Source organism: Rhipicephalus microplus, chromosome X (assembly GCF_043290135.1).
Source record: "Rhipicephalus microplus isolate Deutch F79 chromosome X, USDA_Rmic, whole genome shotgun sequence".
In the NCBI taxonomy this organism is placed as follows: Eukaryota; Metazoa; Arthropoda; class Arachnida; order Ixodida; family Ixodidae; genus Rhipicephalus; species Rhipicephalus microplus.
Genome location: NC_134710.1, coordinates 49,752,398 through 49,815,905, shown reverse-complemented (window position 1 = coordinate 49,815,905; position 63,508 = coordinate 49,752,398). Strand labels below are relative to the sequence as shown.

General features: G+C 45.4%; 1 protein-coding gene across 1 annotated transcript; it reads right to left on the bottom strand.

The window, feature by feature from the left end:
• Positions 1–16,561: 16,561 nt before the first annotated feature.
• On the bottom strand, positions 16,562–34,223 carry LOC142775178 (cell division cycle protein 23 homolog). Its single transcript, XM_075876522.1, has 5 exons — positions 33,536–34,223; positions 28,946–29,278; positions 22,840–23,303; positions 19,787–19,963; positions 16,562–18,834 (listed from the first exon to the last, which is right to left on the bottom strand). The coding sequence occupies exons 1-5, from the start codon at positions 33,923–33,925 to the stop codon at positions 18,450–18,452; spliced, it is 1,749 nt and encodes a 582-aa protein (XP_075732637.1). The 5' UTR covers positions 33,926–34,223; the 3' UTR covers positions 16,562–18,449.
• Positions 34,224–63,508: the final 29,285 nt, after the last annotated feature.

Sequence of the window (63,508 nt, the reverse complement as noted above, 5' to 3'; positions counted from 1 at the left end):
TCCCGCAGCGCATGACAAAAGATCAGTGAGACGCTTCTTAGGCCTCTGCGTTTATTACCGACGATTCATCACCAACTTTTCGTCTATTGCGGCGCCTTTGACGCGGCTCACACGAGAGGATGTCCCCTTTCTTTGGAGCGAAAAAAAACAAACAGCATTTAATGAATTACGCCAACGCCTCCAAACACCTCCGGTTCTTGCGCACTTTGACCAGGAAGCGCCAACAGCATTTCACACCGATGCAAGCAATGTAGGGCTGGGCGCCGTACTGATACAATGGCAAAATAACTCCGAGAAAGTGATAGCCTCATCCAGCAGAGCTCTCTCTCGCACGGAAGAGAACTACTCGACTACCAAGAAAGAGTGCCTCGCCGTGGTTTGGGCGGTTCTCAAATTTCGACCGTATCTGTTCGGCCGCTCATTCAAGGTCGTCAGTGATCACCACTCGCTTTGTTGGCTCACTAACTTGAAAGACCCATCCGGCCGTTCAGCTCGCTTGAGCCTTCGGCTTCAGGAGTTTGATATGACCATTATTTATAAATCAGGCAAGAAGCACACCGACGCAGACTGTCTCTCGCGGTCACCCGTCGAGCCTGCCCCTATTAATGACGAGTCTATGGACGCCGCATTCTTGGGAGTCATCAACATGGCCACCATTTCACAAGAGCAGCGCAGTGACCCTGACCTGCTTCCGCTTATCGACTTCTTAGAAGGACAACGTGAAGACGTGCCGCGAGTTTTTGCGAGAGGAGTGCCATCTTTTTGTTTAAGGAAGGACGTCCTATGCAAGAAAAACTTTATTCCCACCGGCAGCGCATACTTGCTCGTCGTCCCTGCATCACTGCGAAAAGAAATTCTGGAAGCCTGCCATGACGAAGTCACCTTCGGTCATCTCAATTACACTCGAACATTGTCCCGTGTGCAAAACAGTTACAACTGGTTGAACCTATTTGCTGCTGTGAAACATCACGTCCAAACATGTGCCGTCTGTCAAAGACGCAAAGCACCACCCGGCAGGCCGGCAGGCTTATTGCATTCCGTCCAAGTACCAGCAAAGCCATTCGCCCAAATCGGAATGGATTTCCTGGGCCCATTTCCACAGGGAACAGACGGATCATTGTCGCCACCGATTACTTGTCTCGCTACGCAGAAACTATAGCCATGCTGAGGGCCACAGCAGCATAAACGGCTAATTTCTTCATAGAAAATGTCGTCCTTCGGCACGGTGCTCCAGCAGTTCTCATCACAGATAGAGGAACTGCGTTCGTGGCAAAATTTTTGGAGTCGGTTCTCAGGCTCAGCGGTACAGCTCATCGGAGAACAGCGGCGTACCATCCACAAACGAACGGACTAACAGAGCGGCTTAATATGACCCTCGCAGACATGCTCTGCATGTATGTCAACACAGAACACAAGAACTGGGCTGAAATCTTGCCTTATGTGACCTTCGCCTATAATACTGCCCGGCAGGAAACTACCAGAATGACGCCGTTTAGTTTAATACACGGGCGTGAAGTGACTACAATGTTGGATGCTATGCTGCCGCACGAGTGTGACGACTCACGCCGACGCCGAAGAATTTGGTCAGCGTGCCGAAAAAGACCGACAGCTAGCCCATGTGCGTATTTGTCACCAGCAACAAAAAGATGCGAAACGATACGACCTACGACATAATTGGTAACCCACAAACCAGGTGACAAGGTATGGGTCTGGATCCTAATACGTCGACGCGGACTTTCAGAGAAGCTATTACGACGATACTTCGGCCGATATCGAGTCACCCGAAGATTGAACGACATCAATTACGAAGTTATTCCCGACGGCGATAGCAGTTCCAGTCGCCGAAAGCGCTCACCCGAGATCATGCATGTCATCCGGATGAAACCCTACTAGTCCAGCTAACTCTCGTTTGTCCTGTGGGTGCCGGTGCATATGTGCGTTTTTATAAGTAGAGCGCCTTGTCTGCGTATCGGGACGATGCCTTTTTTGGAGGGAGGCAAGTGTCACGTGTGTCCCGCGAAAAAGACGAAGGCGACAGGGCTTAGTTGCATCCGCACGCTTTTATGCAGAACGCAACAACGAGAAAGACGAGGAACTCTCTGGCGCACGGTTAATAAAAAGTCCGACCCGGTGCTGCTTTCTCAGCGTCTTAAAATATGACCTCTGTCTTCACGTCGCGACAATACGCAATTTTGTGGAGCCAATTGTGTGACGTAGTAAAGTACATTGGTCATCAAGTACTTGAAGCCATCACAACACTCCTGGCGCCCCAGTACGGTCACACCTTTGTACCTTCATTAATGCGGCATGTTGATCAGCTGAGTAATTTATGTACAAATATCATACGAGATTTGAAGTGAGAGTTATCACAATATACTATGTCATCTATGTTATCTCAAAGCAATGCACATTACGAGCTTGGCTTTGTGCCTATGATTAATTTTTTTCTTTGAACTGCTGTCAGTACAGCTTTCTATGCTGTTGATAATGCAACTAAAGAATAGTAAATCCTGTACCTTCTAGCATCGATTGTAGTAAACAAGATTATGAAAATATGGCTCGAATCGCACATAAATATGACCACCAGCATACATCACTTGGGTCTTGAATTCAATGGTGCTGTACTGCGATTACCAGTATGCTGCTTATTGAAAAAATCATCATCACCACCATTAGCCTGACTACGTCCACTGCAGGACAAAGGCCTCTCCCATGTTCCGCCAGTCAACTTGATCGTGTGCTTGCTGCTGCCAATTTATACCCGCAAACTTCTTAATCTCATCTGCCCACTTAACCTTCTGTCTCCCCCTAACCCACTTGCTTTCTCTAGAAAATTGAAAAAAGTAATAATTGACAAATGCTAACAAACTTTTTTTGGTGCTGCGAAGGAATTGATAAATGACATAAATATTACATTTATTACAACTCTTGTGGTAAGACATAAAGGATTACGAAACATGAAAGCTTTGCTTACCCTTTTTTTTTCAGACATCCATAGTATTTTGACAGTTCATAAACTATAAGCTACATCTGCCAATAGTTGTCGCCATTTATTTAATTTCTTGATGCACAACTGCTAAGATGTATAAATGCCAAGGAAACAACCCGTATACAATTCGGCAATTCAATACTTCAGAAGTTTACTGTTCGATATAGTAAACAGTCGTACTGCCTGCCAATGAGACGAGGTGTCTTGAAGTTGATGCAGCTATGATGGCAGGTAAGTGATTTAAACACCAACCAAAAGTACGTGAAGAAACCGGACACTTTGGAAGCAACTTGGTGCTTTCCTCAGAGATGACTAAGACTACGTAGCAGCGGCATCTTCAAAGCACTCATGGGACGGTTAATGACCCCCCCCTCTCTCTCTCTCCCGTTTTGCCGTGGAGCGCAGTCCGTGTGTATACACTGGGGGAAGGGCTCCGAGAGAGCGGGTGATATTTTGGGCCGTTCGCTGTATATGCCACGAGTCGGGTAGCAACCTTCTCCTCCAGTTAGTCTTGCTTTCAAGGATGGGCGTTGCGTCGAAATTTATCCTGTGGTCCAATGTCTCAGCATGCTCGGCGACTGCGCTGCACTTTTTGTAGAGCTTCCACATCTCATTGACGTGTTGTTTGAGTCGTTCCAGTAGGTTTTTTGTCTCGCCAATATACAGAGAAGGGCACTAGGCGCACGGAATTTCGTAAACGACACCGAGGGTCCTGTTCGTTGTTGCCAGGTCCTTCAGGTGGAGGAGGAGGCGGCCCAGCATACACGAAGGCACGTGCACAATGCAAACCCCTTCTTTTTTGAAGACCTGCGCCAACATCTCACTGGTTCCCTGGAAGTATGGGACCGGTACGCGTTTCGGAGGGCTGCCAATTAAAGCTTGTTGGGGTTTTCTCTGTATCCTCTGTTGCTCTGCGTGGCGGGTGACGGCTCAAATGAAGTTTTTTTGGTATGCGTTTTTTCTGAGGTCTGCAATTACGCGGGTCTCTTATTTCTTTGGGTCCGTCTCATTGGAGCATATGGTCTTGCCTTTCTGGAGTAACGTGGTCACAACCCAGGCCTTGTGGCAGGCGGGATGAGATGAATCATATTGAAGGTAGCGGCCAGTCAAAATATCAGTTAATGATATTTTCCGGTTTTCTTTGTTTATGTGAAGAGAAACATCTTGTACAACATTCATTATTTGGGTCAGTTATCTACAAAATGTATATTCTAGATTTTTGTTTCAAATCATTATCATCATCATCATCAGCCTGACTACGTCCACTGCAGGACAAAGGCCTCTCCCATGTTCCGCCAGTTAACCCGGTCCTGTGCTTGCTGCTTCCAATTTATACCCGCAAACTTCTTAATCTCATCTGCCCACCTAACCTTCTGTCTCCCCCCCACCCGCTTCCCTTCTCTGGGAATCCAGTCAGTTACCCTTAATGACCAGCGGTTATCCTGTCTACGCGCTACATGCCCTGCCCATGTCCATTTCTTCCTCTTGATTTCAGCTATGATATCCTTAACCCCCGTTTGTTCCCTAATTCACTCTGCTCTCTTCTTGTCTCTTAAGGTTACACCTACCATTTTTCTTTCCATTGCTCGCTGCGTCGTCCTCACTTTAAGCTGAACCCTCTTTGTAAGTCTCCAGGTTTCTGCTCCGTAGCTAAGTACCGGCAAGATACAGCTGTTATATACCTTCCTCTTGAGGGATAGTGGCAATCTACCTGTCATAATTTGAGAGTGCTTGCCGAATGTGCTCCACCCCATTCTTATTCTTCTAGTTACTTCAATCTCGTGGTTCGGCTCTGCGGTTATTACCTGCCCTAAGTAGACATAGTCTTTTACAACTTCAAGTGCACTATTACCTATCTCGAAGCGCTGCTCTTTGCCGAGGTTGTTGTACATTACTTTCGTTTTCTGCAGATTAATTTTAAGACCCACTTTTCTGCTCTCCTTGTCTAACTCCGTAATCATGAGTTGCAATTCGTCCCCCGAGTTACTCAGCAATGCAATGTCATCGGCGAAGCGCAGGTTACTAAGGTATTCTCCATTGACTCTTATCCCTAACTGTTCCCATTCTAGGCTTCTGAAAACCTCCTGTAAGCACGCGGTAAACAGCATTGGGGAAATTGTGTCCCCCTGCCTTACACCCTTCTTGATTGGTATTCTGTTGCTTTCTCTATGAAGCACTATGGTAGCAGTTGATCCCCTGTACATTTCTTCCAGAATGTTTATATATACTTCACCTACGCCATGATTCCGCAGTGTTTGCATAACGGCTGATATTTCTACTGAATCAAACGCCTTCTCGTAATCTATGAAGGCTATGTATAGTGGTTGGTTATACTCTGAGCATTTCTCTATTACCTGATTGATAGTATGAATGTGGTCAATTGTTGAGTAGCCTGTTCGAAATCCTGCTTGTTCCTTTGGTTAATTGAATTCCAATGTTTTCTTTACTCTGTTAGCAATTAGCTTTGTAAATAGCTTGTATACTACAGAGAGCAAGCTGATCGGCCTGTAATTCTTCAAGTCCTTGTCATCTCCTTTCTTATGTATTAAGATGATGTTAGCGTTCTTCCAAGACTCTGGTACTCTTCCCGCCAGGAGACACCTCGTAAACAGGGTGGCTAGTTTTTCTAACACAATCTGTCCTCCATCTTTCAGCAGATCTGATGTTACCTGATCCTCACCAGCAGCTTTGCCCCTATGCATGCTCTCCAAAGCTTTTCTGACTTCTTCTATCATTACTGGTGGGGTGTAATCTGGGTTACTGCTAGTTCTTATAGTATTAAGGTCGTGGTTGTCTCGGCTACTGTACAGATCCCTGTAAAACTCCTCCGCTATCTTAACTATCCTATCCATATTGGTAGTTATTTTGCCTTCTTTGTCCCTTAGTGCATACATCCGACTTTTGCCTATCCCAAGTTTCCTCTTCAATGCTTTGACACTTCCTCCGTTTTTCAGAGCGTGTTCAATTCTCTCCATGTTGTACCTTCTTACATCGCATACTTTACGTCTATTAATCAACTTCGAAAGCTCTGCCAGTTCTATTTTGTCTGTTGTACTTGACACTTTCATGATTTGACGCTTCTTAATTAGGTTCTTCGTTTCCTGTGAAAGCTTGCCAGTGTCCTGTCTAACTACCCTGCCTCCAACTTCCACTGCACACTCCATAATGATACTCGTCAGATTATCATTCATTGTATCTACGCTAAGGTTGGTTTCCTCACTGAGAGCCGAGTACCTGTTCTGCAGTGACACTCTGAATTCCTGTACTTGTTTCAAATACGTTTGCACATATAGATTTTTTTGCACTAGTGCTTACCAGCTGGCAACCGAAAATTCCATACTTTTCACATCTTCATTCATTCTAAAATAGTATTGTTGATCTACAACATATATTTTTTGGAAAGAGCATTCAATTGAGCAAAGTTTGGTATGCTGCCATGCTTGCTGGAGTGCTTTTCAAACTGGCAAAAATGATCCTTCAGAGACATACGAAAAGCAACAATTTTCGCACGGTAACGAAAGAGTTAACAATGCTTTGATTTGAAACTCGGATGGTGAACACACACTTTTCAAAATAAAGTTTGAAGATCATTTGGAACGTAGTAAAATATTGTGCATGTGACAACTTTTTCATTTTTTAAGAGTGGAGCTGTTTGAACAGAGCATTTGTTTGCGATAGGAGAACAGAAATTATCATAATGAACGGGCACATGCTCTCTTTGCCTCTTGTTCATCTTTGTCTCGCTGTGCTTCACTGCCAGTACACATGTGTTGACATGTCGAGCAAGGGATGCATTAAGCTTGATGGACTGGAGCATGAGTGCATAGGAGAACGAAATCTTGGCAAAAAAAAAAAAAAAGGCAGCTTATCCACGGAGTGAATGATGGAGAGTGGGGCAAAGCATTCGTTCAACCATTCGTTCTTGCTTCCGTCCTTCCATGCGTCCGTCTGTGTGACCGTCTATCTGCACGTCCATGCGTGCATCTGTTCGTGCGTTCATCCATGCATCCGCCCCTGTGTCTGTTCATGCATCCATCCATGCATCTGTCTGTGTGTTCGTTGTCCATCTATTCAACACTCCAAGTACCACCATCTCGCATCTTTTCATCATATATTCTCCATATAGAAGCACCGCCATCCAGCAGACATTCCAAGGACTAAACGAGAGGTGCTACATGCACACTTTCTTACGGCTTGCGCTTCGGGTCTACTTTCAACCTTTACCCACCTCGAGTTTATGGTATAAACTAGTTAACTGTATTCATGACACTGTGGCCCAACGCTCGCTAAACCTTTCTAAAAACAAGGAGGTTAGGCCTAGCGAGTATAACATAACGTAGCAACCTTTTCCTGTCACATAGTGCTCAATGTACATGCCAATGGCTGCTAATGGGAAATGAGAGACAGGAGAATTCGGCTTTTACATTCTTACGGCTTCGCTTCGTATATACTTCCCATCTTTAACCACCTTGAGTTCATGGTATATAATAGTTAATTGTATTCATGGCACTGAATACGCTCGCTAAACCTTTCTAAAGCTAAGGAAATTACACCCAGACAGTATAACGTAGCAACCCTTTCTTGTCAGATAGTGCTCAATGTACATGCCAATGGCTGCTAATGGGGAATGAGAGACAGGTGCATTTGGCTTTTAGTTAACACGCATGCCGCGAACTTTTTATTGTTCAACAAAGCACAGGAGAAATCTCCCACCGGCACCACCTTGCAGGTCAAAATGTAACACTTGTTACACACTACGACTACGAGGCACGAACGGGTGCCGCTTTGAGGAGTTTCGCCCCTAAAAAGGATTGTCAACGAGATGGCATTCGAATTCACATAGTGACAATTCGAAGACAACAGCTTGGCTATCTAAGCACGCTAGCAGAGCATGTCATAGTTTTTTGTAGTATAGTGTGCGAGGGGATTGGAAAGATGAATGATAGTGAGAAACAGGAAAAAATGTTAAGAGAGCGCAAAGTGTCGCACACAAAGAATGAGGAAGAAACAGAATAAAAAAGTGAGGGAGAAAGGTGAAGAAAGAGATTAGAAAATAAAGAAAGAAATAAATTGTAAGAAAGAAGACAGATAGAAATAGATAAGAAGAGGAAGGAAAAAAAAACAATAAAGAGGGTTGTTCAGTATCGCACTTCTTTCAGGCTTAAATCTTTTTGAGTTATAAGATGCGGAAAAAGGTCTTCTAAATACACTACTTTCTTTAATAAGTAATTTGTTATTAGTCCAACACTTCTCCTGCCTGGTTCCTTCGCTGTTTTCGTGCTTTTGGTTGGTTTCTTATAAAGTATAGTCCACTAAAGATCATCAAATTTATCATCATGCGAGTGAAGTAACAACCATCCTCACACCCTTCCTCTTCTCCGATAGCTTCCCATCGTGCGCATATACAAAATGAATTTATCAGCGTATGACGTGATCTTTTTCACCATTCATCGCGATCTACCTCCTTTCAGCATGCTGTATGAGATACTCAGAAGATAATCTGAATTGTGCATAGTGTTTTATCATAGATTATCGTCATGCGAGTACTCGAATAATTGATAAAACTGCCAAATAAAAAAAAGAACCCTCTATACGACAGATAACAAAACCACATTAAACTCTGTAGAGATGTATATCAGCAGTTCTAGAGATTATTGAAGTGTTGTGTCCGATCGTTCTGGTACAGGAGATTCGCAAAGACGGAGTTGAGGCAGCTCGAAGATACTAAGTTTCCTTCAGTGGAAAGAAACTGGGCGTTTACTTAGAATATTTACGGGACAAGCATTTTGCTACGTTACGAACAAATCGTGGAACCAGACGAAGATTTCACTGAGCCCACGCCCACCTGCATGCAGGTCGACGTTTTTGACTAGGCATTTCCACCACATTTTACGTACGGCGCTACGTGTCCCTTTCTTGATGTGAAAAGGCGGTTGGGGCATAGGTCTCACGCTGGTGCAACGGGGCAAGAAAAGGACCACTGCTCGCCATGGCACGCTCAAGTATCGGGGCTGGTTGTCATCCTCCTTGACACCGCTCTCCTCAAGCCATTGTGGCCGGGAAGCATTGTAGTAGTTTTCATCGAACACTGTGCCTCGTCGGGCTGCATAGCACCCCACTTCCCATGTCGGGAGCACATATTTGTTGTTGTTAGTTGTTCATGAGGAAAAGGAAGAAGGCATCTAATTTCTGTCTGCCTACAGGCGACACGGCGCAGTGCCACATATTTGGACGGCCATCAGCAGGCCCACAGCCCTCCGGCGACTCTTCTTTGTATTAGAAGTTGGAGGAAGAAGAAAGGGGTCACAGCTTTCTCCGTGACTCGGCGTCGGTCCCAACAACGCGTTCCGTCGACAAGTTCATGTGTGTGATTCCATACCTACTCCACTTTAAGAAAAAAAAGAAGGAAAGCTAAAAAATCTCGTCTGACACTGGTAATGTAAAGTGCTGTTTTGTAACCCTATTCCCCTCCCCCACATCCCCCCTCTTTTTTTTTTTGCTCTGAAGGACTCTTAGTCAAAAGAAGGTGCATTTTTAGGGGGTCACGCATAGCTACAAGCGCGGAGGGAATTGGGCGCCACTTGGAGGGTCTTCGTTGAAAAGCTGCAGCGGAGTCACCAGTTGTAAGGCCGCAGGATCGAGTTGAAACGAAAAGGAAGTTTAAAAAAAAAAAAGCAGATGGAGCTTAAGGTACGCGTTTAAGTGGGTACAGTAGAGCGGTAGTACACGATTTCTCATAGCGTGAAAAAAGTTGCCGAATCATAGGCGCCATGTTGCTTTGGCGATTTTGTAAGATCATCAAAAATCGGAAATCAAGGAGCAGGCACTACTGGCCATGTAGTAAAATAACTGAATTACTCGACAATGCCAGAAAAGAAGTGTACATTGAAAGGCTCATTATTTTGTTAGATGTCATACGTATCGCATACCGTTTCCTTGTTGTAGGAGGAAGAAAGGAAGGGCAGGAATGTCATAGCCATTCCTTGTATTGCGGTAGTGTGTGCATAGGCCAGGCGGTACGCTCAAAGAACTGGAAATGTCCGTCACATCGGCGAGAGGAGACTCGCCTGCAGAATGTGCGGTTGCTCAGTTTTTAATATTACCCAGCAACAGCCAGGCACAGTGGTCGACGTCCGCGCACCGCTAGGAACTAAAGCGACTAGGGATATTCACACATTCCGGTGCCTATGCAGAGTGCAGTCATCAGAAAAGCAGCTAGCGTTCGGGCGCTCTTATTAGTTCGCTCAATGACTCGTGGTGCTGCAGTCACTGGCTGGAGTTGAGAGTTGTGTAAAGGCGCATCCCAGCCGTGGTGGCCACACTTCGATGGGAGCAAAGTCCCGGAGGCCCGTGTACTGTGCACGTTGAAAAACACTGAATGTTCAAAGTTTCCTGAACCCACAACTCTGCTGTCTCTCACAATCATATCATGGTTTTAGAACTTCCTTAACATGGTTTTAGAACTTCCTTCATGGTTTTAGAAGTCCTCAACATTATGACTAATAAAGCTCCAAAATCAAATAGTGAGACGAAATGCTTCTACTGCGCCAACAGGCGCTTGCTTCTACGGTGTTGCGCAAGCCCCTATTCCTTATCTACACATTCAAGTGGTGTTGAATGCGTAGATGCACTCATGTTCTCACAGGACACGCATCTGATGATTATCATGTTTGAACCAGTCACATACCTTCGTCATCCATTGGCGTCGCGTAATGCGGCTACCGCATCATGAGCATAGCGTGTAGTCATGTTGTTAGATGACACGCATCTCATGTTTATCATGTTTGCACCAGTATCATACCTTGGTCATTGTCACACACTTCGGGTGAGGCCCCGCCGATCCAACATCGACGTGCGGCATACTCGCAGGCTTCCACTTTACGCTTCGGCCTGCGACGCCTGAAAGGCCTCGAAGTGACACATCTCAAATTTATTTGCAGGTTGGTCGACCCGTGCGGGGTTGCACGTGTGGTGATGTGTAGGCCTCACCGACGCACTCATAGAGCAGACACGGAGATTTGATTATACAAAAACAAACATTTAATTCAAACAGGGGCAAAGGCAGGAGATTACAAAAGTAGCAGAGGAGGAAAACTGATACGTGCGATGGAAAGAACAGCGATATAACAAAATATGCTTAACAAACACTACAAAAGATACAGGCTAAAGACAAACACGTGAAACATTAATAAAAGAACAACAGGATGGAAGTCGAAGGAGATACAAGAAAAATTATCGAAAAAAGATCATTGTCGCGCTTTTGAATTTCTACGTGCGACGCAGCGCACAAAACTGCAAATATTTAAAAAAGGCTGGTTAAAGTAAATTAAACGTTTTAAAAAAAGGTCACAATAAAAAGCTTCATACGGATCAGGCCAGCTCTTGGTACACGTGGGGGAGTTGACGGGTGCCGCTGAAGATCTCGCCGGCTTGGTAGACGACGAGGGTGCCCGGAATTGCAGCCGTCTCAATACGTTGCACGGGTCACTCCATGCTCGCAGCCTACGTGAGACTCGCGACACCGACGGCCGCACTTCTTGCTGGCTGTACGCCAACTGCCTATTCCGATGCAGTTCAAACTTTTTCAGGGGCGTATGCGTGCTCTCGTCCCATCGGGAGGTAATTTCCTTTTTTTAGACCGCCCATGCCCCTTTCGGTACAGGTGCAGGGAAGACGAGCCAGCGCCACGCTGGGTCTTTAGTCGCCGGATGTCGTCCTCCCAACACAAAAGCGCCCTACTTTCGAAGATGGGGCCCGCGGACGATCCGAAAATCGGAGTCGTTTGTGACGGTCATCCATTCACGTCCTGTAATACCAAATTTGGTATAAGTGAAGCTAGCGAAACGGCCGGGAGCGCATAAGCGTGGCATGTAGTCATGTTATTACCTGACATACGTCTCAAGATTATCATGTTTGCAGCAGTCACATACCTTCGTAATCCATTCACGTACCATAATACCAAATTTGGTATATGTGACGCTAGCAAAACAGCCGCCAGCACGTCATGAGCGAGGAACGTAGTAAAGTTGTTACACGACACGTATATGATGATTTTCATGTTAGGGTCTGTCTCTTGTGTTCTCCATGCAATCATATCATACCATACCAGTTTTGCAACATGCCTTGTGAACGAAACCACTGCAAAAGCTGATGGACTATGAAATGTAAATCATGGCATTCATGTCATGACAATAATTACCTCAGGGGTACCGCAAGGTTCAGTTTTAAGATTGATATTATTCTTAACTTACATAAATGACATTTCTTGCGCCATAGATAGAAGTACTACAGTGCGACTTTTTGCAGACGACTGCCTAATTTATAAAGAAATACACAGTGAAGCTGACCAAAAAATGCGTAATGATAATCTTGATGCTGTCAGTAATTGGTGCACTGAATCTGAAATGAAAATAAATCAAACTAAAACAGTTGCTTTGTGCGTCACAAACAAAAGTAAGCGCGTCTTCCATTCTAATTACAATCTATTCTACCCGCCTGTCTACCGTTAATGAAATAAAATATTTAGGTGTAACAATATTCTAAATTGGAGGACCCATTTGGAAAACATTTGTGCAGTGGCGGAGAGAAAACTATGGTACTTACGAATAAAATTAAGACTTGCTATGACTCCCGTTAATCTACCAGCACATCTTACGTGTATTCGGCCAACATTGGAATATGCCAGCATTGTGTGGGATCCCTCGGAAATCGGCCTCATTAATATGCTAGAAAGAATACAAAGGCGAGCTGCCAGGTTTATTCTTTCAAAGTACTCCTCGACTGAGTCAGTATCAGAAATGCTACGCTCTCTTCAACTGCCCACTTTAGCCGAACGACGGCAATTGGCAAGGATGAAGTTCTTGTTTTTATTGTCAAAAAATAAATTAAACATAAACACAACAAAATACATATTGCCACGCCGCAGAAGAAACCTAGGAAGTGTAAACGACTACACATACGAAGTGCCACAACATCGTGTCAATGTATATGCATATTCATTTTAGGGGCGAAGCTTCTTATAGCAGCACCCGTTCGTCCCTCGTAGTCTGTAACAAGTATAACATTTTGACCTCCAAGGTGGTGTCGGTGAGAGACTTCTTCTGTGCCTTGTTGAACAATAAAAAATAGTGCTCAATGTACATGTCAATGGCTGCTAATGGGGAATGAGAGACAGGAGCATTCAGCTTTTAGTTAACGCGCAGGCTGCTATCACCATTAGCAGCCATTGGCATGTACATTGAGCACTATCTGACAAGAAAGGGTTGCTCTGTCATACTCGCTGGGTGTAACCTCCTTAGCTTTAAAATGTTTAGCGAGCGTTGAGCCGCAGTGCCACGAATACAATGAACTTGTATATACCGTGAATGAACTCGATGTGGTTAAAAATGGGAAGTAGATACGAAGCGCAAGCCGTAAGAAAGTAAAAGCCGAATTCTCCGCCTCTCATTTCCCATTAGCAGCCATTGACATGTACATTGAGCACTATCTGACTGAAAAAGTTTGCTACGTCATACTCGCTGGGCGCAATCTCCTTGGTTTTCGAAAGGTTTAGCGAGCGTTCGGCCGCAGTGCCATGAATACAGTGAACTAGTATATACCATGAACTCAAGGTGGCTAAAGGTGGGAAGTGGACCCAAAGCACAAGCCGTAAGAAAGTGTGCGTATGCCACCTCTCGCTTAGTCCTTGGAATGTCCGCTGGATGGTAGTGCTTCTATATGGGGAATATATGATGAAAAGATGCGAGATGGTGGTACTTGAAGTGTTGAATAGATGGACGAACGGACACATAGACAGATGCATAGATGGATGCATGAACGGAAGCAGGGGCGGCTGCATGGACGAACGCAGAGACGGACGCACGAACAGACGCACGCACGGACGGGCTGACGGACGCATGGACGGACGGAAGCAAGAACGAATGGACAGACGAATTCTTCGCCCGACTCTCCATGATTCACTCCGTGGATATGCTGCCATTTTTTTTTCCAAAAACAATTCCTCTGTGGAATGCTTTGCCATTGCCACTGGTTCATTGTGATTCACTGGAAAAATTTGAGGGAGGGCTCAAAGATATTTTTCTGTAAGCATGGTCTACTATGTTAATTTATTGCAATTTATTTGTATGCTTACTACGACTGCACTGTTTTTCCTTTAGCCTCAATGCCGGTGTTTCCAATGTATGTCATGTAATATTTCCAAGTTCAAGTGTTACTATTTAAATTGCTGTAGGATTTGAATGTATTGATGTTTGTCATTCTTAGTATGTCCCACCTTTGTAACAGCCAAAAGGCTAACAGTATACGGAAAATAAATAAGTAAAACATTAGCCTGTTCGCTCTTTGCATTACCTCTATTTTATTTCTAATCTATCGTTTACCAATTGGATCTTTGTTTAAACATCGTTATCTAAATAATCCGGCTGGTAAAACAACTCCACCTTGCAAATTAGGCGCCGTCCATTTCATGGCCGATCCCTGTAGTGGGTTGCGCCAGAACTCTGAGGAACAACCAACCAACCAACATTTCGACAGGAACAAGTGCCAAACTGCTCGAACAAGTGTCATAGACAATGTCGAGCACACTGTCATCGAAACGAATCCCAGTTCATATCAAGCTCAGGCCCAACTGGCCATTCACTAATGATCTTGACCACAAGGACAAAAGACAACGACAAGATAAGGCAAGAAGTTACAATGTTGACCGCGCTTCTAAGGATCTCTTTGTCCTAAAAGAAGGGGAAGGAGTATGTGTACAGAACGTGAAAGTGTGGGCTAGAGTTCTGAGTCCTGATCAAAGGCCACGCTCTTTGAGGTTCGGATGCCCAGTGGTGTTCTTGCCCAGTTTACCAGTGGTGGTACTTACCAGATTTCTGTGCCATAATCCTGACAGAAAACACAATATTGGCTGCGCAAATATTGGCTGCCTTGAACAACGTGTCGCTATTAAAAGTGGGTAAAATCAAAACTTGCAAGCTACCATGTTTCAGACACAGGCATGTTTTGCTGCGATGAGCCTTTGTTAGGAATAGGGTTGCATGGCCCGTGCGAACACGCGATTTTGTCATCCCAAGGCAGCCTCGAGGACAAGTTGACGTAGAACCAAAAAGCTTTAGACAAGTATTGTCATTCAGACGTGACTGATCAGAAATTCAGCATCTCGGCGATAGTCGCTATGTGCTTATCTGCACTGGTGCTTCTCGTCAAGTTCCAGAGTGGAAATTCTTGACCTACACCAGGTATGCACAATTTAGTGCTGTCTATTTCACATCAACTTGCGTATGATTCCCCTATTGATGTGGTGGTGCCGCACTCGCGAAGTGACGTGAACTCTTCGTTGAAATCACTCATGCAAGAGCGTAAAGCAACTTATTGGTCTGTCAGATGATGTACGTGGGAAACAAACCCTGAAATGACTTTTTGCCCAGGATGAATCATCAAAGCCGCACCATTTTACTACACCCTTTTCACTCGCTGCTTCGCACACCATTCCCCGTGCAGACAGTCGCTGCTGTAAATGATGCCAAGTTTGCGAAATGTTACACCTATTTTGTGACTGCCCACTTTACACATTAAACCAAGAACGCTGGCTCCATCGCAGACAGGAAAAGCGCTCCCAAGGCTAAGTTAAAATAGCATATTGTTGTCAATGTGCGACGAGACAAAGTGAACGACTGCTACTAAGGTAGTCAGTCATTGGCTTTTTAGGGCATAGAACCGGACACCAGACTTTTACAAAACCAGTACTATGTGTTTCATACATACATACCACTTACCTTCGCATTGTCAGTCAGTCAGTCAGTCAAGAACTTTAATATATGGTCCTGAGGAGTTTAAGCCACCAGGGTGCCCACGTGGGACATCCTAGCAGCCGCTACCGTAGGCGACGCCCGAGTCGGGGCGGGAACGTGGTGGCGTTCCGCCAGTTCTTGGGCCCTCTGGACTGCCTTAAGTTGGTTTCGGAGATTGGGGCTCCTGAGTGCCTCCTCCCAGTCGGACTCACTGGTCACTAATTTTTTTTCCCTTTTGTGCCGCTGCCGAGTACCAGGCTAGTAGAGTGCAATAGCTCAGACCAGCCTCTCTGCCTCCTAATAAATTATCTTTCTCAGAACTTATAACAAACAGGGATAAAACTAATCTTCAGTTATAACAAAGCGACTGAGAAATTGGTGTGGCCATTCGTACTGTCCCAGGAATACATACGTTCATAAAGAATTCTCGCAAATGAAGCAATTTTCATGTCAGATGAAACTCCATTATCATGAGGTCTAACCAACTATGGCAGAATTCAGCATTTTTCTGTGTCTTTCTCATAACCACTGAACAGCAACAGACCAGAGGTGTAAAACAAGCCCTATCTGTGGATTCCAAATTGGACACATTATTGGCAGTCCACCTTCGTCAGCGATCGAAAATGGTTGAAAAGGGGATGTTGCTGAAGGCAACATTTTGACAAGAAGTGCCTTCATCAGCGTAAGTCCCCGCAGACCGTCAAGTTGTGGCTCAACAAAGGAACACTAGTTGGACGCCAAGATTGGAACGGTGTCTCAGAATGTGTGGACAGATGAACACAAGTTTTTCTAACAGATGAATTGGCTTTAGTGACAGTAAGCACAAAACCACGTTATTTAACCCATAATGGCACAAAAAAAACAATGTCTTTGCAACATGAGGTAAACAACATCATGATCAATGATAATATATATCCTGATATAACGTCTCGGATGTTTCCAACATAAAAAAGTTGCCTGGATCGTTACCCATTTCATCATCTCGCTGTTCAATTATATATTGCACATACGACAAACTTCATGCAAGAATGTAAGGACACCCACAATTCCATCTTCCCACACGACACAGCAACAGCTGGTGGTTGTGAATATATAGCATCTCAGTAAAATGAGTACTTTACCATTTTTTTTTTTTTCATTTTTTGCTGCAGTGAGCTCAAAGATTCAATGCCTGCCACGCTTCCCTTAGTTCCTTCAAATTTGATGTGTATATAATATTGATTATTACGTGGCAATCGCAGGCATCGATCCCCAACTAACCGTTTGCGAGTTTGGCTCTCTGAACAGCACGTCACGGCCAAATCACTTTCTCTTTCTGCAGCAACTCTAAGAACACGGACACACATTTGACCTGGAACAAATTTCCGCACATAGGAATATAACAGACTATGACCACCAAGAAGTTTTTCTGATCCAACCCTGAATGTTGGAAGTCTCAATAACAAGTGAATTCGCAAGAAAGCATGCACTTCCCTCCAGAGCATGATTCGTCTCCAACGAGAAATCGCATGCACAATGTCTCATCAGTCCATAATCCCGCACAATTGTCATCACAGTGCAAAACCAAATGAATCAAACAGACAATTAGGTCATGTAAATCAATGAGGACATTGCTGCATTTGTGTACAGTATTCTAATTGTTGTATAAATGTAAATAAATGTGGGCATAAAATCACCCTTTCAGTCGGTGCTATTCCATCGATGGAAAAGGCAATTGTTCTCCATTTCATTGTGTCATACATATTAACAAGCCCCATCGAAGGAAAAAAAACTGCCTTTCAATCTAAGTCACACTAAGTCAATTTACAGGTTTCAGCAATGCATCGACCGCTGCCGCCATCGTTCTTGTACCAGACAATTGAATAGGCGTCAGTGATTTACGACAGTAACGACTCCTCGAAGCATTAAGAGTAGGGGTGTGCAAATATTCGAAAGTTTCGAATATTCCTCGAATAATAAATTCACACTATTCGTATTCGATTCGAAAAAAGTGTATTCGAAAAGTTTGAATATTCGAATCACTTCGAATATTTGACAATATCGAATGTTTGATTGGATTATCATGCGGAAAATAACTCTTCTTTAATATTTCCGCTGGGTTCAGAGATATCCAAACGTTGCCCAGAGGGGCGACTAGCGTCAGAAGTGCACGGAGGCACTATGTCGGCCAGCGACGTTCAACAATCAGCAGCAAAGTTGACGTTCTTGTAAACGTATTGCACGCTTTTCTTATGCCGCCGTAACGTGCTGCACTACCACACGTTCACTATGCGGGACCTCGTGTGCAGGAACGAAGCTTAATCGTTGCCGCGTTGTCTCATCAAAACATCGCTTGATAACGCACGACCGTGCACCCGCGTGCTTCTTGTACCAGACAATTGAATAGGCGTCAGTGATTTACGACAGTAACGACTCCTCGAAGCATTAAGAGCCTCCCTCGCATTCGCGATGTCGCAGGTGACGAAGTCTTGTCCAAGTGGCACATCGAGTAATTCTCGTCGCCCCCATAATCACACATCCCATTTCCCGTGTCCCATCTGCGAGCTTTACACAGCGTGTGAAAGAATTAACAAAACGCAAGAATAAGAAAAATGATGAAACACAAGCGCTGTGTAAAGACGCACATGTCACCGGACTAGCCGCTGCCTCAGTTTTCATCTACACAACAGCGATCATTTGTTCGGAGTCCTGAAGTCGCCAATGTCCGTGACCTCGCAGACAAGCAAGTCTCGACCGGTGAGGAGCGACTCGTCGTCCTCTTCGTCCTCCTCGATTTGCATGTCCCCGCCTGCCAAGCCCTGTTCAAGGAGCACCCGGGCGTCCGTCACCTGCTTGAGCAGGCCCCGCGCTTCCTCCTTGGTCTCAGGAAACTCGGTGCACTTGTGCGCGTACTCATACGCCGCATCCAGGTCCTTCTGGGCCAGGTGGTGCCTGGCCAGGAAGCGGCAGGCGTGAGCCAGGTCCTCGCGGTCTGCCCGGTAGCACTGGCTCTCGCACTGCCGTACGTAGTCGGTGAATGCTGCGCAGGCCTGAGAAGAGTCGCAAAAGAGAGGTTCTCTATCTTTTCTTTAGTCACACAAGATTCGCAGCATCAACGGCATTATTGTGCTCGCACTAAAGCAAATCAGTCTTTTGGTTTGCAACCTCGCACAACAGTTCCCAGTCCCATAAAACCAACAAAAAGAAAGATTTAGGAAGGTCTGTCCCTGGTAGATACTCTTCATCTTGACACTCATGATCACTTCAGGATGACACATAATCCGGGACATGCAAATATAGAGATGCCATAATCCCAGTTTCATTCTCGCATATAAAGTCAAATAGCTTGAGACAAAATGTTTTTGCAGTGTTCATCTGAGGCCATTCCAAGGTTATTTTCATACATGTTGCGTTACCACTGCCCCCTGATACACCTTGGAACGCTTGAATGAATGCATTTCAAAGCTTTTACAGAATGGGATGAATCCCACAAGGAGCAGGCATACATCAGTAAAGACTTTATGTAAGGTTTAGGTTCGGCTTCTTTAACATTTCAAGATTTTTTCAACGAGTACTCCCTAATAACGATTTGCGACCTAAAATACAACTGACAGTTGAATAACGATCACTTTTACTGATTTATATCACTGGTATCTAGATTTATTCAAATCGGCCACCAAGCCTGCCATGTTTAGCACCGGGTTCGAATCCCGGCTGCGGCGGCTGCATTTCCGATGGAGGCGGAAATGTTGTAGGCCCGTGTGCTCAGATTTGGGTGCACGTTAAAGAACCCCAGGTGGTCTAAATTTCCGGAGCCCTCCACTACGGCGTCTCTCATAATCATATAGTGGTTTTGGGACGTTAAACCCCACATATCAATCAATGGGAGCAATTCACCTACAGATCGCGCCACAGTTGACCACCACTTTTTGGCCTTTGAAAATTCTTGGCACTGCCCCTTTAACTGTCGAGCAACAGTAACATGCAACCGTACGATGACAACGCAAAAGTGAACCACGCCTGTTCACACTCGCCGAGGCACTCATAGACACGCGCCAGCCTGAACAGGGCGAGCCCCTCAAAGTCACCGAGAGAGTGGGCCCGCCAGAAGCACTTTTTGGCCTCGTGGTGCTTGTCCAGCTTTTCGTACGCCTCGCCCAGTGCCACCATCATGCGCGAGTCAATGGGCCGCAACTCCTGTGCTTGCCTGCATGTTGCCCGTACACAGTCAAACCTCCTCCTTATAGCAAAGTTGCACCTTATAACCCTGTCACACGGGTAGTCTAGCCACAGTTAAGTACAACGGCTATTAAATCCAATGGCTGTTGTACCTAGTCACACAACAAACATAACTGCAGTTATTCTGCTACGTTTCTGTAAATGGAGGTAGGCAAGCTCTGTTAGCGTCGTAAACTGACAACATGGCGACCCCCTCGTCGAACAGGAGCCACTAGGCTCCAAGTGAATTATCCAGCCAGAAGCAAGTCAACTGGACTGTTGAGATGATGCAGATGTTGATACGCATTTTGGAAGATAAAGTGTGTGTACAAGTTATGTGTATAAGCACTGCCACGGAAGACTTGCTACTTTAATGAGTCTTGACAACGAGACACGTACCACGACGTGCGGCTACGCAGCTTGGTTGCTACCGGGTCGTTTCAAACGCAAAGCTACGGGTTAGAAACAAATCGTTTTTGCGCAGAATGGTGCTGTTCTTGAACTTGTGCAATCATTTGCTACTAATGGCACTATGCATTTTCAACGTCATCATTGACTAAAGTTAAAGCTATGTTTGTTATATGCATACAAGTTGGTCCGTGCTACAAGCGTGTGACAGCGCCTTTGTGTGGTTTACGGTAACTGCAGTTACGTCCGCTAAATGCAGTTGAGTATGACAGTGGTAAAGCTTACCTGTGTGACAAGGGTATTACATGAAAGTAAGTCCATTAAAACCAAAAATTTGTTATAAAGGTATATTCCTGACACTGTCTATACTGAAATAATATTCATTTACTTTGTTATAACGGATATTTTGTTATATCCGGGTTTCTTATATTGAAGTTTGAGTGTACAGTATACAGTCGACATCCACTAACTTGACATCTATCAACATCAGTCTGGCTATGCCAAACAGAAGGCGAAGGGCTCTTCCATGTTTCACCAATCAATGCGGTCCTGTGCTTGCTGACGCCTTGTTTTCTTTCGCAGGCTTCATAACCTTATCTTCCCACTCAACTTTCTGCTTGCTGCTCGCGTGCTTGCTTTCACTTGAAATGCATGTTACTTTCAATAACCAGTGGTTCTCATGATTTCATGCTACATGCTCTGCCCATGCCCAACTCTTCTTTCTGATTTTGAGTTAGATGTTCGTAACACCCGTTTGTTCCCTGACCTAATAATAATATCTGGAGTTTTACATGCTAAGGTTACCATATGATTATGAGAGATGCCGTTAGTGGAGCGCTGTGAAAATTTTGACCATCTGGTGTTTGTTAATGTGCACTGATGTCGCACATTACGTGAGCCTCTACCATTCGCCCTTCATTCAAAATGCGACCGCCGTGGCGAGGATCGACCCCGTGACCATCAGGCCAGCAGCCGAGCACCCTAACTACTACTCCCCCGCGCTAGATTGTTCCCTGATCCAGTTTATTTTCTTCCTGTCCCTGAAGGTTCCACCAATCATTTTTGTTTATATGGCTCACTGCACAGTCCTAAATTTTACTGCTACAAGACTAACAAAACTGGTTAGATTATCCGACAGATCGAATAATGCAAGAGACAGACAAGATATCGAAAGTCATTTCACAGTTGCCCCATTTGAACACATCTCCAAATAAAACATGCACCCATGTTTGATAGGTTAAAAAGTAGGAAATTAACATCATATTCGCATAGCAGGCTGTAGATTTCCAGCTTGTAGGCTATAGACTCTTGTCATTTCCGCTTGTGCAATCGAAAACTCTCAAAATGCAGCGAAATCACAAATTCATCGGGTACTCCAGTTTATTTATTTACATTTCACCTACATCGCCGTAAGGCATTTCATAGGGGAGGTACACATGAGTAATTTCACTACATAGTTTGCAATCTATACAATGGATACAACAAATACAACAACACTCAAAATATTAAAAAAAAAAAACACTCCAATAATGGTGAGCGTCACAAATTGCAAACAACGTCACAGTCATGCATTTGTAAACACCCACACGCTTCGAGACAACAAAACATTCTTAGTGGCAGTGATATTGTAGGCGTTGTTACAAGGAAGAAAAAAAGGATTCATAATAAGTTTCATTGAATATATCATACGGTAGACAGTTCCACACCTGTAATGTTTTTACAAAAAAAGAACTACCAAAAAAGTGGGTTTTGTAGGGGTATTTCAGTATTTTTCGTGAATGGTCTCATCGATTTGAGACGTTAGTTGGTGCAAACAGATAATCAAGAGGGTGAATGGCATTTCCATTGTAATAAATACAATGAAAAAACTTAAGACACAGTTTCTGCCTCCTTACCACCAGTGGCTCTCATTTCAATGTTATGTGAAATGGGGACGTATGGGGGGCGAAGGCATGGCAAAACAGAGTTCGAGACAATTCAAAACCTTTACTTTTTGTTTATGGACCTTTCGAGAGCATGTGCCCTAATGATGCCACATGAATTGCCATTTTGACATCACTAAGAGTGCAAAAAAAAGGGGGAGGAAACGCCAAGAAAGAAGAACCTGCTCAATTGTGTGTCATCAAAAGGCCCTAATGTTGCCACGGCATGCAAACACAGACACAAGGGAGTAGGCAAGACACCGTAAACGCTGCTTTCAAAGTATCAAACCTGCGGAAAAAAAGGTGAGGTGATGTATTTTATGGCCATGTTTCTCGCTCGAATAAAATAAGAATAATAGTAGCGCAGCGGTGGCGTGGTCCTTCGCAGGATTTCGGCGGCAACGTGAACGGCGTGACCAAGAATGGGCTGTGGCGGGTGCACAACTCTACCCTTGACTAAGGGACAATGTTACATGATGACGCCGTTGTAAGACACCATGACATCACGGGGCATGAAAGAGAACATTGAACTGACCTGTAATAGTAGAGGCAGTAGTTCGGCATCTTGAGTATCTCGTAGGTCTGGCCCAGACCGTACCAGGCCCGATAGTCTCGGCGGTTCACCTCGATGGCCTGCCGGTAGGACTGGATGGCGGCATTGGTGTTCTTCATCTCCATGTACTCGTGGCTCATGAGAGTCCACGCCGCGAAGTAGTTCGGGTTGAGCCGCAGCGCGCGGCGGAAGTAGAGGACGGCCTTCTCGTGCTGCGAGCGGAGCGAGTAGAAGTTGCCGATGAAGCAGCATGTCTCGGGCCTGTACTTGTCAATGGCGCACACGCTATGGGCCAGGTGGCTCAGCTCAACACGCAGCTCCTTGACGTAGAGCAGGTTGGAATAGATGTCCATGTTGTCCAGCCGGTACGGGTCAACCTTGCGCAGCTTCTGGAAGCACTCGATGGCCTTGTCGACTACCCGCATGTTGTGGTAGGCGATGGCGACCTGCGCCATCAAAAGTGCACAAATGCCACAATGTTACTCTTGCAGTGAAATCTAAATAAGGTAGAAGTTCAGGGGAAATATGGTAGCTTGAAGGGATTGAAAACACTTTGAATGCGGTGCTGTCACTGGAGTCAATGTTCCAACAAGCAGACTTGTCTCTTTCAAGGCTGCAATGGCCTATCTTAGAGCATGCATTTTCATGCTTCTACCTTCTCCTCCAGTTTAAATAGAGGAGGAAAGAAGTGCACAAAGGGGGTCGGTGAAGGGGGTGGTGTGGCGAAATCGGTGAGTCAAAAGGAAAGAAAAGCAGTAAGCAAAAATAAAAAAGAGAGTGGTTTGGGTGGTGTTGGGGGATTCGGAATGTAAGTGCGGAAGGGGAAGTAGCATGTTTGTCGAATTACAGGTTTCGAGTGTGAGCACCACCAGACAATGACTACTTCGTGGTGGTGATAACAGTTGAAAATTCCTAGATGTAAGGCATAATTCTCACTGCTTTTCAATGTCTATCTACCGTAATGGACAGCAGCCATTACGCCGGGGGGCAAGGCATCAGGTTTGACCTCATCAGGTTACGCAGCAGGCAAAGCATCGTTATTTGATGAAACAGGAAACAGCGCAAGACATGCGACAATGACACACAAACCAAGAGCTGACTTACAACCCGGGTCTGTCTGTGTTACTGCCCCTTCTTTCGCGCTGTTTTCTGTTTCCTTGAATATGCACCAACCGGCCCAAATAAGGACCCTAGTTCATCGCTATCACTAAGATCATTCGTTTGTTTGGAGGCTGCTAGGACTGCCAAGATGATGCTGAGCTGCAAAGTGGTTTGATGTCAAAATAAGAACATGGCGGAACAACATCAGTGCCACTGATGTCTCGAGGAAGCAAAATGCCCCGAATGCCTACGATGTCCACCACATCAATAATTTTCTGTTCAATTCGAGCATAGCTCGTGGTGACCACTGAAAGTGCGTAAACTGAACCTCCCGAGTGCTGTAGGTCACAGACGTAGTATTTTCTTAAAGCAGGGGTTGTCAAGCATGTTGGCCTCAGGGAACCCTGCTAGGCTCTGTTAAGTGCCACGGAACGCCATCTCTCCTCGCTTTTATGCAAGCATTTTTCATTCGATTCTCTCTACATTCACATTCACGTGCAATAAACTTTAAAATAAGCGTACATGAAAAACTGATCCACTGAAATGCAGCTACACTTGCTTTCCTTGCATTAGCGAATCGGCGCAAGGCTCAGGAACACTCGGGGCCAGCCATATGTCCACTGCTGGGTTTAGCCGATTCCTGTGCCTATTTTTACAGTAGGCTAGTGATGGGGATGCCTACTCACAAGTTACATTGTTGCAAAAAGACTAGACTACAGCATGTCCACTGCCTTATTTTCCTATCTTCAAACATAAGAAATGCGCATAGGAGTAATATAAGGCTTCAGAGATTCAAGTGCAACCTTAAACACGTGGCCCGTTTTCGGAGTACGGCTAGATAGCTGCTGGCAGGATTCATTGCACAGCACGCGCTCATTCTGTGCACTCTGTGTTCCGTGAAAGAAACACGGAACGCACAAGACCAGCGCTGCATGTTCCTTTTGTAATCGTCTCTACCATGCATCAACCATGCAAGCATTTCAACTAGTCCAGCTTTCTATTCTATTGCCTTCATCATCCAAAGCACCGGCATGTCAGCATGAACTTGGTCAACCATTTTACATACTTTGGCTGCATTAGCTCAAGAGAATTCTCTCATTTTTGATGTTGAAGTTGCTAGCTCTCTCTGAAGACATTGTAATCCATTTTTATTGTTTACTAGGGGTGTGCAAATAATAAATTTTTTAATATTAAATGCAAAACATTTCTTTACGTACTGCAAGCACTTTTGGCATCCGCCCGTCCATCTGTCTGTCTAGCTGCTTACGACTGGGTGCTCTCGTGATAACCCCCTTAACTTGGCATCAATCCAAATTAATATGGGAGGGCAAGATGGTTTGACCAATATAAAGCGCTAGTCAAAACTTGAATAATGTGACAATCCCATCACGTCCATCGTCAAACACTTCCTGTTAAACAGTGGCTCATACCTGTGGGCGCGCGTGTGCCACTGGTATGCACGTGTGTGCCACAGGTGACTGAAACTTAGTAACTCCCTGGGAAGGCGAAAACACACCTTGGTAATTTCAACAGATGAGCGTTAAGAAAAAGCTGACATCAGCAGGGTTGACCCAATGAACACATACAATAAATAACAGGGTCTCAGCAGGAATCGAACCCCAGCATTCTGCGTGTAAATAAAGTATTCTACCAAAGAGCCAAGCCAGGTCGAGGAACTACTTTTCAAATAGATCGCAATGTTTGTGAAATGTAAAAAAAAATGGGGGGGGGGGGGGGGGGGCAATTCAATTTTATAAACATTACATATCTACTATCATACAGCCGTCGTGTTGGGCTAACGTCAATTCTAGTTAGGTATCATTTGCTGAAGTTGATTTATGTAGCAGTGTCCAGGGCTATCATCTTCTAGAGCACCAGCACTTCATATCAGCTTGTTGCTTCTGGTGTTGCTCATACTCGTGTTCCTGTTGGCATCGTTGTGCAAGTGCAAACAACTTGTTATGTAAGCATCTGCAACTGTTCAACATATGTCTGTGTGTGCAACATTTATACATATATTTAGCATCATTTCATGAAGTGTCCCTCAATAAAAAAATTACAATGCAGTCACCTTCCCTACAAATGCTTCACATAACGTATATTTCCAAGGTATGCAGGATCTGCCAAATTTTTTTTAATAGTGTTTGCTATTCGATTTGCACCAGAATTTCACTATTCAAACTTCCTGAGGACAAATACACTTAACGTTCAAAGTGACCCCATCTGATTTTCAATATGTGTCGCCCCGTCTCCCTCTCGAAACTACAGCAAGGTTATCTTTCAAGCTCTACCACGGCCGCAAATCTATTCACTCAAAAAAAACACTCGTTCCAACGTGGAGATGATATAAGAGGCAGAGAGGTAGGGGGGCTCAATTAATGCCGTTTTGAACTGGAAATTTGCACAGGATTTTTTTATCGTCCAAAATTTCAGACAGTCGTATACACGGATGTCCAAATGGCAGATTTGGAAAGGGAGCGCACTCTTGTCCACCACGTGAGTTGGGCTTCCACAGAAGTTCAAAAGAGTTAGGAAATGGCTGAAGGCATAGCGTCTTAGCCTTTTGCCTGTTGAGTGTTTTCGGCAACAAATAGTTGTACCAAGTCACGTAAATAAATACAAATCTACCTCTTTATTGCCTCACTCTAGCTAATTAAGACAACTATGAAACACCACAATTCAATGTTGCTATTTCATAAAAATATGCTGAGGCATCCTCTCCAGTTTCTCTTTCTTCCATTTTGCTACACAGTTTCAAATATTCTAGGAATATTCGAAAAATGTTCAATCACACTTTCCTATTCAAGTTCACTTCACAGCTAAAATTTTCCTATGTGCACACCTCTAATTTTCATTTGTCAAGGATTATGCAGGCCCTACCTCATGTGGTTGAAACTTGTGACACCAGTGTGCAAACTTCAAATCAATGTCACCATATGCCTTTTCTTGGGATAAAAGTGGTACTTTTGGTACTTTGGAAAGGCAACTTAAGGGGAGACATGGCACTTGAAAAAACTTTTAGTTTCTTGATCAATTATGAAACATGGCAAGTGTATGTATATATGTGTGATGATTTCAAATGTGGAATTATTTTTTTCTTGTGTTTAGTGCAGTTTTTAAAATAATTAATATTTACTGTGCCTCTTGGAGAGTAAGCTTTTGTCTAAACTAAGGATATTATGAAGTAAATAAGCATATCAAACTAATCTGGAATCAAAAAAGATTGCAGTGCAACAAAAAATGAATGTTCTAAACCAACTAGAAGAGAAGTTATGGAATGTTGAACAGCTGCCAGTGAAATTCTAGCTTGAAATTGACTTGCACACAAATGTTCAACATAGCATAACTTTTGTTCAAATTGATTTAGAACATCCATTTTTGTTGCACTGCACACAGTCCTGATTCGAGATTAGTGTGATATGTACACTTACTTGGTAGCTCTCTCAGTTTAAAAAAAATCTTGCTCCCCAAAAGGCACACGAAATATCCTGTATTTTAGAAACTACACCTTGTACAAGAAAAATATTTGGTTATTTAATGACAGCACACATATATGCATAAGCTCACCAAGTTTAATAAAATTCAATCAAGAAATAAAAACTTTTTTTTAAGAGCAGTGCCTCTCCTAATAATATCATGGAAATCGTTTTTCTATTCACTATCCCCTTAAAGGGGCCCTGCAACACTTTTTGAGCATGGTCAGAAAATGCTGCCCATCGGTAGTAGAGGCTTCCAAGAACACGCGAGCCAAATGTAATAGCGCAGCACGCGACCTGGAATTCGCAACAAATTGTCAAAGTCAGCTAAATATTACTTTCTCTTCCCTCGACAAATCACGGAATATGCCTAAAAGTCAAACATATATGACCCATCTATCAGCCATTGGCTGATTTCAACATGGCGCACTCAGTTCTCACTTGTCCACACATGCACGCGCGATCGCAGTGAAAAAGCCACGTATTCGATGAAAAAGAAAAAAGTGCTCAAGGTCACAAGGCGAGCGTGACGTTTTTTGTTTGCCCCTCCCATCCCTCTCTGCTTAGCTTCCAGCGCTTTCGTCGAGATTAGAGAAAAGAGAATGCGATTGCAGAATGTGACAAATATTTGTAACTCTGCTCGTACTGGACGGATTCTTAAAATTTTTGCGGCATTGAATCTGAAAGGCAATAGGCTTTTCCAGTGTATTAATTCCACGGTTACTCAAAAAAGTGTTTCAGGGCCCCTTCAAAGCATTTCAAACCTGAGCCTGAGAGAGTACTGAAACGAATTTTAAATATTTTCTGATTGTTATGCTAAATAAAAGCACTAACATAGAAAACCCTGAAAAGAGCACTGTAGTGACTGGGAATACGTCCACTATATTTTATACCACTACCTTGAAAAAATACTTTCACCATTGTGGGGGCGGCTCTTACGTGATGTGTCATTGCAGTGTGATGCAGTGGGGAGACAGCCATTTGCCACGTACTACCGGCAGATCTGTCATGTGCTCGTGCTGTATGTAAACAACGATGAGTGATTTGTCATCCAGTGACCCCCGACAGTCACTTCTGCGGTTAGGCTGCATTCAAGGCGAAGAGTTCGCAAGCTCAGTGGTACTGTGTTGGCTCAGTGAACTAATGTCTATAGCAATGGGGCTGGCTTGCTGAGGCTCAGCGACAAGAACTTTAATATGAAAGCAAAATGTTTTATACACATTTTCTTAATACGGTGCGTGGAAAGCAGTGACACTGCACACTGAGGAAAATGAAAAGCGTTCCTTTCGAGACATCTCAAAATTGTGTCAGTATGCCTTTGAAGCTAACTGCCGCTCCTTGTGCTGACCTATGCCATGAAGTCGAGACGTCTCAAAGTTGTGTCAGTATGCCTTTGAAGCTAACTGCCGCTCCTTGTGCTGACCTATGCCATGAAGTGCTGACCTGAGGTACTGACCTAAGTACCATGAGGTGCTGACCTGCTCCAGGAGATGCTGACCTGAGGTACTAACCTGTGCCATAAGGTACGTGCGCTCAAGGAAGGGTCCCTTCTGCAGCTGCTCGTATGTCTCAAGCACCTCCTCACTGAGCTGCAACTCGAGGTAGGTGTGGCCGAGGAAGAACTGCTTCATCCAATGGTCGGGCAGAACGAGGCTTCGCAGGTGGTCGCAGTCAGCCACCATTGAGGACAGCTCCAGCCAGGCACCGCAGTGCAGGGGCTCGGCTTGCACAGCCTCGACGAAGACGTCGATAGCTTGCTGCCGCAGCTGGAGCCGCTTGAGGACCACGCCATAGATGTAGAGGCAGAAGCCGTCCAGCTTGGGCCGCAGGGCCCTCAACTCAGCCTGTGGGCAAGAAGCAAAGAGAAGAAGCCCAAAACACCCTCGATGATGTCAAACCCTTTAAGACACCACGAATGAAGAACTGTCTGTAAATGTGTCCAACTAAAACATTACTTCAATTATGATAATTATTAGGGTTGTATATGCTAAAACACAATGTTATTATGAGGCATGCCTTAGTGGAAGGCTCTAGAAATTGTGACCATCTGGTGTTCTTTAACGTGCACTGATGTCGCACAATACAAGGGTCTCTAGCGTTTTATCCCCATATAAACGCAACTTCTGCAGCCAGAATCAAACACGCGACTTAAGGTTACTTCAAGACACTCAATATTTTATTGATAAAATATAAACTAATGCTATAATACATTGGTTTGCATGACGTATAGTAATTCATCTGAAGAAAATTGTAATTTAATATCTATTTCTTCCGAGATCTAAGACAACGATGGCAAGGAATGTATAGCGGATGTCATTACAAGTAACTGTAATGTAAATGTGAAGAAAGAAAAGTACGAAAGGATAAGTAGCCATGCGCGGGAACCAATATTCGAATAATGCATCCGATGCTCCACCAACTAAGCTACTATGACGGCTATCCCCACGTCCATTTTATGAGATATACATGTGCATTGAGCTAGCACTGAGAGGGAAAGTACAGGAATTCAGAGTGTCGCTGCAGAACAGGTACTCGGCTCTTAGTGAGAAAACCAACCTTAGCGTAGATACAATGAATGATAATCTGACGAGTATTATTACGGAGTGTGCAGTGGAAGTTGGAGGCAGGGTAGTTAGACAGGACACTGGCAAGCTTTCCCAGGAAACAAAGAACCTAGATAAGAAGCGTCAAATCATGAAAGTGTCAAGTACAACAGACAAAATAGAACTGGCAGAGCTTTCGAAGTTGATTAATAGACGTAAGGTATGCGATGTAAGAAGGTATAACAAGGAGAGAATTGAACACGCTCTGAAAAACGGAGGAAGCGTCAGAGCAGTGAAGAGAAAACTTGGGATAGGCAAAGTCGGATGTATGCACTAAGGGACAAAGAAGGCAAAATAACTACCAATATGGATAGGATAGTTAAAATAGCGGAGGAGTTTTATAGAGATCTTTGCAGTAGCCGAGACAACCACGACCTTAATACTATAAGAACTAGCAGTAACCCAGATGACACCCCACCATTAATAATAGAAGAAGTCAGAAAAGCTTTGGAGAGCATGCAAAGAGGCAAAGCTGCTGGTGAGGATGAGGTAACATCAGATCTGCTGAAAGAGGGAGGACAGATTGTGTTAGAAAAACTAGCCACCCTGTTTACGAGGTGTCTCCCGACGGGAAGAGTACCAGAGTCTTGAAAGAACGCTAACATCATCTTAATACATAAGAAAGGAGATGACAAAGACTTGAAGAATTACAGGCCGATCAGCTTGCTCTTTGTAGTATACAAGCTATTTACAAAGGTAATTGCTAACAGAGTAAAGAAAACATTAGAATTCAGTCAACCAAAGGAACAAGCAGGGTTTCGAACAGGCTACTATCATACTATCAGTCAGGTAATAGAAAAATGCTCAGAGTATAACCAACCACTATACATAGCCTTCATAGATTACGAGAAGGCGTTTGATTCAGTAGAAATATCAGCCGTCATGCAGACACTGCGGAATCAGGGCGTAGATGAAGTATATATAAACATTCTGGAAGAAATCTACAGGGGATCAACTGCTACCATAGTGCTTCATAAAGAAAGCAACAGAATACCAATCAAGAAGGGTGTAAGGCAGGGGGACACAACCTCCCCAATGCTATTTACCGCGTGCTTACAGGAGGCTTTCAGAAGCCTAGAATGGGAACAGTTAGAAATAAGAGTTAATGGAGAATACCTTAGTAACCTGCGCTTCGCCGATGACATTGCATTGCTGAGTAACTCAGGGGACGAATTGCAACTCATGATTACGGAGTTAGACAGGGAGAGCAGAATGGTGGGTCTTAAAATGAATCTGCAGAAAACGAAAGTAATGTACAACGACCTCGGAAAGGAGCAGCGCTTCGAGATAGGTAATAGTGCACTTGAAGTTGTAAAAGACTATGTCTACTTAGGGCAGGTAATAACCGCAGAGCCAAATCACGAGATTGAAGTAACTAGAAGAATAAGAATGGGGTGGAGCACATTCGGCAAGCACTCTCAAATTATGACAGGTAGATTACCACTATCCCTCAAGAGGAAGGTATATAACAGCTGTATCTTGCCGGTACTTAGCTATGGAGCAAAAACCTGGAGACTTACAAAGATGGTTCAGCTTAAATTGAGGACGACACAGCGAGCAATGGAAAGAAAAATGGTAGGCGTAACCTTAAGAGACAAGAAGAGAGCAGAGTGGATTAGGGGACAAAAGGGGGTTAAGGATATCATAGTTGAAATAAAGAAGAGGAAATGAACATGGGCCGGGCATGTAGCCCGTAGACAGGATAACCGCTGATCATTAAGGATAACAAACTGGATTCCCAGAGAAGGGAAGCGGGTTAGGGGGAGACAGAAGGTTAGGTGGGCAGATGAGATTAAGAAGTTTGCGGGTATAAATTGGCAGCAGCAAGCACAGGACCGGGTTAACTGGCGGAACATGGAAGAGGCCTTTGTCCTGCAGTGCACGTAGTCAGGCTGATGATGATGACATGTGCATTGAACGCAGGAGCATTAATTAGTGCCTCCGGTAACCATGGTGGTGAGTGCGGACGAGTCTTTTTCTGCCTATAGGCATCGCGTAGCATGTGATCTTATTACGAGCTAATAGCTGACGAGCCCGTAGTAAGATCACTTGCTACGTGAAGAACAGAACAGCAAAGCTAGACAAGGACAGGTATGAAAAAAGAGCCTTTCTTGCTTCCCTTCCAACTTTAGGTCACCAATCTGCACCGTGTCATGCTTTTAAGGACAACGCGGGTAATATGAAGAGCACATCAATCTACATTCATGAAAGTTGTAGCATCTTGAGTCCGTAATATTGCAGCAGCACCGTCCGGGAGTAGAACGAACGACTATTATTATTGGCAGCAGCATCAAGAAGTAGTTGAACGCGATGGGAGAGACAGAGTTAAGGAAGCGCCACCAGCGCATTCATTTCACAGCCGGCACTATGTGGCCAGTTAGAAAAGGAGCTTTGTTAATGGACAGTTAACTTTACATTAGGATCAGCCACTTTTTGGTAGTTTATTTTCTTCTCTCATATTCTTCGTGTAACCAAGACAAATGCACATATAACTCAACGACCGTCCAAAAGTCATTTTTACGATTCGACAGCAGTGCCATTGAACTTTCCATGCTTATGTAGAAAATGTATGATACACACTACAGTGAAATCATTTTCTAACCTACAGCACATGTTCATATATTTCTTTATGCTACATTTCTGACGTGAATGAAAGTTCAGAATTTGCTGGTTCAAATGGACTTGATCCCTGCCGCAGCAGTCAGATTTCAATTCACGCTTAACAACCCCACATAAACAAAGTTTCTGAAGACCTCTACTATGACGTCTCCTATAGCCCGGGCTACTTTGGGACGCTGAACCCCATAAACCAGTAGTCATGAACCAAGAAGAACACAGCCACGGACTTAAATGGTTTCATTCAGTCTACAGAATACCTTTTCCAAGATGCTGTGTTTTGGAACACATCGGAGAACAGCGTCTCTTGAACACTTCCAGATTGCATCCAGCAACGAAGAATAAGCTCAGGTGTACATTTTCAAATAACCTTTTAATTAAGACAGCGAGAGGCCACAAAGAGATAAACTCATGTTGGCAGTCCAAAAACTCGCTTTAGGTCATACTGTCAGCTGCTTTACCATTATCTACGATGGAGGCGAAAATGCTGTAGACCGGTGTGCTCAGATTTAGGTGAACGTCAAAGAATCCCAGGTGGTCGAAATATCCGGAGCCCTCCACTACGGCATCTCTTATAATCATGGTGGTTTTAGGACGTTAAACCCCACATATCTATCTTTGCCATGATCTATCACTCCCAGCAGGCAGCAGTCTATCACAGCTGCTAGCACAGCATCAGAACACAATTTGTCATACGCCGAATGAGTCTTACACTGACACAAGACGAACAACCCACGAGTAATAAGGCTAAATAAACCATAATACACCAACAACGATCATCGGTGCACAGTCTGACACCGGTAAACGCACTAACAGACGCAAGCGCCGTTGACACGAATGCGGCAAGTTAGCACGTCGCAACGACGAAAAACGAGTACACACCTGCAGGTCTTTGAGCTCCTGGCTCGCCCCGCGGTCCGTAGCCGTGATCGGCTCGACGGTGTCGTCCAGTCGCTTTTTCTCGTCCGAGAGGTACCTGGCGTAGTAGTGGAGAAACCGCGTCGTCCCACTGGCGTTCTTAGTGAAGTACGCGACGCGGTCGTACTCCTGGAGGTCCAGGTAGCTCTTGGCGAGGAAGTACGAGTCGTCCAAGTCGTCGTCGTGGTCGGACGCCGCCTGGTCCGGCGGACTCGCCTCGACATCACGCAGGGCGTACGCGAGCTCGGACGCCCACTTTGCGCTCTGTCGCAGTCCTCGCAGAGCGCAATCGCGCCGAGAGCGTAGCAAATCACGCTTAATCACGGGGAAGTCTAAATTCAAACATTGCGACATGCTAGAGAGCGCAGAACGGCTGTGCGAAATGAATTTTCTTCTTTCACTATAGTCAAAATCAGCGGCTTAGCTTCTTAGTAACACTACCCGCCGCCACAAAACACTGTCGCTGTCGTCGCTAACGAGGTTAGTTTTAAAAATTGTCTCCTGGGGTTAATTAAGCGTGTTTTGAAAGCACTGTGTCACGGTTATTAGTGACAGCAGACAATAAATATAAAAACTTTTATGTGGTTTATGCAATAAATATGATATAAGTAAGAAGAAACTAAAGTTGACGAAGAGGTAACTTGCTGCCAGCGGGAACATTTAAAAAGCTGCCCAAATGTTTCGTGCAGGGCTAACAGTTTTTGAGGGTGAAGCTTGATCATGATGAAGTATCAGCGTAAATCATAGAAGGGCTCTTGGGCTCAAGCTGGGGCGACACCCCTTCCAAGTTTCATATATTTGAATTACTATATATATATATATGTATAGATATATATATATATATATATATAAATAAGGGAAAGAAGTGTATACCTAAGGGCTCGTTTTCCGTGTTTTTAACACAATAATAATGAGATATAACAGACAGTAATGCCAAGGAATGTACAGGGGAAGTTATTAACATTAATGGAATGTAAATAAGAAGAAAGAAAAGTGGATGAAAAAATTACCAACTGTAAGCAGGAATCGAACCTACGACCTTCGAATTACGCGTTCGATGCTCTAACCACTGAGCTATTACAGCGGCACTCCCTCCATCCACTTTTTTGGGTTTTATCTGTGAATTTTTAGAAGTAGGAGCGACAGTCAGCGCCATCTATAAGCCAAACAACGAGTGTGAAAACACTCTTATGCGCATGTTTGGCGTCACGTAGCACGTGAACTTATTATATATATATATATATATATATATTGTGGTGAAGCCTTCGAACAGAGCGCTTCTTGTTCATCGCTGCTGTAATGTGTTCCGTCTTTTATTAACGGGTTATTTGTAGCCCAAGGTAAATGACTTTTCGGATTGATTGATTGATTGATTTGTGGGGTTTAACGTCGCAAAACCACCATATGATTATGAGAGACGCCGTAGTGGAGGGCTCCGAAAATTTTGACCACCTGGGGTTCTTTAACGTGCACCCAAATCTGAGCACACGGGCCTCGACATTTCCGCCTCCATCGGAAATGCAGCCGCCGCAGCCGGGATTTGAACCCGCGACCTGCGGGTCAGCAGCCGAGTACCTTAGCCACTAGACCACCGCGGCGGGGCATGACTTTTCGGATTACTTCTTAGCTTTGAGATAGTCGTATGACCAAAGATAGTATGTGCAAAGCTGCGAGGAATCTGTGTTCGTGCAGCAGTCTGTAAAGGAGGATCTCTCAGCTGAAATGGCCGTTTGCAAATAGGTGCTCACGATATTCTCCAAGCCACGTGACCATGGCCACGTGACCATGACACATTACTTAGTTTCAGTTTATTAAGCATTTTATTCACAAAATCGTGGACAAAAAAAAACACGCAAGGATGAGAGCAATAAACTGCTATGTTAGCAGCTTTTTTACTGAAGATGGCGTCGTTCCGTAGAACTTCGATTCCGAATTTGGTTATCGTTTTGCCGCCCACAGGATATATAATCGAGGCATCACAATTGATCGGACTATGTACTTTTCCAAAGGGGCACACCGCCGATATTAGCGCTTTTATATACGGGTAGGGCTTCGTGTTCTTGGATAAATCTGAAAAAAAAATCTTATTAATACTCGCCGGTAAAATTTCTGGTGACTCGGATTTATCCAAAAAAATTGCCCGCAGCTTCCCTCGGGGGAACACTGAGGAGGATGCGGAGCATATAATTGGTTAACGGGGTGTTAAAGTGCGACTTACTTGGGTCGATGGCTAAATTGGTTAACGTGGTTGTGAAATGGGGTGTTAAATTGCGACTTACTTGGGTCGATGGCTAAATTGGTTAACGTGGTTGTAGGAGGGGGTGTTAAATGAGTGAACACGTACACACGTATGCGAAAGGGCGGCGCTGGTCGAAGGGACGTCGATCATTGTGTTTGTGGATTCGTTGGAATTCATTTCACCGCGACCTTGGACGTCAACGCGCCGTACAAACCAACCGACGAGCGGCAACTGAGCGAGCGAGCGCCGACCTTGAGTATATATACAGCGCGACGGCGCATGCACTGTCAGCTGTCGAATGTTCGAGAAGGGGGAGAAGCGCAACGGCGCATGCGCGCGCGTCAGCTGCCGATGTTCTCGAAGCGCGACGGCGCATGCGCGCGCGTCAGCTGCCGATGTTCTCGAAACGTGACGGCGCATGCGCGCTACATTATACAGCTAGCGAATGTTCGTGAAGAGGAGAAGCGCACGCGGTGTGTAGAGGAGGAAGGGTGCACAGATGGTGGAGGAGTGAAGCGCGCGCGTTGTGTAGAGGAGGAAGGGATGCACAGATGGTGGAAGAAGGAGGAGGAAGCTTGCGGACGGCGCCGCACTACAAGCCTCGAGTATTAGATGCTCCGCATCTAAAAGGTCCGACTTTGAAAGGGCATTTTTAAAGTTAAGAATCGTTAATCGAACGGAGTGCACCTCCATCAGCGAGCTATTTTGTAAAGTATGCAAACAAACGTAAGTGTTTTATATTCAAGTATTTGGGCTTGTAAGCACGTATGTTAAAGTCAAATATGTTCTCCATACGGTCACGTTATGCCATACCAAGTTTCGTTACGATACGATTATCGAAACGACCAGAAGAGCTAGAAGTCGTGGGCGGACGGACGGATGGACAGACAGATAGATACGCTCAAAGTCCCCGAAGTTCGCTGGGAAATGCTTCGCATTTAATATCTCATTCGAATAAAGTGCATACTTGATAAGGGGTGTGTCCCGCATTACGGTCTTGCATAGGAATCTTCCATCAGCTGTGTATACCATGAGGAAAAACATATCATATGGAACTTCACCAAGCGGTGTTGGTAAAAGATAACGTATGGTGTAACGAATTATGACCAAACCTTTTTTCGGTGCTTGCTGAAGGCACACTACACAGACGGCACTTATATACGCACTCGTTTCAACACATCATCGCCTGGAATATTAGAGCACAATGAACGGTACAAGGGAGGGGAGAGAGCATAGTTAAGTGTACGGTGCATCTTGAGCGAGTGTACTTACGCTCACAGTCACATAGGTGGTGCGCCGCTACACGACAAATCAAACTATACAGCGATCAGTGGCGGCGGCAGTGATCATTGGGAGATTTGTGAAACAACATACATTTGTTACTTTTGCGCCCGTGTCTCATCCTCAGACAAAGCTGTCTTCGTGAAAGTAGCAACAGTTGCACGCCATCGCAAATGACTCACCTACACAAGCACTTAGAAGTGTGGCAGCTTGGGCTAGTTGGTATGGCATGACAATAGTTATAGCGCGAGAATAAAACGACGACACAGAGACAAGAAGGACACGAAAGACACGAGCGCTCGAGCCTTTCGTGTCCTTCTCTTCTCTGTGTCGACGCTTTGTTTTCGCGCTATAACTATCGTCATACACAAGTCCATGTGTACACAAACGTCTGACGCTGCCATTGCAGGACATGTGCTGCCGTATCTCCCTAGCGGACGTGTCCGCAAACTGCCTGAAGGCGAAAGTATTCAGGTTTAGCGAACCACCCAAAGATGCCAGATATGCATAAATACCGCATCAAAAAAGGAACTTGAACTTTCCTTTTGTGAAAAGTTGTACTCAGAGGCAGACGCGTCAACATGTCTCGGAGTCCACAATTATGATGTGCAATCGCCATAACAAGAACCAGAACTAATTCATCCTTATATTCAGGTGCATCTAAAAAAACTGATTTTCTTCTGTTTCATAAATGTATCGGCAGTTTCTGAGTGACTGAACAAAACAATGTTCTCTAATGCTAGTCCTAATAACTGAGAATCGTGCCAGAAAACACCAGAAACGCTAATTGACATCTTTGTTTAATTTATATTGCCACCTATATTGAGGACATATAAAAAACCCAGTGCCAAACAATTCTTACCAGGTCAATTATGTTTTTTAGTGATGTACATAGTATTAACAAAACATAATTTTTAATTTAAACATTTGTCACAGTGTTGCCTAGTTTTGCTGCGTTTAAGTAGTTTTGGTGGCCAGATTTCAATGTAATTTTTTATGAAATTGTTTTCAATTGTTTAAAGTGGTTTGCACTAAAACGTTTTTTACAATTTAAACCGTGTATGTGACATAGAAAAAATTTTTTAAACCTTCACTACTCAAAATACCAAGCGTGCGGCATTTACTACGAAACATACAACCCAGCAATCCTACAATCAAGCGAAGCGTGATAAATACTTCTTTGACCATCACTCTATTTTTCATGTTTAAGTTTAAATACCTTCTAGTTTTATTGTGCTTTTAAATTTTGAAAACGTTTTTTTTTATTTAGCTGTTGTTATCAGATTTTTGTGCAAATGTTTTGATGTTGTTGCCAGACTTTTGTGTCTAACTTTTATGACAGAGATTAGGTTTGTTCGATTCGCTTGCACCACGTGAACCAGTTCACGGGGTGCTGCACTTTGCCATTCGTTTCAGAGGTGCAGCATTGACGACCTCTTAACCCTGCCATTCGTTTCAAAAGGTGCAGAAGAGATGCAGCATTGGTTCATGATTTTCGTGCACCTCCTACGCTGATGGTGCCGGCTTGGTGCAGCCGCGCGTGAAGCTGAGCAGACGACACAGCACTTAGGCGTAGGCGCCGTACCCGCCTCTACTAACGCGGTGTGTTTTGCCAAGATGTTTGCGCCTTATGAACTGTCCACATGTGTGTTCGCCATCGTTCAGTGTTCACTGAACGGTGTAAATTAAGCGAACAGAAATAAGGCCTGCACCTTGTTGGCACATCGTCATTCGTTTCGGGGGTCGCGCTGTGCCTGCACCGCTGAACTCGCGCTGCACAATTTCTGAACTTCGCGTGCACAGTCGTGAACCGGTTCCGACTGGTGCAGGTGAATCGAACGGACCTATTGCACCGCGCGGCGCACAAACCATTCCCACACCGAAACGGCTTCTGCGCCGCACAGAAGTGACGTCATGCAATTTTCCGGTTAGGTGCTTTGTTTGAATAGTCGGAGTGTTCAGCGGTGCGTCTAGACGTAATGATAGAAGCAATAAAAGTAACTTTCAAACGTGAAAGTAAAAAAAAAATGTTAGGTCCAGTGTTACAACAATACAACACTGGCTTGTTAATCGCTCTAAACCAATTGGCAGTTGTGACCTAGTCGGCTAGAGCGGCACAATATGACCTGGTGAGGTCGGTGGTTCGCGCCTTGTTGCAGTCTTTGTTACTTTTCTTTTCTGTCTAGGAGAACTTGTTGTTGGGTAGTTGGTAGAGCATTTCTAAATGTTAATTCGAGCGCGAAAACTTGACACGATCACTCACACACGCACACACCCATGCATCAAACACACAGCGCTCATTTTGAACAGATTTATTCTTAGCTCGAAGGCTTGAATATATACAAGACACATTGTGCGCACACACACCAAAGAAGGCCAACAGCATACATTATCAAAACGTACAGTTAATCAATGTCATAGCCTTATAGCGATAAACCGAAGTTTGCTTAGTAACAACGAAATTGAAGGGGCGCTTACACAGTGATCTTTATTTTTTTCAATGAAAAAGGCCTCTAACACTTCACGTGCAGTTTTACTTGCGCTTCTGCCCAGAATCTTCGTTTCAGAAAATCGTGCGTCACAACCACACGAGATGACATGCGCAGCCAGGTGCGCATACTTGTCATCTCTTTTCGTTAATTTTTGGGCATGTTTCCTTAATCGGTCATTAATACACCGTTCGGTTTGGCCAATGTTCACTTTTCCGCAGTATAAGGGTATGGAGTACACAACCCCCATGGAACACTTAACAAAGGCCCTCTTATATGTTTCTTCTGACAGCCGCGCTTCTTTCTATCGCACACACTTTAGCGCAGTCCTCCAATTTTTTCTGGTGCGGAAAACACCATCGGTACGCCGTGCCTGGCCGCGACTTTCTTAAGGTTGTCCGAGACCTTATGAATATATGGCACAACTTGTGGCCTAATCCTTAAGGGCTGAGTAGCAGTCATCGCTTCCCGTGTTTCACGTTTAAACTTCTGCAGAAGTGATTCAGCAACGGCCGTAATGACCGATCGGGGGAACCCAGCAGCCTCTAGTCAAATCACCTGATTAAGGAAACTAAGTTTCATGCTGTGTGGGCACGACCTTTTTAGCGCTGATTCTAAGGAAGGAGACGCAACGCCCCTCTTCACAATCTTTGAGGGCATCGTACGGCAACAGCTGCTTCTCAACACGAGGATGATAAGACCAGCAAAGATGCTCATCGTTCCACGTGAGGCTTAATTCTAAAAACTGCAGACAAGCTTCTTGAGGCAATTCAACAGTAAAGGAAAACCCTCGTCCTAGTCTTATAAAAACGTTTAAAATAAAATCATGGGATGTAAGTTCACCCTGTTTATCTAAAAGAATTAAAAAACCGTCAACGTACCTAAAAACATTTAAAACCTTCCCCCCCCCCCCCTTTGAAAGCATTGTCCAAGACCCTATCTACATCCGCTAAAAAATATCGCAAAGGACCGGTGCGACACAGGAACCAATGCAGATTCTTTGCCGCTGAAGAAAGGGCTTTTCGTCAAACATAATGAAAGTTGCATTAAGATAAAATTCTAAAAGCGATAAAAAATTGTCTGCATTAACGCCCGCGTCATTGATAAAATTGACGTCACCATTCTCTTCTATGCAGGATTTTACAGAGGCTAGAAGCTTGTCATGCGGCACGGAATAGTAAATATCTACAACATCCACTGAAAAGGCGTTGCCTGTGGTAACGCGAGACCGAAAAAGTCGCACACATCACTTGAGCCCTTCGTACGGAAAGGGTCATTCACCACAAGATTCTTTAGCTTGCTCTGAAGAAATCTGCTAATGTTAATCTGCCAAGACCCTCCTTCACTAACAATAGTGCGAAAAGGTACATCCGGTTTGTGTGTCTCAGCCGAAAAAAAACGTTCAGGTTGCTCCCTTTGCTGTTTTTTATGTCCTTAGCTAACATTGTAAGCCCAGCATTCTTGCAAAAATCAGCGAACTTAGACCTAATGCGCGTCGCTCCCAACTTAACTTGGCGGAAGTTCTTCTTGATAGCCGCTAAAGCCTTTTTTTTGTAAGCTCCCTCAGGCATGTCCACAAAGCAACCTTCTTTGTCGGCTAGCATTAACGTTAATTTGTATTTTTAAAGAACGACACGATGTTATTGAAGCCTTTAACTTTAGGTTTATCTTGATTCTGCGGTGCACATTTCGATAAACAGTTCATACCATCTTGCAGGTATCTGTCCCGGTCTTGGTTGGCCTTAGCAGACAAGTGCCTGTTTAGTCCGACAAGTTCATGGGCAGAAATGCAAGGCGGGACGGCAAACTTTGGTCCCTTCCGAAGCCATCTCTCGATTTCTGCCGGAATGTATGCGTCCTGTAGCACCACAATGCGCTTCTGTTCTTCCCTTCTTTGCTTGTCAAATACCTTGAGCAGTGGGTTCAGGACCTGCTTCCACCTCACTTCCGTGAGTGCGCCCAGTTACTGCCTCAGCCATCGAAGGTGTTGAGCAGCCTGCCATTGCGGAAGAAGACTGTAGTAGACCACGCGGAGCCAGTCATGAAACAAACGCACCTGACGCCAAAGTTCCACCTTGAGAATCTTGCAAACTCTTTTGACATGTCTCCAGGATGGTTGAACACCTCCGAATAAGGCACAAACTTCCTCTGGAGGGAAACCCTTGCGTATGCAGAAGGCACACTTCCTTGCTTAGCATGTGGCCTCGATGATGTTGCGCACAAGTCCATCAATAATTGACACAAGGTCTAACGACACAAGGTCTTATGCTCACAGTCCTGTATTCAAGCCTTCGAGCTAAGAATAAATCAGTTGGAAGTGAGCGCTGTGTGTTTGATGCATGGGTGTGTGCGTGTGTGAGTGATCGTGTCAAGTTTTCGCGCTCGAATTAAATTTTAGAAATTTCTTTTCTTTTTTCGCACATGGGTTGTTTTACATTTGTGCCTCTTCATCGGCCTCCCGTCAGCCTGACTTGCTGGTGGTGGTCCTGTCCACGGGATCTTTAATATTGGATGTTTGATCGCTCTCGCAGAATTGACTGTATTTTTGCGATAAAGTGTTTTGTGAATTAGTGCTCCATATCGGCGAGACGCAAAAGGACACGAAAAACTCAAATGCAGCTGGCTCCATTGCTTTCTCCGGCACGGGTGTCAAGAATGTTGATTTCCACGCTTTGTCAAAGTTTGGTGACAGAAAGGTGCACTCCACCATATAGGAAACTTTTTATGTCGCTCAGTGTATCATCCCCTGACGAGGTAACCGGCAGGCCGCTTCAAAATACCGACGTGCCGCCGCAATGGTCTAGGCGATCAGCACTTAATAAACGATGCCCAATAGGAAGTGCCGACGACGTTAGCCCATCTAACTACAAAACAGCTTGTCTGCCTTGCTGAATAACACACACGGCCTGTGACAACGCGGAAGCATTTACGTAGCAACGGATGAGAACGGCCGTACGTGTTCGCACTTAACAAAACAGCCGGCAATACAGTAGCTTTGACCTTCGGAGATCACAGGCTTCGTAAAAACACTACAATAAAGTTGTTTCCATCCATCGTAAGAACACTTCGCAGACGCACTGTGATTTAACCCACGTGCGTCCGGTCAGTCGCACGCAAACTGTGCAAAATCACTTATTTCTTCGTCGACCTTGCCCTTCGAGACAAGCGAAACTCGGCAGCAAGGACACTTTCGCCCTTGACAACACCACGCTTGGCATTGCAATCTAGAAATGCAGTACACCCAACAACAACAATCCGCACTTCCTACTGAGAAACTTAATGGCGCACACACACTCAGATGAAGCTGCGGCGCGGTGGACGGCCGCGCTAGCTTCAACCTCTAGATTTAACTGGGCAGCCAGCAATCATATGAAGCAGCGACAACACAGTGTCTCCGTACCTCCTTTGGCGCGGCCTAGGCCCAGGCCATGATTTTGCCGGAGCTTTCACCACAAACACACATCGCAGGCAACTACCATCTTGCACTGTTTACCTTTCGCAGCATTTTTTCTTCCTCCATGTTTCGCAGCCGCAGCGCCCATGGCGCCCACTGCACTTAAAATACTTGTAATACCTGTTTATTAACAAATCTAGGCCGATTGACTCGTCAAACACCTGATTAGTAAAATTTTTGTAGGTATAATGCTTTGTAATTTAATTTATACACTTAAATATCTTTACGTAATAATTTTTTAAGTGCCGTCACTTCTGTGCGGCCCTGGAGCCACTTTTGTGTGGGGCTGGCTGCTGCACCGCACGGCGCAGGAGACGCTGCCAATTTTTATTCAATACTATGTTAAATGTCGATAACACAAACTGTTTTAATTAATGATAAAAACTACTTTTGTCTAGTTTTGTTCTAGGTTATCAAATTTTATATAATAACGTTTTAATGCCAAGTGGTGACGTAATACGTCAGAAACAATTTTATTTTTTCCCTTTATGTCGTTACATACATTTAGTATCACAGTCTGTATTTCTTCTGTGTTTTTTTTTTCTGCATGTGAGCAATGAGCATTTGAGCGGACGTGCTTTCGTAATTAAAAAAATATAGAGATATATATAACATGAAAGTAATTGCGCCCATGTATCGTTTTGTTCATAGTTAAATTAATGCCAGAGATTTCTGTAGGAAGTGTCAGGGGCCAATTTAAAATAAAGTTTCTCAAGGGGTCCCTCGCTTCAAAAAATGAGGTGTCAGAACGTGAACAGACGACGCGTTCTGCCTGCTTACACTATTAGAGCATTCCGTAAACGAAAGCAAAGAGATCGCGACAAAAACTTGGCTCGATATAATATGACACCTTGCGTGCTTACTCCCTGGTATTAAAGAGCAAAAACGTCTAAGCATGCTCTTAGCCTTCCAACTTGTCTTCTTTTGAGCAGACGAAGGTTTAGTATGCGTAGGAATGTTGCCTGGTTTGTTCATGTGTTCGTGGCCGCTGTTTTCGTTTACAACATCAATGTTTTATATAAAGACCTCTTTGGGGACACAACGAGAATGCAGTATGTCCGTCCGTCACTCTTGCGCGTACAACAAATCAAAAAACAAATTTTCTAAGTGGTGCCGCGCATCAACGCTCAGTAGAGTTACTGTATATGCTACCTTTAGGTAGCATGCTACCTAAAGGTAGCTTATACAGTAACTCTAACGCTCAGGTGCCCAGCGCCGAACCCACTGGGCTAAACTGGCTACACGCCGACACTAGCGGAGCGCGAGTACATCTACACGTTATCAATGCGACGTACAAATGGTGCGAATGTTTGAAGGCTTCAGTGGTGGTAGAAGTAAGGGTCCCTTCTGCACAGCACGCAAAGTGGACAAAAGGAAGACTCCGAAAACGCCGGAGATCACGCGGCACGTACCTTTCTGAGGCCGGGCAGACATGCACTGACATACGCGAGGAAAAATGAGAAAGACTCCGTGCCAGTGCCATCCAATAACAACGTTCCAATCAAGTTCGCCACTGTAGTTTCCTAGAATGAAAGTCAGCGCTTTATCATCGCTTAGAAAGCTCCTAAATGAGATTTTGCACCGAGTTTGCGCACTTTCATCTACTGCTACTACAGCATTGCTTCATTGCGTGTAATCAGTGTGGCCAGCCTTTCAAGTGGGCATTTAGCAGAACGCTCACGAGAGTTCATTTATTCGCCGTGGAAGTCATTCTACGGTCTGTAGACTGGATGAACGAATTTATTTTACATTTTATGCATTTCCATTTTTTCCCTCTCAGCCCTGTGATAACGTAGAAGTGTAACAGCTTGGGCTAGTTCATGACGATAGTTATAGCGCGAGAACAGAACGACGACGAAGAGACGAGACGTGTCTTTCGGGTCCTTCTTGTCTCTTTGTTGTCGTTCTGTTCTCGCGCTATAACTATCGCCCTCTGATAACGCTGCGAAAAGCAAAGTTCAGCAGTCATTTATTGTAAGAACTGGTAGATGCCAGCACAGCCTAAATGTTGAGTTCCAGCAAATTTGAATTTATTGAGCCAATTCTCAGCTGTGTTCAGCAGAGCCGAGGAACCAGGTCCTCGCCCACAGTAATTCACTCACTGTTTTGTTTCATCAATGTTTATTACATCTGCTGCACAAATCATCGCCAATTTCTGTGCGTACACCGTAATACGCCGGCTCACTGTTTGTTCCGTAGTAAGCCCGTTTGACCACCGTTCCTAAATTTTCTACATCGTTTTAAAATACGGGGATGATACCTCCAGGGACTGCGCATGCCATGTCAAAAAAAAAAAAAATGTCCTACTCCCTGGGTACACCACTGTATATTTTTGCTATGTATTAGCACTGAGAGCATTCAAACGAATATATGTTTGAAGAACATAGCAGGCGCTTCGATGACCGGGCTAAGAATATGTGTCGAAAAAATATTCTCCGTCATTGTGTTTGCGTACGAGGTTGCACCGGCTGTATTGTGCGTCGGTGTGGTGTACTTATGCGGTATTTTGTCAATATGTGCGTGCGTGTGGCAGGGCTGTATGCAGAATTTTTTTTCTTGAGGGGGAATTAAGGGCACCTCCTAGAAATGGACTCAGATGGTCATTTGCACTATGTATGCATGGCTACAGAAACCTCGGGGGGGGGGGCGAAGTGCTACCTTATGGCTACACCACTGGTATGTAGCTTTGAGGGAGAGGAAGGTGGGTTGTTCAGGTATTTTGCTTTTCTTTTTTCAATGCATTGACTTTCAGCGTTTTTTTTTTTTCTCGATGCGGTCTGCGTGATCGCTACGGGCCGGCATAGCCATTTAAAAAAACCGTGTCAAATTAAATGCAACTTCATTTTATTTCTCTTAGAATACAAGTGCAAGAGAGTTATTTTATTTTCAGCTTTACAGGACATATCGAAATCTTAGCGTCAAAAAAAAAAAAAACCGAGACAAAAGGAAGGGACATACACAACATGAGGGCAATGTTGTCTACGTCTCTTCCTTTTGTTTCCGTTTTTTTTTTTTTGACGCTAAGATTTCGAAGTTCTGCATCTTTACCAACCCGCCAAACTCGCACAACTCATTGGCATTTACAGATAGCTCTCAAATTATGCCATATTTCTGAAAGTGTCGAAAACACTAGAGTGCATTTATTAAAGAAATTCAAAAATTTTGTGACTTTGCATGGCATAAGGGTCAAGTATAAACGGACTATAACCCTAACAAATAATTATGGCCCATCGCCATAGAAGGTTCCAGAGCAGGGGTCTCAAACTCACTTGAGTCAGCGGGCCGCAGTTTTCCAATTTAGACCTAAAAAAAATATGTCTGGACATAAGCTATAATCGGCCGCCGCAACCACTGGACGAATGACGTGCTTCACAAATGTTCGTATTTTAACGCGCCATCGGTGGCCATTATCAAAGTGGCTAGAAATGTTCTGCTCTCGAAGGAATCCTTTACACTGCTAAGGAACGTTGCCAGACGGATGTCCTGTCGGGAAAAAACTACGGAAACGTTGTTGTTGTTTTTTTTTTCAGTTCATTTCGCTTTCCGGCAAAGCGATGAGGATGGTCAGCATCCGGTCATACTTACCGCTTACAAGATCACCACAGGTGGGAAAATACGTACATTATGGGCGCTATATTTTCTTTCCGTTTTTTTAGATGCATTAAAATATTTAGGTTGGACCTTTATCAACATGCCGACGTTATTGTTACTAAACATTTTTTTTTTCGGGTGAGTGGCCAGTATATACAGATAAAGAATAGTTTCCGCACTTTTCTTATTTATCATCCGTGCCTAAGCCGCCTTTGAAGTTTACGGGGCTGATGGAGGCGCGATGTGGAGGACTAGTAAGTCTGACTTATTAGAAAAACGTAAGTGGTATTCACTGTTTCACTTATCTGCACATGTCTTTGATGAGGTACATGCAGTAAGTGAGTTCGCACGCTGAAAGTATTTTTAGCGTGAGTGTCGCATATTCGTCATGTGTGACCACTGCATACATGAGCTCCGATAGTCGCGGTTTCTGTCCTGGCTCTGGCGATAGCATTTCCACGAAGGCGACATCCTGGAGGCCCGAGTACTGTCTACGTTGAATAAGACCAGATGGCCGAAATTTTCCAAGCATTGCACTGCGTCGTTCCTCATAATCATAGAGTTTTTTTGACATGTGAAACCCCCTAATTAGTGTTAAATACCTGTCAGTTGCAGTCAAGTTCCAGTGGTGTTTGTGCGACAATGCGGGAAACTTCGCTTTTTTTAGGCCAGCTAGAAAGGCTCATTCATGCTTCAGATCGAGACAACAAAAAACGGCAGAACTTATGAGAAATCCCCTCGCTTCGCCGCCCTAAGCAGCCAGAAAAGCACGCGGTAAACTAGTTTCTAAAAAGGGGGGAAAACGGTTCGGGACCAATTTTCCCGCCACGCGATAGCGGTACGAGGGATTCACGAGACGCGACACTTGGCTATAAACCACTGGGTGTGAACATCCGGCCACACATTCGATGATGACGACCAAGGCGTCGGTGGTGGTTCACACCACTGCAATCCCAAAACAACCTGTGCAGGGGCTAGCCAGGGGAGACTCTCCGGGACCATGCCCCCTCCGCTCCCACCCTCCTGATTTTTTAATTTTTTTCGTCATGCACACACACTGCAAAAACCATTTGCCTACCCGGCCCAAAGAAACCAATAAGCTCCCCCCCCTCCACTCGAAAGAAAATTCTGCATACAACCATGAACCACGGAGTAAGAACAATTTGTGGACAAGAAACTCCCAGCGTCACTAAGCTACTAGTACACTTTTACGGAGCGATGTGGTTCACGCCAACGCTCGACAGATAACGCTTTCGGCATGCTGCCCTTCAGTTCGGACTGTTGCCATTCAGTTCAGTTCAGACTGGCGTGTTGGGTGGACGTGTATATTGATCGCTCCCGATCGACTGTGCAGATAAGTGGTTTTGAATGTTTTGAGCTTGCTTTTGTAATTATTAAGGCAGCAGTTAAAATCTCTGTCACACTTATTACATTGTACGGCTTTTTCGGGGGTCAGTCACCAGGTATTTACTATTTTGTGTGTTTGTGTTTTTCTCTTGCCACCCCGTAGGTGAGGTGCACGTACACCGAACACACAAATTTTTGCAGTAAAGCTTAGACTTCATTTTTTTTCGTAGGGCGGGGTTCGTCGTACGCCGTGTTTTGTAATGATCGAGTGGGACAATTCATAAGGACAATTGGTGTCAAAAAGACATGGTTAAAAGAGCTGTAAAATGTTCAGGATGCGGGGTGGGTTTGAAACTGGACCCAAATGTAGACGCGAATGAAGTGCAAACTGATGCCAAGTGTAGGCAATGTGAGGTCGAGGAAAAAAAAGGACAAAATGATGGTTGCCCACAGTGAACTGCTGATAAGAATCACCAAGCTGAAGACTGCGTTGGCGGCATTGCAAGAGAAAAGAGAGGCTATGGGAGAAAGGCTCCAGTCCGCCGAGGAAGCACTAGCGAAGGTGAACAAAGGAGCAGCCGACGAAGAGAACGGTAGGGCACCGGCAACCAGAACGGCGCAGAAGAAAAAGCAAGCACGTTCGAAAGAAAAAAAAAACAGGTTCAGCCGGTTAAATGGTTGCAAGACCCAGCTTCAGCGAAGTAGTGGTGGGGCTGGGAAGGGACAAAGCAGCCGGCGTCACAGGTACAAGTAACCTCCAGGTGCAGGATGCTCCAGCTGAAAAGTCACAGAATGTGATAATCGCCAGAGACTCGAATTTAAATCGATGAGCAGAAGCAATCCAAGAGAGGGTAAAAGGTGACATGAGGGTTGCAGTAGGAACGTTCTCAGGATGCAAGCTGGAAGAGTCATGAGGCAAGCGAGTGCAAAACTCAAAGCTACAGCTGATGGACGAAACCTCGTGATAATTACCGGTGGTTTAAACGATGTCTTAAATGAAGATACGGCAGGACGAGCGAACACACTGGCAAAAGGGCTTGATGACATGCGCGCCACTTCTCCTCAGGTACAGGTAGTGATATGCACGATACCGGAGGTACCGGTGCGTGACAGCAACCTGCAAAGAGCGGTTGTCAACGCAAACCAAGAGATATGGCGGATGAGTCGAGAGAAAGGCATTGATGTGGTGGAAATAAATAGAGAGGTGCATAGGTGGGGTAGTTTTCAACGAGCCAGAATTCACTTCGATGGGAGGCTAGGTTATAAGGTGGGTTGGCGACTTGCAGACCGCGCAGTAGGTTATTTTGGGGACACGCAGGCCCTTCGGGGTGCAGGATAGCTAGTAACGAGGAAAACAACCAGGGAGATTCTTCGACTGGTGGCATGGACAGATACGATTCCAAAGTGGCACCAGTGTCTAAGATAGGTAGAGTTCGGGGCAGAAATAAACGTAGCCACGAGGGCCGAGCCAATTCAGACGTAGGGTATATTAACATGCAGGGTGGCAGGAACAGGCTCAAGTGGGAAGAGATAGAAGAACAGCTAAGGAAGGAGAAGCCGATGGTATACGGTTTTGTAGAAACACACATTAGGGACATGGAACAACCTCCTAACAATCCGGACTACACGTGGGAATATTGTAATGGAACAGAAGGCAGAAAGGGGGTGGTATTGGGGCATTCATTCATAAAAGTTGTGGGGTCCCGAAATGGCGAACGAGCGTCACCGCGCTTTTGGAGTGACTCAGACGCGGTCGGTACAAACCAAACCACAACATACATTTATTTAACTAATTTAAAACGACGATATCGTCCGCCGAATCGATACATCAATCGTTATCAATACGCTAGGACATCCGCACACAATATGACCATACACTCTATGACAAACTCAAACACACGACAAACACACAATAACATGACAAACACAATACAACCTCCAAGGTGGCGTCGGCAACGCTTGACTTACCACAAGGGCCTCCGGCGCGCATGCCACGGTACCACGCGCCGAGGACCCACGCTAGAGACAACAGTTCGTGGCAATTTCCACGCGTCAAAGAGACTCGCTAAACTCTCGCCCACCAGCAAAGCTTGCTTTCCGCTAGGGGTCACTGCCAGCGCTACCACTCTACGAACCATGATGATAGTGGTACTGTACGCGAACACAACGCCATCTATCGCCCGGTGGTCGTAACTTGAAATGCGGCTTTTGGGCGAGACACGTGCGCCACGCAGCACAAGCAACCTTACAGGGGGTGTCAGCACCCCACAAATTACAGACTGGCAAAGGGTCAAGTAGAAGTGCAAGGAAGTGGCAGGGCAAATTACACTCCTTGGTTTGGTGTACTTGTGGGCGGGAGCACATGTAAGAGAGGAAAACCAGGCAATGGTGGAGTGTATATCAAAGGACATTGAGAAATCAGGAGTAGAGTGCGAGATAGTTATACTAGGAGATATGAATATGCACATATAAGATATAGATGGGTATACCGACCCAAACGGCGAAATGATCATGGATATGTGTGAAAGGCATATCGTTATATAAGTCAGATTTCAGATTCAGTAGGGAAAAATCAGCATTCATATATTTTAATGATAATGAGGGTAGTGAGCTTAGAATACAGGAGATCACGCTAGAGATAACAGATAAATACAAATACCAGGGCGTATGGATAAGCAATGGGGCCGAGTACCTAAGGGAACACGAAATATACGTGACGACTAAAGGTAACAAGAATGCAGCAGTGATGAAAAATAGGGCACTGTGGAATTAGAATAGGTATGATGTTGTGAGAGGAATATGAAAAGGGGTCATGGTTCGTGATCTGACGTTCGGCAATAGGGTCTAGTGCATGAGATCAGAAGTTCACGCAAGATGAGAAATTAAGCAACGTGGAATAGACAGGCTTGCCTTATAAGCTAATGGGAACACCCCGAATCAGGGGGTACAGGGAGACATGGGATGGACATCGTTTGAGTGCAGGGAAGCTAGCAGCAAGATAGAATTTGAGGAGTGATTGAGAAAAAATGGGAGAGGAGCGTTGGGCTAGGAAATTTTTCAGTTACTTGTACATGAAGAACGTCGATATTAAATGGAAGAAATGAACTCGAAATTTTTCAAGCAAGTATTTAGACAACAGCAGAATACTAAGCCCAAAGGAAACATCGGTTAAGAAGAAGGTGAAGGAAACAGAGGGAGACATGGGGAAGATGGGAATGCTTACGATAACATCACTGGAGATCTACCGAACTTTTAAGCGGGAAATTGCAAGGGAAAAGATCTACGACAATTCTCGGAATAGTTTTCTGTTTTTCGAGGCTAGAACGGGAGTATTGCGGATCAAGACGTACCGAGCAAAATAATAAGGCACATGGTAGGTAGTGCGTGTGGAGAGGAGGAGGAAATGACTGACCATTTGATAATGTTCTGTAAAGGGCTCCACCCTACAGTCGAAGATAATGGCGCCAAAATTTTCAAAGCATTGGGGTTTAGGGACAGTGAAGGCAAAATAGACTTTAAATGGGTAGAAATGACCAAGAGGAGGCTAACTGATTCGTGGCTACAATCGAGGAGCGAGTGAAATTCAATCGTTAAACACACAGCTAGTACTTAACTTTATGACTAGGCGGCGTGAGCCACCGCCCGATCCAAAGGGCACAGCCGGATACATCCAATAAAGCCCTGCTTTGAGGGCTTTATCTGCCATCATATACATGGGTGTCTAGAATAACGACACATAAAAATCGTGATAGCCACTCGACACTGCAAAATTTTCAGATTTTCATGCGTAGCCTGAGTGACTAGATGTAGCACATATTTCAGCGACAGTTACTGATTGATACTGCCAGAATAATGTCGCAAAGCGCTTGAAACGAGCTGCTAGTAATGACCCAGGAGCAGACAACTTCTGCCGCATGCACGCGCCTCTCTCTCCTCGCTCACATGTTGTGGGCGCGCGTGCGTGGATGACCTTGGAAGGGAAAGTTACCTACAAGCGGTGGCGAATCTCTTCGCAATATGCAGGCTGTTTCTTTGACTGGTTGATATAATAACGCGACAGCGTTAGAGAGCTCGTGTCGCAGAAATTCCGCCGTCGGCGTCGGCCCCGCTGGTTGTGAGCGAGAAATCGTCCGTGAGCGAACATGTCATCCGAGATTGCAGGCACGCGGTGGCTTTCGCATCCGCGATTTCGAAGGCCATGGAGCGAAAAAAAGCTCGTTACAGAGAACGCCGCGGAAGGCTGCTACTTGTCCACGCGTGTGCAGGTGATCACACTGAAAAAGCCGCGCGTTCGAAGAAAAAAAAGTATTCAAGGTCACGATGCGCGGATGGCGTGTTTCTTTGCCCCTGCCACCCCTCCCTGCTTAGCTCTTCCAGCGCTTTCGTCGGGACGAGACAAGAGAGAATGACATTGCAGGATGCGACAAACCACAAACCTTTGTACCTCCGCTCGCACTGGACGGATTCTTAAAAATTTCGCGGCGTTGAATTCGTCAGGCAATAAGCTTCTCTATTGAATTCATTCCATGGTTACTTGAAAAAGTGTTTCAGGGCCCCTTTAACAAATTTCGTTCGACAGGTGTCACGCCGAAAACGAGCCCATTCGGTGATTTCTAGGCGCACTTGGGACGCCTCAAACTACATCGAAAATGGCCGGGATAGTGCAACCATACCCGCTAAAAACACGTAGGAACATTCAAACAGCTCTAAAGATAGACAAGTATGTCCGTGTAGTGGAAACCATATCATGACTTTCCAGAGGCGTTGATCAAGCAAACATCAAGCGCTAGATAATGAGCTGCCATCTGTGAGGCATTGTGGGAGAGAGAGAGAGAAGGAATCTAGGAAAGGTAGGGAGGTTAACTAGACTATGCGTCCAGTTTGCTACCCTACACATTGGAAGGGGGAGAGGGGAGTAAAAAAATTGCCCGCAGCTTCCCTCGGGGGAACACTGAGGAGGATGCGGACCATATAATTGGTTAACGGGGTGTTAAAGTGCGACTTACTTGGGTCGATGGCTAAATTGGTTAACGTGGTTGTGAAATGGGGTGTTAAATTGCGACTTACTTGGGTCGATGGCTAAATTGGTTAACGTGGTTGTAGGAGGGGGTGTTAAATGAGTGAACACGTACACACGTATGCGAAAGGGCGGCGCTGGTCGAAGGGACGTCGATCATTGTGTTTGTGGATTCGTTGGAATTCATTTCACCGCGACCTTGGACGTCGACGCGCCGTACAAACCAACCGACGAGCGGCAACTGAGCGAGCGAGCGCCGACCTTGAGTATATATACAGCACGACGGCGCATGCACTGTCAGCTGTTGAATGTTCTCGAAGCGCGACGCCACATGCGCGTCCACTGGAGAATCAGGAGAATTGTAGATGTCGAACGCGGTGTGTAGAGGAGGAAGGGTGCACAGATGGTGGAGGAGTGAAGCGCGCGCGGTGTGTAGAGGAGGAAGGGATGCACAGATGGTGGAAGAGTGGGCGACGGCGCGACGGCGCATGCGCGCGCGTCAGCTGTCGAATGTTCGAGAAGCGGTGTGGACGGCGCGGACGACGCGGACGGCGCACTACAAGGCGCGAGTATAAGATGCTCCGCATCTAAAAAGAGAGAAGGATAGACACATGTCACATCACACACACAACCGAGTTTCACAGGCGGTCTCTCAATGAAGTTGCTGTCAAGTATCTCAGGAGGGCCCGTGTGGATTTCTGTGCTGATGTGCTGCGCGACCAGGCTCCTAATATCTTTGCGTCATTAAATGGCCGGTCATCGAGTCTATTCAAGGCACACTGGAGAGTCCGGCGATGTTCATCAAATTGGGCACAGTGGCACAAGAGATGTTCAATAGTCTCTATACAGTTGCAGCTTTCACACATGGATGAATCTGCCATGCGAATGCGATGGCTGAATGACTTACCCCCGAATGCAGAGATGTTACTTGACTCGTACTTGACTCGTTCTTGACTCAAGACCGTCTTGCCGGTCGCCATAAATAGTTCTCGAACTTGCGGATGACTTGAAGGCGACTTAACTCGGTCGAAGTCAGGACAAGTTTCAAGCCAGCTGCGGGGCTTGCTTGAAAGCGACTTGACGTGTTATTCCAACATGGCCACCTCTCGAATGGACGTCGCGTGAAAGGTGGCCGCTTTTGAGTTTGCTTGCCTCGCCATAAGCGTAGCATTTTTTGAGGCGCACTGCCTGCCGAAGATTCTTGGAACCGCTTTACGTGACCAAGGAAATCCGATGGAGTTGTACGACGAGCAACAATTCCACGCTAGGTACAGATTCATGAAGAACGCCGTGGGGCAGCTGCTCGTTATGTTGCCGCTCCGTGAAAGTGGGGACAACCGAACACAGCCCGTGCATCCAGTGTTACAGCTACTGATGGCTCTCAGGTTTTACAGCGCTGGCACATTCCAGCCAGTCACCGGAAATTTCGTCCGCATTCCGTAGTCGACAGTGTGCCGTGCAGTCGGAAAAGTTACGCTACTCATCGCGAAGCACCTGTACGCGATGCTGGTGCGCTTTCCGCAACCGGCGGGCTGTTATGAAGTGGCTGAGTTCCCTTGCGTGACAGGTTGTGTCGACTACACACACGTGCGTCGGTGTCGATAACGCCGAAGTGTTCCGTAACCGCAAAGGCTATTTCTGTTTTTCTATAACACGACGACACTTTCCGTCTCTTTCGGTAAAAAAAATGACTTGGTGCTGTGTCTGTGTGCCTCGTCTATCCTTTCGTCCCGTCTAGGGCGCTGTTTCTCGCTCAGAAAGGCATCGCTTGTAGCACAACGCTACGTAAAATTACACACACACAAAAAGAGGTGCCCCTATCACGGGTTTTTTAATCCGCGTCACCATCATGCAGCGATACATTGCTGCACCCCGCGAGACAGAATTCTGCTGAGGGCAATGTCCTGACCCCCGCTTTTTCTCTTGTTTACCAAGCTCAACAAAAGGATACGAATCACATTTGTTCCCAGAACTTGTTTTTTTTTCATAATAACTGCGACCTAGCCCATTACAGGCATGCACACAGGCGAACAGAGGCAAATATCGTGAAAATCGCGTCACATCGTGAGCCAGGTCAGCACAAATACATGCCATGGCGTTCGATTGAGAAAAAAATGACGAAAGAACCCAACGCGATGCTTGTTTCTCCTCCAAACAAGCAAGCGTGGAGAAGCGCACCGCATTTGGGTGGCCACTAAAACCTGCGGGCAACGAACGCTTTACAGAAGCAACACTGCGCATCGCTGTGGTGGCAGGCACCACGTGCCGCTCGTTAGCCGTAAAATGGCAAGAATGTGCTTGTGGCCCTTCGTTTTTATAGTTATTTTAAAACGTATGGTCTTTTTTTGGTGTAATGCGTGCCTTACGCGAACAACTTCATTATTACCCTCGTTAGCAGGCGAGCAGCGTGTTTCTGCTTTGAAGCTCGTTCTTGACTTGACCAAGCAAGACAGCCTGAGCATCTATGAAACGCGAAGGCTGACTTTGGCGTTTTGAAGTCCGCTGCTTGCTTCGCGCCGACTTGCTCAAGTTAAGTTGAAGTCACGAGCCAAGTAACATCTCTGCATTCGGGGCAGGGGCGGCGCCAGGATGTTTTTACTGGGGGGGGGGGGGGCAACCACGAAAAGTGAGTTCCTCCGGGGGGGCAAGCTAGCTCTGCTCCTACTAGGTTTTCAATATATGCTTCCGGGCACTTGGGTGGGCATAGGGGGGGGGGGGGGCAGGCGAGAATTTTGGGGGGGGCTCCAGCCCACCCTTGCCCCCCCCCCTGGCGCCGCCCCTGATTCGGGGGTTAGTGAACGCTACCCCAGTCCACAGCCGGCACAGCATTGTAGCGTCACGTCGAGAAATCTTGGATGGCAGTTGTTTCTGGAGTAATGACTTAAGATTCTTAGGGTAATTAACCTTACAGTTGTCGGCAGAGTGTGGTGCACCACAACGAGAACATGTTGTAAGATTTCCACAGGCGGCGCTCACATGACCAAATTTCTGACATTTTCGGCACTGAAGCGGCTTAGGGACAAATGGCCGCACAGCATGTCGGAAATGACCCACCTTAACATGTGTCGGCACTCGGCAGGCAATCGCTCTTAAAGTCTATCTTCACACATCTCGAATTTCCTAGACGGCACACCTGTAGTATTTGGGGCCCATCGTTAGCAGGCTTAATAAGAATCGACAGATCTTCGTTAGAGATGGTCACATCAATGTCATATATGACGCCTGTAGTTGTCTGATTTCCTAGCAGAATGATAGCGTGAACATTCATGCCGCCAAGGACGGTGACTTTGCTCAGTGAATCTAACACTGACGCTTGAGCGACGTCCACTGATACAACAATTTTCTGAAGATTTACTCTGATATCCTTAATACTGTTCGGCAACAGTGCTCCGAGCTCTGAAGATACAGCTTGCCTGTTCAGTAGCCTCATGTTGATGGATGGTTCCGTAGGCAATAATAGGACGGTGTACCTCGGCGGGCTTTACGGGGCCCTCACAGCAGATGCGTCCATGGATGCCCTGAGCATCCTCCGCTTTGCTTTCTGGCTCATGACGGTCACGTATTCGTCGTCGGAGCTGTCGGCACTCTCGGCAGTGTTAATGAAGGTAGCCTCGCTGTCACTGGAAAGGCAGTTTCGCTTCCTTGAGGCTGCCGGCGCTGTCGCCGACAAATCGGGTGGGCGGGCAGATGAGTCCACTTCCATCACCGCCGAAAAGGAAACTATGTTCCATGTATAACTACGAAAATAAGTGAAAAGTCTGAAGATGAACGGCAAACACTCAGCTACAGCAACAATTCGTCTTCACACGTCTTCACACGTCTTCATTGCGTCTTCACTTCGTCTTCACTGAGCTACAGCAACACTTCGGCATTGTGAGACTCTTTATGGCCTCCGAGATGGTGAGCGCGCGGCGTGTATTTTAGAGGCCATGCGATTCTTGCTTTAGATCAAAAACTTGTATGTACCATTCCCGTGCGCACGCTGGTACAATCTACTGTGTGCGTGTGTGTGTGTGTGTGCGTGCGTGTGTATGTAACAAAACATACTAAAAAGTATGCACTTAGCGGTTGAATGGTGCACTAGGGGCCGGATTTCACTATAGTGAAATCCGGCCCCTAGTGCACCAGTGCATGAACCCTAGTGCATGAACCACAACTGGTTCAGCCCTAGTGGATGAACCACAACTTGCTGTCTCTATCTCTCTCGTAGCTGACACGCCGACCGAACGAGATAAGTCAGCACGATCCAACTTCTAACATCGCTTGGCGAGAGGCAAGAAGGAGCTGAGGCAAGTGCTACGAACGCAAGCCAATCATTTCCTGCACTTCGCCTGATTTGAAATTCACAAAACAATGAATAATAAATGACATATAAACATAAGAAAAGTTTTTTTACAGATGTATCGACTTTTTTTTTACTCGTAAAAACTTGTGAAAGCCAATAAACGTAAACATTCACATCAACATCACTCTGTTCAGCCGGATCTTAGGATGCCCAGCAGCGAGTTTACAAAAGCGAGTGGATAGACCCCCCCCCCCCCCCCCCCCCCCTCAACACACACAATACACTGTGCCAGGCGCCCTTACGAGGCTCTTTGAAGCTGCGCGGCGCGCGCTCATTGGTTCATGCGTGATTTCGTCGGCAAGCATGGCTGCGCCCACGGCGATGCTGCAGGGTTCGTTTGTCGGGCGCGGGCTCGCCCAGATGATGCAGACGCCGCGGCAAAGGCGAGAACAAAGTTGACGCTCGTACGCGTACTGGCAAACCGCCTACGATGAATGGGAAGACGGCGCTATCAAGTGTTGGTGCTACCGCGGCTGCTGGATAAAAAAAAGTCACAGCTTTGCCGCTAAGGCGAAGCAATGAACGCGATAGCAACAAATTGGAAGGTTACGTGCAGAATGGCAAGCAGATCGAAACGGGCCCAACGTTTCTCACGCACAAATGACGCACGAAACGTACTCACATTCTCACACGTACAGATGAACGCGTATAAGCGTCTCAGCTGCCACTTCACTGTGTATAAAAAGCGCACCCTTTTCGCAAACGGAGACTGTGCAATGTTTGCAGTGATCTTTGTGCGCCCGGTAACTACAACAGAATCGTTTTGGGAAAGCCCGATGCTAGTCAAGACGTACGATCTTCCCCACCGTGAGATAAGGGCGCACGAGAGAGCGTCCACCCCCTCTGCGTTGGGCAAAGTACGCGTGGAAAGATGAGAGCGCGCTCTATGCGCCATCTTGCTGGTAATGCCGAAAACACGACAGTTCCCCATGAGATGCCCGTGAACAGCGGTAAGTAGTTGATATAAATAACCTACCGTTTGAACGTTGAAGAAGGCGCTCGGCTCGGTGGTTAAAGGGGCCCGCACCAACGGACGCTCACGTGCTGCTCTCCGTGCCTTTCCTCTATTGAGAAGAGCTGGCATGACGTAAACTGACGTTGTGCGCAATACAAACGACGCTGTGTGCCAGAGACGCTTTCATTGGGCAAAAGCCTGTTTTTGTCATCACATGCACATGCACGTGCCTGTAGCGTTTCCGCCTCGGACGCTGAGGAAGGGCACTAGGAGAGGTGGTAAAATGAGCCGACAAACGCAGCCTAGCGAAGGAAAGATTGATTGATTTGTGGGGTTTAACGTCCCAATAGCGAAGGAAAGAGCGAAACGAGAAAATGCGTAAAATTACACCAGCGTTCTCTGCAGACTCGTACACAACTGGAACGCCACACCTACATTTCTGCCTCGGGGTCGCATTCACGATGCAATAGGTCCTACGTTCGATTCAGCGCGCGGGAGTATTTTTCTCGATTATTTTTCTTTCTTGTGTTTACACACACACACACACACACACACACATATATATATATATATATATATATATATATATATATATATATATATATATATATATATATATATATATATATATATATATATATATATATATATATATATATATATATATATATATTCGAAGGTCGTAGGTTCGATTCCTGCTCCCGGCTAGTTATTTTTTCATCCACTTTTCTTTCTTCTTATTTACATTTCATTGGTTCTAATAACTTCCCCTGTACATTCCTTGGCATTACTGTCTGTTAGATCTCATTAATATTGTGTTAAAACACGAAAAAACGAGCCCTTAGGTATACACTTCTTTCCCTTATATATATATATATATATATATATATATATATATATATATATATATATATATATATATATATATATATACATACATACATACACGGTGAGTGACGCCGGCGGTAAAATCCAGCGGAGAGTGTCCATATAATTCCTATCGCAATAAAACAAGTTTATCCAGCGGCTATGGTGTTTCCAATGTGGCCCCAGAAACGCGGTGCGCACGCCTCTGTCGATGCTGCCGAAAAACTCGTCGCTCCATTTGCGACGATCACCGAAAGCTTCAGAGTTGGCGCAGATATGCAATGAAAAATGGAAGATGACGGTGTAAAGAGTTTATGGGTGGACTATACAACAATACTAGCAACTTTGTAAGTCTTTGTTGCAGCTCATAGAGCCGGTGTCGGAGCACTTGGGTGCCTACGTCGCGCACGTGACTCGATCGGCCACACAATGTACGTTCAGTTCGCACTCACTCTGTCATATCTTAAACTACTCGTAGTGAATGCCACCGCTAATTATTGATAGCGATGCGAAACAGTGGCGTAGCCAATCGGGGTAGCCAAGAGGGGGGATTCAAACCCCCACCGAATTTTTCTACCAACACCTCCCCCCCACCCCCCAATTTCCTGCCACTTACCCAACTTATTTTTTTTTTCGACTGTTCGTGCTCACAGGATTTAAAAACTAAGTGCTGCAACTATCACAATATCACTCCTCGGTGCTTTTACAATGAATAATGTCTGCATACATAAAAACGTGTCACGGTTTTTCTCCAGGCTTTGGCACTCTGTGAGATTTTGGGCAGGAATCTCGGCCACGACTGTTTTAAGTTGGTTCGGCGACGCGATTAATGCTCAAGCGGTGGTCATACTTGTACCCGCCAGAACAGATCTCGCCGGAGTTGATCACTACGATAATTTTCAATAGGCAGAGGTTCGTTTTACTGCAAAAATCCAGACACTGTTCCAAGGTCTGATAGGCCACGTTAAAGCGTATAACAGGTGACTTACTCAGGCCAGAGAATAACATTTCTATTGAACCTTCACACGTTCTGCTAACATCTAAACGCACGCACATACACACGCACTCACACGCAAACACACACACACACACACACACATGCGCGTGACAGAATATTCAGTCCATATAAGTTACTTGGATGATATCCTAGTGTACAATATACTAATATATATCTTTACTAGGCCCTGTTGTGACTGGCACCAGAGCTGACAAGGGAGCGGTGCTCTTTGAATCCTCAAGCAAGTAACCGACCGGCCGGCTGCCTAAGACCGCCAGGCATTGTCCCTCCTAGCCGCAGGGTAAGACGTTGTGTCGCCACGACGCAGTAAGCCGTTCGGGAGACGACAACGAGTACAGCATCTTCATTGGAAGAGACCGCGGTGGCCGCCGCAAATCGCCTCGCGAGCAGTTCGGCGGACTCTTTGATGTATGCTGTCATGAGCTTGGGACCCCTCGACCAGCGGCACACACACGACAAGGAGGGGCCCCACTGGTGCCACCTTGTATTGCAGTGATTACGGCTCAATATTGGACGTTCACGTGGGCCGTGCATGCTCGTCCCCCTCACTAGTTGTATGTGATCTGTGATTGGACAGTACCATCTGAACGTGTTCCCTGATCTAGGGGTCTGGGGAGCACATATACCCTTTATGATGAGCCAACCGGCTCATCCGACGGAGCGCCATGTAGAGGAACGCCAGATTCGAAAGCTCGCCATGGAAGAAAGAGCTCGCCATGTACGAGAGCTCACCTTGTATGTAATTGAAATAGACCTTCTTCAAGTCTCTCTTCCTTCTGCCTCGACAACTTCATCCCGGACCTTCGGTGCCTGCAAACTCCAGTCGTAACAACTGGTGGCAGCGGTGGGATACGACTCAGCGATGGAGAACCACATGGACCGGAGGTTAGCCGAAAGCCATGGAATTCGGCAAAATCGGCACAGCGTACCACAACCGCATGTAATGGGGTGAGTGCCTGGCTTTGTGGTTGAGATGTATTGAGTCTTTTAGCCTAGACCCGTTAAAAGATAGATATAACCAACAACTGTCTGGCCACTGTGGTTGTTATCTCGGCACAGAGCAGCACTGGATAGTTATCTGAGCAAATATATTAAGCAGAAAGGCTTAGGTAATTCAATAAAAACAAGTGTTAAGTTTTGCGGAATTCGTAATTGTACGTTGAGAGTATATTTGGGATGTAAAAATCAGTAGATTGAGAAAGAAACAGAAAACAGGCTAGAGAGGGAGGTTGGCCACGTAAAGCTACTTGTGTGCTTAAGCCTGTGGTCTCCGCTGTGGGATTTGCCAGGCTTCAATTTTTCCAGACCCAGACTTCAAATGCTGGTAAGTTTGTGTCTTGTCAAAGCTGAGCCAAGGCAAAGCAGTAGCCATGGGCCTAGTGAAATTGACGAGAAAGAACCTGCTGAACCTGTGTCGGGATCTTGACCTAAATTTTAACGACGATATGCTTGCATCTCAGCTCCATGAAATAATTCTTGAAAGCAAAATTGAAAAGGCGGAAATCTAGCACTTTGTGAATGTGTATTTATTAGATCAGTAAGAGGAAGAGAAGCACAATCGTGGCAAAGAGGAAATCGAGCACAGGAATAAGGAACGTACATAGGAAGAAGATGCAGGAATTGACTACAGATACAGATACAGAAATCGTAAGGTGGTGGCATTGCAGCAAAGAGACCAGACATCCGGAGATGTAGCGCATGACTAGTGTGATGTAGTGGGGGTGCCATTTGAGGCCGAAGAGAAGGCTAGTACCTGTAAGGAGATGGTTGACATTCGAACCCGTTCCGAAGAAAAAGTGCTCGCGGTCAAAGCAGGGTGTGAGGGTTCCGTGGTTGTGGAAACAGAGTTAAGATTAACAAAGTGTTCCACGAGAATTGAACCTTGCAGCCCTATAGACGATATTGATGAGCGTCAGAGGCGGACGAAAGGCTCCAAAGTTGGCACCAATGAGTGTGCCAAACAGAGAAAGCGTTCGAAAAACGGAAGCGTGGCAAGGCTCGCGATCAGCGCGGTGCGTTTGACGAGGACCTTCAAACGGCGTGGCGGATTCGCGAGAAAAAGCCCGTTGTCCCCTCTGACTGACTTGAATCACATGCGTCTGAGCGGCTGGAGAATAAGGAAAAGAAAAGCGCGATCCACGCGGCCGCAGTCTAACGATGAACTGATAGGCAATCATCAGGACTGTGCGCGCGAGACAGCGGAGGAGCATATCGATGATGAAGAATGTCAGAGTGGGACGAAAGGCTCCCAAGTGCGCGCAAAGAAGCGTGCACTGGGGAGAAAGCGTCCGAAGGGCAACAGTAAGGCAAAGCTCGTGATGAGCACAACGTGGTTGAGCAAGGGTTTCAAACAGCGGAGTGAAATCGCGAGAAAAGTGTTGTTGTCATTTCTGACGGGTCTGTATCGTATGCGTCCGAGCCACGGAAAAACAAAAGCGCTTCGTACGCGGCAGTGTTCGAATGATAAATTGCTAGGCAATCACCAGGACAGTGCGCACGAAAGAGCTAACAAACATGTGGGTGCTGATGAGCATCAGAGGTGGGCAAAAGGCTCCGTAGACGGCACCAAGAAGCGTGCATAACGGAGAAAGCGTCCTAAAGACAAGCAGGCAAAAATCACGACGCGTTTGAGGAATGTGTTCAAATGGCGAAGCGAAATTGCGAGAAAGTTGCCATATCGTATGCGTCCAAGGAGCCGGAGAGGAAAGAAAAGAGAAAGGCATTGTGCGGGTAAGCGGCCAGAGGGAAAGGGACCCTTCCGTTGTTCTCGCGGTGCATTGGACGCAGTGCGGCACGCAAAAGTCGGTGGGTTTCGCGAAGTAGCAGGAAGGGACGACGGCAAATCTGCTTCGGGGAATGTCGCGGGGTTCGGTAGCAGGGTGATTGACTTTTACGCATGTTGTACACCCCGCTTCTCGAGAAAATCATTCCGGGCGCGACCACCACATGTTCGACTCAAAAGTTGCTGAGAATAGCTGATAGATTCTCAAAAATATCGACTCAGGACTGTTGAAAGGCGTTTTTTGTTTGTTTAGTGATTTTGTAAATAAAATTTAGAACTTGGTTTTGTTTGCGCTCTGTTGTTTTAGTAGCCAATATGCGTTGTATATATATATATATATATATATATATTTCTGCTCACGGCTGGTTATTTCTTCACCCACTTTTCTTTCTTATTTACATTCCGTGGCATTACTGTCGGTTAGATCTCATTATTATTGTGTCAACAACACGGGAAAACGAGCCCTTAGGTATACACTCCTTTCCGTTATATATATATATATATACATATATATATATATATATATATATATATATATATATATATATATAT

Bases quoted from the DNA above. Each gene is read 5' to 3' on its own strand.
- LOC142775178 (XM_075876522.1), bottom strand. From the start codon at position 33,925: ATGTCGCAATGTTTGAATTTAGACTTCCCCGTGATTAAGCGTGATTTG. The intron at 29,279-33,535 runs GTGTGTACTCGT...TCTTGCCCACAG, and splicing joins AGGAGCTCAAAGACCTGCAG to GCTGAGTTGAGGGCCCTGCG. The intron at 18,835-19,786 runs GTGTGAACAGGC...AAGAAAAGATAG, and splicing joins GTCTATGAGTGCCTCGGCGA to AGAACCTCTCTTTTGCGACT.